At 42.6% G+C, this 55320-nt stretch overlaps 3 protein-coding genes across 6 annotated transcripts in view; 1 reads left to right on the top strand and 2 right to left on the bottom strand.

Annotated features, from left to right (window-relative positions):
- Positions 1–213: 213 nt before the first annotated feature.
- Positions 214–15626, bottom strand: ppp1cb (protein phosphatase 1, catalytic subunit, beta isozyme). Its single transcript, XM_072690019.1, has 8 exons — positions 15536–15626; positions 7957–8088; positions 4827–5057; positions 4482–4586; positions 3621–3692; positions 3392–3543; positions 3032–3166; positions 214–2422 (listed from the first exon to the last, which is right to left on the bottom strand). The coding sequence occupies exons 1-8, from the start codon at positions 15585–15587 to the stop codon at positions 2318–2320; spliced, it is 984 nt and encodes a 327-aa protein (XP_072546120.1). The 5' UTR covers positions 15588–15626; the 3' UTR covers positions 214–2317.
- A 2172-nt stretch (positions 15627–17798) lies between these two features.
- On the bottom strand, positions 17799–30245 carry plb1 (phospholipase B1). The gene is made up of 26 exons (XM_072688902.1): positions 30172–30245; positions 29594–29628; positions 27861–27912; positions 27704–27755; positions 27445–27501; positions 27301–27366; positions 27115–27185; positions 26802–26892; positions 26573–26671; positions 25525–25569; positions 24636–24695; positions 24447–24507; positions 24279–24337; positions 23134–23207; positions 22568–22611; positions 22122–22230; positions 21943–21994; positions 21755–21835; positions 21563–21628; positions 20301–20401; positions 20108–20189; positions 19673–19777; positions 19419–19514; positions 18381–18452; positions 18163–18246; positions 17799–18038 (listed from the first exon to the last, which is right to left on the bottom strand). Exons 1-26 carry the CDS (start codon positions 30243–30245, stop codon positions 17799–17801), a joined length of 2028 nt encoding a protein of 675 aa, XP_072545003.1.
- Positions 30246–35331: 5086 nt separating this feature from the next.
- kcnh1a (potassium voltage-gated channel, subfamily H (eag-related), member 1a) overlaps positions 35332–55320 on the top strand; it is an 88423-nt gene continuing 68434 nt past the window's right edge. For 2 of the 4 annotated variants that reach the window (XM_072690004.1, XM_072690003.1), the window contains exons 1-3: positions 35332–35483; positions 41061–41087; positions 48698–48821. In XM_072690004.1, the coding sequence (XP_072546105.1) occupies positions 35411–35483; positions 41061–41087; positions 48698–48821 (224 nt within the window). In that variant the 5' untranslated portion in view covers positions 35332–35410. The remainder of the gene's footprint in view (positions 35484–41060; positions 41088–48697; positions 48822–55320) is intronic. The other 2 variants (XM_072690006.1, XM_072690005.1) reach the window with 1 other exon arrangement.

The raw sequence follows: 55320 nt of genomic DNA, 5'->3' as shown, positions 1-55320 counted from the left end.
TCCAAACCAGTGGCCTTCAATCATCATTTCACTGCCAGGTGGCTCCCTATGGGCACATTAGGACTATGCGGAGGAGTGCTTGGACCCCGCAGATTGCCGCTTGAGGCTGTAGTTGCCACTCTCTCACTTCTAGAATTTAATCTAATCTGGTTACTGACTTTATTTATTTATTTAAGCCGAGATGTGAATAAAACACCAGGCGAGGCAGAGAGCTTTTTTTTCTTCTTCTTCCATTTATTGAGTTCAAAGAACCTGAAATTCACCAATACAAATCTCAAAGCTGCTTTTTGTAACACTTTCAGTTTCTCCAACACCCAAATATAAATTAAGGAAAATAAAAACCACATTTCAAAACAATATTATTAATAAAAAGAAGTGACGACGTTTCAATGAGGCAACAATGAAAGAATGAAGCGTTGGTGAGAGATGCGAGCGACCGGTTGGAGGTTTTAAATGGTGTGAAGGGGTCTTTCCTGTACCTCCAATCGGCATGGACCACTCTGCTGGTCGGTGGAGCTGGGTAAAAAAAAAAAAAATAAAGGGGGCGTAATAACTGTATTCCTGCATTGAACTAAAGGAGTAGGCCGGCTGCTCTTGCTTGTGACGGAGGTGATGATGATACACTGCATACACAGATTTCACCCACAGCCAGTTAAATGTACTTCACCTGTTCCGCTGAGAACAAACGTGGTGGAGGTGAGAGAGTGTTTTAGATAGAGGGGAACAAAATGGAGTAGGGGGTTAAGAGAGAGATGTTTGAGAGAGGGAGAGAGAGACGGCAGATATGTAGGGTTCTCCTGGTGCGAAGTGTTGTCCCTTTCTCCAACACTTTCTAATATCTAATACATTCACCAAACAGCAGCAGCTTTATTAAAGTGTCCGGTTTAGAGTACCACTCGCTTTCAGGACCCAGAGTCCTTCTGAGAGCTGGTGTAGGGGGAGGAGGAGGAGGAGGGCTTGAAAATGTATAATTACTAAATACGGGTCCGTGTGTTTATAATCATGTGGATCCTGATGATTAAGAGGAGTTCAGCTCTTAAACGTCCACATCCAGATGAATCACGGACTAACAGGCTCTTCTAACACACGGAAAGACCATCTCTACCCACGTCAGAGCTGGCACTGATGGACCATGGGCCGGTCCTCTAATGAGGGTGCATTACATCATACAGTAGAGCTGTCTGTGCGCGTTTGAGACACAGCAAGTGTTAGAGACATGGAGACAGAGCTAGAGACACAGAGGCAAACGTTGAAAACTCACCACATCCAGCACTTTTTAGCCTAATCTCCATCGGTCTCATCTGCAGAACGTGGCTGTTTTCCTGTATCTAGAACACGGATATTCTAACAGAACGAATTCATCAACTCACCAGGATGTTCGTCTTCTGCTGTGGTCACCAACTACGCAATGTGAGGTGCCACACTGCTCTAGGGGCTGGGGTTGAGCAGGGGATTGAAGTTCAGGTGACTGCAACCTCACTGAGCAGATCATCTAAGAACGTGTTTGGAAACTCATGAAGAACTAAAGCCCAATCGCAGTTGGGAGGTGTGTAGGCAGCAGTGGATAGAGAATGTGGGTCGTCCAGATCAGAGGAGACGTAACCTCTTAAGGCTGAATATTTGGACCTTGTTTGGAGCTGGTAGCCATGTGGATCCAGATGCTAGTCAGCTCTACTCATACATAAGGAGGCAAAGGCAAGCAGACAGGAAAGCAAAGTTAGATGGAAGTATCTGAGGTCGCACCCCTGTCCAACATTTAGGCTGTTTGGAGCTTCACAACTCTTTACAAGCAGATCCATCGTCTTGGTTGTTGCCATGCCAACACCTTCGACAACTGTGATTGGTGGAGAGAGGTTGTGTCGCCTATATTTGTTCATAGAAAAATCAGCCATACTTCACAGATGCAGTAGACAGACATCAGGCTGAAAACAGCTGGGGCGTTCTATTTAATTACCTACCCATGTATAATCACCCTAACTTTCAATACTGTAAGAGAGAGTGAGCGATTTGGAGAGAGCGAGAGAAAGTGAGAGAGCCTGGCAAATACCCTCAAAACCCACCTCAACTCATAATTAGCCATGTTATTATTATTATTATTATTATTATTATTATTATTAAAAATAGCTCCAAACAAGCAGAGAGAAAAATAAAAGAAAGAGATTAGCATCAACTGGTCACGGCAAAATGTATGTACACAAATATTAAGAAAAGGAGTACAGGAAGAGAAAGGGGTGTCGTTTCCTGGGGTCTTGTAGGGCATCAGGTGGGATGTGTTGGTCAAGGAGTAGGTTTCTCGCTGGTGGATGGGGCAGGCCGCTCACCTTTTCTTCGGGGCCTGTGTGGTGCGGGGAGGAGTGACGGGACGGCCCGAGTTCACGCCGCCGTATTGGTACTTGGCCTTTTTCTCGGAGGGCTTCAAGATCTGCAATTTCACAATATTTAAATCTCTGAGGAAGAACAGACTCATTACATAATAAGGCAGGTCAATAAATTATCCATTTACAGTAACTGTTTATCAAGATCAGAGGCCAGGCCGATAACTGGAGCTCAGGGTCAGCATCGGCCTTTCACTTGTTTAACCAACAGAAGCTCTCCAGGCTCAAGGTCCCACCAATAACCATATTGAATTGGTTAAAGTATGCATGATGCATCAAATACAGCCAGTTAGAGCACCAGTAGCCTTACTGTCAGGCTTACAGAGCTATGGATTGGTTGAAATCTGGAACACATGTCCTCTATGGGACGTCATCCAACACCTGTTTTGGGTAAATCAGGTGAGCTGCTGCTGCTGCTGCTTATGGAACTGAACACATCCACGCTGTACTGGCTGGACTGAGGGCGCTCCAGGTTTTCCCTGGACTGAGCTCTGTTCTTCAGACTAGCTCACAGGATCTCACCTATGTTCTTCAGAATGAGAAGCTCTCATTCATTTTTAGTGTAATTAGTAATCTGATCTATTGGGATCTGTAGCTCCTAAAGTAAAAAATAAATAAATAAATAAATAAATGGTTTCAAATAATGTGTGTCACACCTGAAAGGAGCACATGAGGGACTCGTCCACACTCATCATGCCCCCAGCGTTGTCAAACTCTCCGCAGTAATTTGGCGCCGAAAACAGAGTGACCAGCTGCCGCTTCGCAAAGAACTCATAACCGTCCTCCACCACCTAGAATTGAACAAAACACAGCAGTACAATTTCACATCCATCCACTACGACCTGAAGACAGACCACATTAAACATAGCGGCACAATTACATAAGCATTATCTAATCTAGCCTTAGCTGCAATCATATCGCTGATCCATTTCAGTTGGCAAGCCTCCAAGTGGTCAGTTCAACTCTCCATCACACGCTGATGGAAACTCTTGCAGGACTACGTGACTGGAGCTTACCTGATGTGCTCGGCAGATGAGGTCCAGATCGTGGCGGTTCAGGAACTTGCTGACTACGTCGGCCCCGAAGGTGAAGGACACGCCTCTGTCATTCTCCCCCCAACCCTGGACGTCTTTATCGGGGTCGGACCACAACAGGTCACACAGCAAACCTACGGGGAGGGATTTTTCTTTTAATAACCGATAACCAAGGACGATCGATCATACGCAGGCGTGTGCACGCACCCACCTGTATCGGGGACGTCGGTGGGTCTCATGATCCGTCGGATCTGTTCCATCGACTGCAGGTCAGGGGACAGGCCTGGGAAGACAACAGAGAACCATTGACTTTTTAGATCAGATCCATTTCATCATGGGACTGGATCAGATACTTATCCAAAACCCGGCCATGGACCTTAACAAGATCAGTCAGATTGGAATTCGAGAGGCTGGATCTCAAATAGCTCCCTGCTCCCTACATAGTGCACAGAACTGGCCGACAACATGGGGGATTGTGTACCCAAACAGTGCATCATACACTATATTGCCAAAAGTATCGCTCACATATACCTTGAGTGACATCCCATTCTTAATCCATAGGGTTTAATATGATGTTAGGCCATCCTTTGCAGCTATAACAGCTTCAACTCTTCTGGGAAGGCTTTCTCCAAGATTTAGGAGTTTAGTGTTTAGGGGAATTTTTGACCGTTCTTCCAGAAGTGCATATGTGAGGTCAGACACTGCTGTTGGGCGAGAAGGCCTTGCTCGCAGTGTCCGCTCTAATTCATACCAAAGGTGGGAGAGAGTCGGGTTGAGGTCAGGACTGACCAAAATCTCTTTGTATGCTGTGAAGAATCCACAGCCTTATGTCTCAGAGTACTCTAGGGAGGAAGGAGCCATTTGGGATACAGACGTAGTTTGGTGTTCATGACACACGTGGTTCAGATCTCAGAGCAGATTGGTCCACACGAATGTGAACCTCCAGCCCAAAGAAACTGGTATTGAGCAACTGAGCAAATGTGAATGCAGCCTAGAGGATCAGCTTATTGTCTCCATTACGTTTCCGGGCTTTAGGCCTACACAGCACACGCCTGGGAGTGGGAGCTCCTACCTCCATGGCAGCAGAAGATCTTCTCGTCGATGATGGCGGCGATGGGGAGACAGTTAAAGCAGTCTGTGAAGGTTTTCCACAGCTTTATGTTGAACCGGCGCTTACCTGTGAGAAACACACACATACATTCACTGTCTTGAATGTCCGTATTGATGAACTGGACACATTTCTAGTTCTGTGACCGCTTTTCTACATACTGCATCTGTGATGCGGCAGATGTGCAAACAATAGTGTGAGAATGGTGTGAGAAGTGTGTGCGTTCGTTTTCCCACCTGAACTGTGCCATCATTACCAGAGTAACTAACGGGCAGTTGTGCGTGCACATGGGCATACGTGAGGACTCACACTCGTCATAGAAGCCGTAGATGCGGTTGATTGAGGCGCACTCGTGGTTTCCGCGCAGCAGAAAGAAGTTTTCGGGGTATTTGATCTTGTAGGCCAGCAGCAGGCAGATGGTCTCCAGGGACTGCTTCCCCCGATCGACGTAATCCCCCAGGAAGAGGTAATTCGCCTCCGGAGGAAACCCACCATACTCGAACAGCCTCAGCAGGTCTGTGTACTGACCGTGGATGTCACCTGTGAGGAGGAGAGGGGAGGGAATACAGATCATCAACATCAATGGCTGTATATTTCACCTCGCCACGACTCTTTCTGAAGCGATTCTGTGAATCAGTAAATCGAATTTCGCCAAAAATTGTATGTGATTCAGTAGTGAAGAACATCAACTTAAACCGATTCAATTCTTATAGGATCTAATAACAGAATACACAAATGTTACAGGGAAAAAAAAAAACACAGTATTGGTCCATATTTTATTACAATCTTTTAGAATTACATGATTTTAGCCCCGATTCTCAGTCTGTGCTGGTTGGCTCTAGTCTGTAGATTTTCCGTCATTGGTTCAGACTCAGACCCAGAGCATAATCTAATCTAATCGACTCAATCTGAACTGATCCCATCAATATCCAACTGAGAAGTCTATCTATTCCTCCTTAAATGATGCAGCAGCTACATTCTGGCACTAGTAGCTCCATGTCGGATACTGCAGCACCATTTAAGGTGGGACAGAAAATTCGTACAAGAAGCCAACATCTGCCTGTGTAGCCTACACATGCGCTGTGCGACTAACCTCCAACTCCCTCTGCGGCCTGTACAGACCAAGCTGACTGAGTCATCCCACCCACAACCTCACCCAAAGGCGTTTTTACGTTTCTTCCTGCAAATGGTGGTGAGAATCTGTGTCTCTTTGGGAACTCAAGGTACGCACGTTTTGAGGGGTGTTGTATTCGGTTCGGCTTAGCAGCAGGTTGAAGTTGTGTAGTTGAGGACATCCTAGTTGCTTATTGTGAGACGGACATTAACCATGGACGCTCGCCATAAAAATCAGCAGAAGTCAGAGTGAGGAAGCGGGAGGTTCCCAGTCTTTTTATAATCTCCTACCATCTCAGAAAGTAGCATAGTTTGACCAAGACCAATTTTAACAAGGTTTCAAAGTCAGCAATGTTGACCTTCAGATCAAGGCTTCAGTGCATTTTCTCATCCCACACACACACACACACACACACACACACACACACACACACACACACACACACAAACAAAAGAGAGAGGAAAAAGAAAGGGAGTCAGAAAGGAGGACTTGAAGGACATCGAGCTGATTCATGATTTACATCAGCCTTCATCACCCAGGAGACGAAAAATCCAGGTTAATAATGTCTCTTCAAAACTCACACACACCTCAAACAACACTTTGGGGCAACAGTGAAACAAAATGTGTGTGTGTGTGTGTGTGTGTGTATCGTTCTGAGGGTGAAGATGGATATGTGTGTCTGTGGGGTGTCAGGAGGTGTGTCTCATTCTGAGGGTGAAGACGGAGCCTCTCTCAAACCTGGCCTCATTACACTCGTATTTATAACTTGCTCTACTTACCACACACACACACACACACACACACACACACACACACACACACACACACACACACACTCTTAAAGGACTTTGATTCTTGGACTAAACAAACAGTATCATTGCGACGAGTCAAGCGAGCATTTTTAGCAAGACTGGTGTATTACTTTAGCTTGGATTACCCTGAAAAAGTTTGGGAACCCTTCACAGAAACGTCTGCAGAAAAATAAAATAAAATACAGATGCATTATGGAAATGGCTCTTGTAGGTTGATAAGGTTCAAATCCAGCAAATATAAACGACTGAGCACCTCTAAAAACATGCACAGAAGGAAAAGAGAAGCTATCGTGACAAGCTGTGCCATATAAGTCAACTCCGGTCCACATTTGCTGCCAGATAATAAAAGCCCCAATAAAGCTAATAATAAAAGCCTGAGAAGTGTGCCAACCAACGCAGACACGCCAAATAAGATCTTGACCAAACACGGGTGAGAATCACATCTGGCTGGTTCAAAAGTTCAACAAGCCATGACGAGGTCAGGTTAGCTTTATTTTTATTATTATTATTGTCGTGGTCACGGTTACTGTGGTAATCTCGGACTAATCACACATTCAGCATTGCCAGGCTTTGATTACACAATCACCAATACTGTACCAATATTACACACAACAGTAACAACCACCGTCCCTCCCCGGTCCCTTCAGGTCAAAAAGGTCAAATTCATCCAGAACTGATAACGCACACGTCAAGGCCAGGCCAGATCACGATCATCACCGCAGTAGCGTGAAATAATTACTACAGTAAATTCCAAAGTAAACGTCCCCCCCCAACCCCCCTCCCTACACTAGTATCGGAGGAGGCATTTGCTTATCATCATCAGACATGTGCAAAATCAGCCACCTCCAACTGCCACCAACGCAGCATGACCAGGCAGTAAGCACGCTCGAAGCTCGAAGCGCCAGCTCCCCAGGCTCTGATACAGCAGCCAACAGACGCCTGAGCCGGCCAGCATTACAGCGCTGAGAGAGCGTGGCCAAGTGTGCTCGCTCAGGCTCCGGCTGCTGATGGTGAAGCAGCAGGACTTCTGATGTGTGAAGGAAGACTAGTTTCTGTTTGGCTCATTTTTCAGGAACAGAAAGACGCTCAGAAGCTCAGCCCTGGTTTCCCCATGATTCACAGGACAAGTGTGGTCCCCCGACCGGAGACCATCAAAGGCCAGCGTTTCTTAGCCTAGCATCTTCTGCTCCACGACCTGAAGCAAACATCAGATATCAACTAAATCCCGGCTGATCGATTGCATCTGAGGTCTGTAACCAATCATGTTCGTTTGATTTTTGCCAAACTGTAACTTAGCTTTTCTTAACTGGCTTAAGCAGCTCCTCCTAAAAATCAGCCATGGTCCGATTCCAACGTAGCGCTAATTAAGCTCAACAGCATCAAACTTTGGACGAGATGCAAAGAAACGTTGAGCATTTCCAGCAGCTGCTCTGAGTGAGGTCTGACAGATGGAGAGTGAGGGAGGAGGAATTGAGAGGAAGGTGACTGAGGGAGAAACAGGTGGCAGGCTTACCGCAGATTTTGAGGGGAGCCTCCAGCTCCAGCAGGATCGGCTGGCTGAGGAAGATTTCTCTGGATTTGAGGCACAGGCCTCTCACCTCGGCCTCAGTCATCTGCACAATCTTCCCCGGGCGACATCCTCGCACTGCGGGAGAGAAACGGAGCCTTTATCACCAACAGTATCATCATCATCATCAAATCACTACATGTACAAAGAATCAACACTATTACCACCACATTACTGCGTTAGAATTTCCCTTCATTACGTTTCAGATGGTTTACGGCCGTATCGTATTCAAAGTGAATGAATGAAGGAGCTACTGCTGTGGACGCTGATCATAAAGGAGCTAGCTATGCTAAACCAACATGCTAACAGGCTATATGAGGTCATTCAGAGCCATTTAACGCATAGCTAACTAGCTTTCCAACAACAAAAGTCTATGGCTGAAGAAGCAAAACCACCTAAACGTCCATACATCTGCTCTTACCATTTGCCGTTATTCAGCTCACAATGTTTTTATTAGGCTATTAGGTAAGCCATCAGCCTAAGAGCTAATCTAGCTAGCCTCGCAAGAACTGGAGCTTCATAAATGGAGCCATTTCTCCGGGCAAGGATGTTTGTGTTGGTCTCCACAAAACTGTAAGAGCAGACCCTCAAACACTGCTCTTCTTCCAAATACGGCCACCCTCGAACTGAGGCTCAATCGTCCATCAACAACAACGGAAACATTCGTCTAGCCTAGAATGAAGACATAAAGCAACAGTTGCAAAAATGGGGTTCGTGGACACATTTGTAGCTCCTGTGCTAAAAAGAAGCAGACATCAGCCTTGACCTAGGTCTGGGCTGATCAACTACACTGGGCAAATTGTGTCAATAAGCACTCGAGGTCTGAAGAGCTTCAGATACTAAGCTCAGGGTCAGAGAAACGGGCCAGGAAAGTCTAAATCCCGCTCCATATCGATCGCGGTCCTCGGCTCTTGCAGAATTAAGTGATCCAACAGCACGTCCTAACTGCTTACTAACTGCTAAAGACTGATGTGGTCAAGCTCGCTTAATTCGGTCCTGCAGCTGCCAATCAATCAATGGCACCTTCCAGTGCTTTAACAACTCTGGATACAAGAAATGTGGTCTGGGTTCCTCGTAGGACTGTAACTGTCAATCAGACAAACAACTGTGATTTTCTCAATTTCACCAAAATAAATGTTTAAATAATAATAATAAAAAAAAAAAATACATATACATACATACACATATATACATATATAAGATTTTGTATCAACATCTTGTATCTCCAATTGAATCTGGCAAATAATTCTCAAAAACCAAGAGAAATACTCCCAAATGACTTGGAATCTTTTTCTTTTTTTAATTTCTTATTTAGAAGTTTTTCGAAGATTTTCTTTGTCCCCTGAAAATGTTGCCTGGTGTTGAAAAAAAACTATTTATTATAAACAAATAATCAATAAAAAAAAAAAGAGCACAAACTACAATAAAATCTTTAACTTATTGTTATCTTTAATCAGTCATAAAGTTATATAAGCATCAACAGATCACAGATTATCAGTAAATAAATGCTGCTAATATTAAAGTATACTGAGCATTGCACAATACAGTGACCAAGCACTGAAAATCGAGATAAGCAGGACAATGGCCAAATGTTTTTATATGGCGATAGTGTCCTGCCTGATGATGCTTATATAAATTCATAAGGCTTTATAGAGATAAACAAGGCCTGCATTAGTCATTATGATATATAATATCAACATAATATCAATATAACTTAATTTTTATATTAGTTATTTGCCAATTCATTCATTTTGAGCCTCAATGAGGCTTCACATTTACATTTACAGCCTTTAGCAGTCACTCAGAAAATACCCTTAGCTAGCTTGTATCAGCTAGGATCCAGAAGATTCCTCCAAGTTTAGATATTACTAAACACAGATGCCAGTCTGGAGACCACGATACTCTACACTACACTTCACCCAAGTATTCTCAGAAGAGGAGGGTCTTCAGTCTGGGTTTGAAGACAGCGAGTGTTGGACACCCAGGGGAAGTTGGTTCCACCACTTCGGTGCAGGACAGAAGAAAGTCTGGACGCTCGTCTTCCTGGATCTTAAAGGATGGCGGGTCGAGCTGAGCCGTACCTGAAGCTGGAAAGGGTCTTAGTACATTTCGGTTTTTGACTACAGCTACTTTCTGAACCAAGAAAAGAGCCTCTTCAGCTTCAAGTATGGCTCGGCTCGAGTCGCCATCCTTTAAAATCCAGGGATTTGGTCCATTCTTGGCTTTGTAGGCCAGCGCCAGGGTTCTGAATCTGATGCTGCAGCAGCGACAGGAAGCCAGTTTAAAAGTGTGACTAACGCTCCATATTTATATTATAAATTATTTATCAATAATATATTATAAATAAGTACAAGTTCTCAACTTGGTTTAGATTCTTTTTATGATTCATTGACTGCCATTGTTCATTGTTCATGTTTGTTTTGTTTTTCCGGCATGTAAACAAACCGAATAAATAAATAAAATCACTTATTCAAGCGGATCATTTTGTGATAGTTTCGCTTTGATTTAATGGCCTGATTAGTTTTATTTATTATTTCCCTTTACTGTTGAAATTTGTCCCATTTTACGGTTTAGCTCATCGCCAGTTCTGTTGCTTTCATAGTTTCCTTTCATTCAGGATCATTTTATACTTTTTGCTCAACTACACTGTAAATGAGGGATCCCTTAATGCATTCTAGAGATTAAAACTGTAGGCTGATCATCTGATCAATCAGATTAATCACCATTATCTTGTTCCAAACATGGCCAGCCCGCCCCGAAGTGGCTGAAAATGCAGTTCGGCTAAACTTTTAACTGCATACGCCTCTTTTAACCCAGCCGGTACCTCTTTGACATTAGGCTTTGCAAACATTTCAGAAGAGCTAATAAGACTAGGTTACACACACATTCCCTCCTCACACACACTAAGTGGGTTATGCAGCGCTGATGCCGAGACACTCCACCACTAACTGAAGTGTACCAGCAGCTGTTCCTTCTATATTCTGTAAGCTGTTCCTGTGTGAGGGAGAGTAGGTGCTTCTGAGCGAAGCTGCGGGTTCTCCGGGACTCGTGTTTGTTGAATGTGATCTTATGTAATCGCCTATAACTTGAGTCAGAAGCGGCTTTGTGAGGAAAGCCTCTGGCAGCAGCTAAAGAGGACTAAACAGGCCGAAACGGAAGATCCTGAAGAGACAGACGAGCATGTGTGAGGTTTTAACACCTGACTCATGATCTGGGACGTCACAATTAGCCAAGAAGCCGACGTGTGTAGAGCAGGGATTTCACATTGAGGGTAAAATCATCTGATTTTGAAGGTGCTTTAGTATTAATTCTGTACCTATATATGTGTATATATAATAATAATAATAATAATAATAACATGCACCTCTGAAGTGCACCCTGGTCACATGTGCTTTACGTTGATTAACGGTGCCAATGTGTGTGTGTTCATGTGCTTTGGGCTTGACTGGATGTAAACCATATCTAATCACTCTATACGACCATTATTTTAAGTAGGGATGCACCGATCTGACCTTAGGACCGGATATCGGTCCCGATATGAACAAAATTAGCTGGATCGGGCATCAGATAATTAGGCAGATCCATGGAACCGATCCTTTCACTTTAATTTGTTGGTGGGAGACAACAAATAAAATGTGCAAATAAATAAACGACAAATGGTAATTTAGAGCATTTATATCTGTGTTAATTTGTTATATATTAATGTTTAAGTCAATCCTAATGAAGCCTCGACCACTTGGTGAGGTATACGGTCTATTAATTCAGCAATGGTATCTGACTGGTATCGGGTATCGACCGATATGCAATGTTTATATATCGGCATCGGAAATGAAATAGCCGGGTCGGTGCATAGATACACTAAATCACATGGACTTCGATAAAGGGTAGAAACACCCCGCTGCACTGCCGACTATTATGCTGACGTTCTTGGTAAAACCTACAGTTTAAACATGCATATTTGCATATTGTGTTAAACTTGTGGGCCTGCCACCACTGCTGGAAAAAGTCCCACCAGCGGGCAGCATCCAATGAAAATACTGAGAGAGGGATTAGGAAAGGCATCTCAGAATTATACAGATGTTTTAAATGACCTTATTTACAGTCCCAACTACCATAAGGACCGTATAACACTTAGGGGTGTTATGACACATATTTTGAACAAGGAGAATGTATGTCCGTCTAGATGCTGACGTGACTGTGCTGTGGAAGGATGCTGATGGTTGCCGACTGTCTGCAAACATTAAACTCTACAAGACTGGAATCACTGTATCTAATGCAGTCTGCCTTCGACTGTTCATTCTTCCATCAATCATCAGGATCTAATGCAGTATATTGTGCAACTGCTTCTCCCCGGCCCGCCCACCACCACCACCACAATGCCATTCGTTTGGTCTTCGGCAGGGTTGGGCACGCCTGGATTCCTGCACAGGTCCTGCAGCGTTGGATTCCTGTACAGAGCATGAAACGCCCAACTATATCTGCAGATTAAAGCCTTCTGTCCCAGTCTGACCGGGCAGCCTCGTTAGCCTAATTGTCCTTTTTTGCTGGATACGGGAGGAAGCTGTGCTGCTGTCGAGACTCTGAGCACCAGGCTAATTAGAGCTGGAGAGAGTAATTAGCAGAGAGAGAAAGAGAGCTAGGCGAGGGAGATAGAGAGTAACTTTAAAAGCTTGAGGTTAAATTTGATTATTATTTTTTATTAAAACTCTTATAGCAATATAAGAGTTTTTATGGAAAGGACATTGCATGACCTCCACCCCACCTCATCCCCAAAAGTAGTGGATGGAGCTCCACCATCCATCATTCCAGAGAACACAGTGCCTTCACTGCTCCACAGCTCAATGCCGCTGGGGGGCTTTATACCCCTCTAGCCCACGCTTGGCACCATGCTGCCTTATGCCAATGGGTTTAAGTGTATTTGCTCCTATTTATTCTATTGGCAGTACTTCCGTACTGGACCGAGGGTTTGCATCGATACAGCCCACCCTAATCTCATATAGGGACCATCTAGAAGGTCTACAACCTAAACAGGGCCCTGTCTTTAACCCCTTCTGGAGAGCATCCATGTGGATGTGGAGCCAATATGAAACCTATGGACAAAATGTAGGTCCCCAGTTGCAGCCACCTATACAGGACCCACATGGTACATGATGCAAGATAGAGAGAGAGAGAGAGAGAGAGAGAGAGAGAGAGAGAGAGAGAGAGAGAGAGAGAGAGAGGGAGGATGGAAAAGACGAAGGAGATGGAAGAACATATGTAACTGTGGTTTAGGGTGAAGCAGAGGCACACGAGAAACGACCACATTGGTGACGGCCTGGAGGAGGACAAGAGTAGAGATAAACAGGAGGGAGGGGGGAGATACGGAGAGGAGTGGGGTCACACGGAGCCGCAGATGGTGTAGCGTAGGGAAAGAAGCCACAGCCGAGCGCTGCAGGAGCGCTGGAGAAGCATCGGAGACAGATGGCAGCTCAAACTGTGCCTCGGTTAGGTCTGTTCTCCGCTAGAAACGTGGATGTTCTACATTTGTACACAAACCTCATCAAGAAAACGGGACGAGCATCCCCTAATGAGCGTTGCCACGGGCAACAGTGGGAAATCTCTTCCCAAGAGCAGGCGAAATAAACACTAAGCACACTTACATGCTCACCAACGGCTCTCCCTGAGCCTGGGATTAGTCTAAACTTACGATACCGTAAACAGCCCGGTCCGGCGCTCCGGTCCGACTGAGGGTTGGTCGAGCTCAGCTTGATTTTAAGGTGGGCTTGGAGGGCTGTTTCACAAGTAGGATTTCTCACTCAGCCTGGACAAAAGGACCGTCCACAGCTCACATACTCCTCTAGCCCATGCCTGTCATTAGGTTCACCACGTTTATCTGCTCCAGAGAGTCCTCTTCTACTGGCAGTACTTCTCCACAAGGTTTAGACCAGCTTTGTATGCACACCTGTTCATCTGTGTCAGCAATGGGGGCAACTAAGTAGTGGCTGAATGTGTTCATTGGAAGGAGTGTCCACAAACATTTGGACACACTGTGTATCCCTTGCTTCTGGCACAGAATCTCACCCAGGGTCCATCTCAAGCTCTTTCTGACAGAATCAGAAGATCTGCAAAAGCAAAATGAAGAGCTAGTGTGTGTGTGTGTGTGTGTGTGTGTGTGTGTGTGAGTGTGTGAGTGTGTTTACAACCAGCACCAATCTAATTAACAACCCTCTCTGGCACGATCACGTCACGGCATGCCATGCCATGGCGCTCCTTGCCTCCCAGCTCTAGTCTCAGACCGGGCCTAGATTACAATAACACAGGCATAATCATCATCATCATCATCATCATCATCATCATCTTCATCTTTCACATTCGGTTAAGAGCACAACACACACACATGATCTAACCAGCTTACTAAGAAGCCCCTTGGCTGTGTGTGTCAGGCAGTGTGTGTGTGTGTGTGTCACCAGCTGGAGTTGGGTGTCATATGGTTCGGACTGTCAGCACAATGCCTGGACGGCGCTTTGCCAGACCACCCTTCCCTCCCTCCCAACAGTCAGGGAGGCTTTCACAGGCTTCACATGTTGATACAACTGCTACTGCCTGAAGATCAGACCTGGGTGTCGTTTTTTTGGGCTTGATTTGAGAGTGTGTGTGTGATAACCCAGTTCTGGTCAAAAATAGAGTCTCTGGAGTGAAGTCCAGGTCACCTTTAGCCCGGAGAGAGAGAGAGAGAGAGAGAGAGAGAGAGAGAGAGACAGAGACAGAGAGAGAGAGAGAGAGAGACAGAGAGAGAGAGAGAGAGAGAGAGAGACAGAGAGAGAGAGAGAGAGAGACAGAGACAGAGACAGAGAGAGAGAGAGAGAGAGACAGAGAGAGAGAGAGAGACAGAGAGAGAGAGAGAGACAGAGAGAGAGACAGAGAGAGAGAGAGACAGAGACAGAGAGACAGAGAGAGAGAGAGACAGAGACAGAGAGAGAGAGAGACAGAGACAGAGAGAGAGACACTGGGCTCCTTTTACTGGAGGATCTGGTAGCTAGATATGACAGATTAATAAAATTAATAATTATCCACACTGATATTTAAGGAGTGGGCAATGATGGGCCACCCTAAACCCCACTCGTTCAGAATGATGAGGGGTGTAGCTAGCCACCATGCCTCGTCAGGGCGGGTTCAGTAGCGTTAGCCAGCGCTCCCGCCTCTCCTCCGCACTTCTGCCACCAAATTCCGGGGCGGCCGTTTTCTAAAAACACCCCAACGCCACCGTGTTAGTGTTGCAGAAGCCTATAACTCCATATAAGACAACCTTCAGCGGCTCCTCTGCCCCAAATCAGCCCAAATTCCCGCTAGTGACCAACCTGTCAGGACACAAACTAGCTAAACTCCTGTTTGTAAACATTAGCTAGCTAGCTAGCACGCTAAGCTAACGGACTAGCGGCCGGCGCGCTCACAAACCGAACCGAAACATTTCCCTCCTGCGGGACAGAGGAGTCTTTTTTTTAAGTTCCAGCGGGCAACACTGGTCCTATCCCGGGTACAAACTCACCCTCCAGGAGCCGGGAGATGAGACTGTCCACGTTCAGCTCGCTTTCCGCCATCTTCACTAGCTAGCTATCTACTTCGCTACTGAACTTCACTGAGGCTTTTTATTTCGCCCGGCGCCGACAGGGGGCGCCAAATCGGGCTGTGTTCGAAATCCCTCAGGACTGCACTGCACATACTCCCTTAAAGCGCGCACTTCTAGTGGTGGGGTGGCGCATTAACGCATGCAGCGTCGCTCACTATTAAACTAATTAAGTGCTGGTGTGTCAAAGTCGGACACCGCCACTGGTATTTCACTGTACTTGAAAGATTGTGGGCGCCGCCTTGGTTTAGTCATCGTTTTATGCTTTAATCTTTATCATGATTTAATCCACGTTATTAAAAGATATAAAGTTAATTTATGAAATGTCAAAATTGAGGGATTACATTTTAGCATGTAAGATTTCATTTCTACCAAATTAAATTAAGCCAAGGCTCATTCAATTTAATATATATATGCTGGTCGTCAAGTAGTTGCCATGGTATTTTAGGTGGTTGCTAAGGTGTTTTAGTTGGTCTCTAGGGCAGTTGCTAAGTGGATGCTATGATGTTGCAGCAGTCTAGGTGTTCCTAGATGGTTGCTATGGTATATCAGTTGGTCGCTAGGGCAGTTGCTAAGTGGGTGCTATGATGTTGCAACCGTCTAGGTGTTTTTACTTGGTTGCTATGGTATATCAGTTGGTCCGGTCCCTAGGGCAGTTGCTAAGTGGGTGCTATGATGTTGCAGTCGTCTAGGTTTTCTTAGGTGTTTGCTATGGTATATCAGTTGGTTGCTAGGGCAGTTGCTAAGTGGATGCTATGATATTGCAGCCGTCTAGATGTTCTTAGGTGTTTGCTATGGTATATCAGTTGGTCACTAGGGCAGTTGCTAAGTTTTTGCTGTGATGTTGCAGCCGTCTAGGTGTTCTTTGGTGGTTGCTATGGTATATCAGTTGGTCACTAGGGCAGTTGCTAAGTTTTTGCTGTGATGTTGCAGCCGTCTAGATGTTCTTAGGTGGTTGCTATGGTAAATCAGTTGGTTGCTAGGGCAGTTGCTAAGTGGATGCTATGATATTGCAGCCGTCTAGATGTTCTTAGGTGTTTGCTATGGTATATCAGTTGGTTGCTAGGGCAGTTGCTAAGTGGATGCTATGATATTGCAGCCGTCTAGATGTTCTTAGGTGTTTGCTATGGTATATCAGTTGGTCGCTAGGGCAGTTGCTAAGTTTTTGCTGTGATGTTGCAGCCGTCTAGGTGTTCTTAGGTGGTTGCTATGGTATATCAGTTGGTCGCTAGGGCAGTTGCTAAGTGGGTCATACTGCTTGACCTGTTTGAAAAGGTGGTTGAGGAGGTTGTTCAAGCTGGTCATGCTGGTCAACAAGCGGGTTGTCGAGTGGCTCTGATGGCAGTACTTGAATGAAAGCAGACGGGGACGCACACCTTCAACAGCGGTCTTTAATTAGAAAAATATATTCCTGCAATCGATGCTTTTTTCATTCTGTACAAAACTGCACTTTTCATTTGACTCTTTTTTGCATTTTTTTCCATTTCATATTTAATACAAGGATCAGTGCATCAACAATACATCACTGCGTAGACGTTTATGGAATCAGTGCTTCCTGTTATACAGTCAACAATCGATAGTTGCTGATAGATCTAAAAATTAAATGGTCTTCCTGTATGAAATCATATCCTACTTGGACAAGCTGTAAAGTTGCTATGGTATTCCTGGTTGTTTGGCAGTAGGGTGTTAATGTGTTCCAGATGGTTGCTATGGCAGTTGCTATGGTATTTGAGGTGGTTGCTAAGATGTTTCAGGTGGTTGCTATAGTGTTACTAAGTGGGTGCTATGATGTTGCAAGTGTCTAGGTGTTCAAAGGTGGTTGCTATGGTATACCAAATGGTTGCTAGGGCACTTGCTAAGGTATTTCAGGTGGTTTCTCAGATGCTATGATGTTGCTACGGTCTTTCCTGGTGGTTGCTATAGAGGTTGCTTTGGCAGGGTGTTTAGGTGTTCCAGATGGTTGCTATGGTATTTCAGGTGGTTCCTGTGGTATTATGGGGCCCTAGGTGTTGATGTGCTAAAGTGTTGAGAAGTGAGTGCCATGGTGTCGCCGAAGTGTTTCTTTATGATATGCATTCCAGGTGGTTGCTAAGGTGTTGCTAAGTGGTACCCCATGTGATTGGTTGAGTGTTACTAGACACAGCTGTAGAACAGATTACAGAAGTTACAGGAAAGTGAGGAGATCTTATAGCGGAGTCTCTTTCATCTCCTGTGAACTTGGCCTCTGGTTTCTCATCGTCTTCCTCCACTTCCTATGGTGCATGACGAGCCAGGTGGCGACCACAGCGATCAGCAAACCAGCCACCGCCAGCAGGGCCGGCGTCCATGAGGGCACGGAATCCAGGCGGCTGTCGGAGGCGAGAGGGAGAACCACTTCTGAAGTGGTGGTGGAGACTCCGGTGGGCTCAGAGTCACCTCCTTCAGTCTGCAGGAGACACAGGAGAACATTTAGAGCATTTAAACCCAAATGTATGGAGGGCTGTGAGCTGTGGGCAGTTTAAGGGGGTGGATTTTACCACAGCTGGATGATGAAAGTATTTTCCACTTACCGATGGAGTAACTGGTGAAGGCGCTGCGGCCACGGCTTGATATACAGCTCGGCTGTTCTTACTGGTTGTAATATAGGAGGAGCTCTGAAGAGGAAAATCAGTCAATTAAATAATTAAATAATAAAATGAATTAAATTAATTAAATAATAAGAATACATTTTTTTCAGCTTTATTTAACAGATTGTAAAATAAGCACCAAAAAAAAAAAACATGCTTACACTGGCAGGGCACTTTGCCGTAACGCCGGCCTGGAAGTTCAGAGAGGCTGTTTTACTGCTTATAGACTCCAGCTGTTAAGGAATTGTAGATATTATGAGAATGAAATGTTGTATAAAACATGAACATGAACACATAAAACATACTACAAAATATACCTTAAAAATATAAAAATATACTATAAAACATACAATACCATAGTATATACAAAAATACTAAAACAATTTAAAAATATAATATAAAATATGCTTTAAAAATAGAAAAATATACTATCAAATATACTGACATACTATATCACAATATAAAAATATACTACAGAATATAATATAACGTACTATATAGAATATATATTATAAAATATACTATAACATATGCTTATATATAAATATTTTAAACAATACTTTAAGATATGCTTTCAGCATATAAAAATATATTATAAAACTATATAAAAACATATTCATACATACTATTAAAATATAAAAAGATACTAAACAACATACTGTACTGTAATGTACTATGTACAAATGTACTATGATATACTATATAATGTACTATAAATATGATAAAAAAATTTAAATATGTACCATAAAGTATATGGACGTACTATAAAATAGGATTTAAAAATATAAAAATATTTGCTAAAACAAATAAAAGAAAATATACTATAACAATATTGAATATGCTATTACATACTATATAAAAAAACATCCTATGACAATAATGACATGCACTACAAAATAAAAACAATTAAGCTATAGATTATATTATAACATACTATATTAAAACGTCAACTATAACATACTATTAAAAAATTACATAATAGAGAAAAATATACACTAAAAATGCTGTTATTTTATATTGATTTCTGAACTGATTGGGCTTGTTTTGCCTACTATCAACAGTTCTGTACGTTCTCAATACTGCAGGTGGGAACGCAGTTCATACTCTAACTTGCAGTACCTTTACTTTATTTAAATGAGCTCGCATGGCTTTAAAAATATTCTTCAGAGTTTAAAGATCTGCAGAAACTCCTGACTCACCATGTTGTTCCAGAGAGATCGGGCCATTAGAGCCTGAGATTTCTGACTGAGATGGAAACAGTCTGGAGCGAAGAAGGAGCGGTCAGGCTTTCCATTCTGGGAGAGAGATAGAGAGAGAGAGAGAGAGAGAGAGAGAGAGAGAGATGCTTAGATTGTCTCCATCCAAGAAGTCAAAATAATATAATTCTAGAAACGTATACAATTAAGGCTGTATGTGAATATTTAAATAAGGAATGCATGAGCAGCGTATTTACCGACAGCAGTGGAAGCACCAGGTCTCTCATAAATGGCTGCAAGACCACGGTGAAGTCAGAGCGAGTGTCATACCGGCCTGAGTTCACCAGGTTCCTTGTTGAGCTCTGAAAAAAAAACCAAAAACACACACACACACACACACACACACACACACTTTTTAGTTACTATGCCATTTCAAATAATGCAGACAGTCGGTGTATAAATGTCTTCTACTGGCAGTAGAATGGGTGGTGCCGGTGCTCATAGGATGTCACCTTAGCCACACATTTCTGCCCTGCTAGAGCTGCCACAGCCAACTGCAAGCGCCACTGTTGTGACATGGAAGTAGTAACAACAACAGTTCAGCCATGTTGGGTGTGCTTGTCAGGTGTCCGCACACTTTTGGACTTTTTGTATGTGTATGTTAAATCTGCCGGTCCCACTCTCCTGCTCACCTGATATGCTCTGTTGATATTTATTAACGACTGCAGCTCTGAGGATCCTTCCGCAGGTTTCACCACACAGGGACATATATCGCTACAACACGCAAGACATGAAGGAGTATGTCAAACAAAGCAGGTTTGTTAAGTATCTAGTATCTAGTTCTCCGGTTCTGGTCTTGTTAGTATTGTTATCACATATACTTACTTGATGAGCCAGGTAGGGCATCCGAGACTGGAGTCCTGGTGCAGCGGCCGCAATGGAATTATATAGAGAGCCTCCACCAGGTTCACCACAGCGCGAGGAACCTAGACAGGCAGAAGCAGAGAAGCAGTGTTTATATTCTTACACAGGTAAACATGGTGCTAAAAAATACACTACAAGAGACAGGCTACTATAACATCCTATAATAATATATGTATTACACGGTATGAAATATAATACATCATAGAAAATATATAGACTACCAGAATAAATAATATACTTCAGAAAACTATACTATAACTTACTACATAATTATATACTGTAAAATATGCTATAACACTATATAACAATATACTCTTAATGTACTATAGCATAATATTAAAAGCTATAATGTGTGTATCAAATATAATACAAGATTAAGAAGTATTATATAGTACATTATTGCATATGTTTGCATTTATATTGTATATCTTTACATTTTATATAGTAGTTATATTTTATATGTTTTATCGTATAGTTTATATAGTATAATATAGCATTAGTATACTATATAAAATATACAATACAACATATAAAATAAAACTACTGATACTATATATACTATACTGTAAACATACTGTAACATTATATAATATATTGTAAAATATGCAATAACATTATATAACAATAAACTATAAATGTACTATAGAATAATATGTAAACATATGCAATTATAAGATGAAAAAGTTACAACAGTGTAAAAAAATATATTAAACATACTATAACAGCAAATGATTTATATAATATATATATATATATATATATATATATATATATATATATATAAGTAAAAAATATATACTATATACATATACACACTATAAAACATATTAAACCACATTATAATAAAACTATATAAACATATACTATTAAATATAGCACAACATACAATACAAAAAAATATATATGTGTATAAAATGTTAAAATATACGGTAATGTAAAATGTGCAAATATAAAAATCTAATATAAAATATACTATAATATACATTGTTAAAAAATACAAAAACTCTTTGCTATACTTTAACATAGTACATAAAATATATTAAAATATATACATTTAAAATATGTACCATATGAATGTAAACATTCGTATACAATTCTATAAAATATACTGTTACATACTATTAAAAAACATAAAAACATACTATAAACATTTTCTATTAAAAAAACACTGCAAAAAAAACTATATGTACTATTAATTCATGTAATTTTGGAACATCCCCTACCTCGCTGTGTAAGATGTCCAAAGCATCCCGGATGCGATTGGCAAAGTTGGTAGCAGAGTAATAAGCCTGTGCAGAAAAAAGAAAGAAAACAATTAATAAGACATTAAAAACAATTAATATCTCTTTAGTGACAATTCAAATTTAATGTAATTTAATTAAGGTCTAATAAATGAAATATAATAAAAGCTGTACCGTGTCCGTGCAATAGGCACACAGATCGTTTCCTCCAATAAAGACAGTGATGACCTTCCAGCTGTTCTGGAAATTAATGCGCTGCAGGAGAAAGAAACAGGAGCCAGGTAATGAATAAATACCCTTTCTCTGTGCGTGTGTGTGTGTGTGTGTCAGTGTGTGTCAGTGTGTGTGTGTTATTTTCTCACCGAGTCACTTTTCATTCGATTGATCAGGGCTCTTGCCTGAGAGACCAGGTCTCTGAAACAGGAAGGCATTTTGAATTATTATTGGTCAGATGAAAACAATTCATTCATTCAAACACTGATTCGTTTCTGCTGATTCACTGATTCACTGCTTCAGTTCAGTAGTAAGGAGAGGTACTGACTGGCTCTTGGCTCCGGCAACGGCCTGGTTCAGAAACGCCTGGGTAGTTGTCGCTTTACCCTCCCCGGTTGAGAAGCCGGTGAGTGAAGGGTTAAACTGCCTCAGTATATCTATATAAACACACACACACACACACACACACACAGTGAGCCAGATCCTGTACCAGCAGGCCTCAGCAGCAACACTCAACATCCTGGCATTAGCCCATTTGTAGGTTTTCCACCACTGTGAAGAACCATTGACCCAAACAAATAGCCATTTATGATGCCACATGGTTCTTTGAGTTGTCATAGTTCTAGATAGATCCTCGCACATAGAACCATCTACAACAGGTTTTCACCAATGTGAAGAACCTTAAACCAAACAAAGAGTCATTTATTGACTCATTGTGGTGGTTCTAGGTAGATTTGTGAAGTGTGGTGTGGTGGTGTGTGGTGGTGTACGCACTTGCTAAGGTGGTAACAGATGAGAGGGAGCTGTCGCCTCCGACGCTACAAGGAAGAGAAAAAAGAGGCAGGTCAGACTTCATTTTGTGTGTGTGTGTGTGTGTGTGTGTGTGTCAATTTTTATGTTTTCATTTTCCAAAAAAGGGCATTAATAATGGGTGTGTTTTGGGCGTAACGTGCGATAAATCAATCAGCATGTCACTCGCCATTCTCTTTAAGAGCCAGGTGCTGCACATGCCTTTGTTGACAATTCACTGAAAGGATAGCTGCCAACGAATGTCTGACTGTTGACGTCTAGGTTGTTTTCAGCCAGTGGAGGTCCTGCCAAGATAGCAGCAACATGCCAGACATTTACCTGAACACGGCTCATTTTGAGACCACCACGCCCATCGGGGTAGATATATTAGCAACGTCGTTGCTGTTTGAATGAGGCGTGAAAATAGACAGGGTGATGGCAGGGTGTAGGGTAGCAATGAGCATCGCGAGGCGCCTTGCGCAGGGTGTAAGATAGGGCCCCATAAGTGTAATCGCCTGGTTGGTGCAGTGTGTCGGCTGTGAGAGCTCTACCTCCACGACAGGCCGCGATACTCCTTCAGGACATCCAGGAGGTTGTTCTGAGCTGCTCCCACTCCATTGCCTGCCTGTTATAAACACACTGGGTTTACTGGGGGGTACTGGGGTACTGGCCTTTTCACTTCAGCTCTTCACCTCGTAACATCGTAACACGTTTCATAGACCCTAAAATAGAACCCTGTGGGACTCCACAAGCTTTGCTTAGCCATTCCTAAGTAATTCATAGCAGTTTCGGGATTCATAGCAGGATTCATAAGAGAATAATAAACACAGGGTTCACAAGGTTAAAGGGGAAGTTCTCTGATGTATATACATATCTGCATAGTTTAGTGGTTGAGCTGTAAACAACATGTTTCATGGTGTTTTTGGCGTAAAATCCTCCATTCTAGAGAAACCTGCCCTTTCAGATTTCTTTACAGTGGTGGTAATTGGAACCAGGGGTGGCCACAACTACAACACACACATTTCACCATTGTATTTACTCTCCAAATCCACCAGTGCACTATGTAATATTGATGATGGACAAATAGTGATAAATATGAGGACGTACATGGTGTTTTTTCTTTAGGGACTATTTTGCTGCATGTATCCCTCCACCATGAGCAAGTATTACAAAGAATACTGCCTATATGCAGAAATGTGATGTCAAACCTATTGTAGATCAATGTAGAACAATGTCTCAGTCATCAGGTAATTCATTCAGTACTATTTGTGTGTGATGACGTGCTCTGAGGGGAGATTTTGGATGTGTTAAACTTTTGCGATGTCTGGTTCCATTCACCACCACTGTAAACAATACTGACTCTAAGGCTACGTTCAGACTGCCAGCCCAAATCCCTTTTCTTTCTTTTTTTTTTGGCAAAACTAGATTGTATCAAAGCATCAGACGCCGAACACTGCAAATCCAGCGTGACCTCTGCCTCTCCTGCTTCTATATATGCTTGTTAGCGCTTACAACGTTACCACGGCAACCCCTGCGGATAAGTTTATGATTTCTAGACACTGCAAATAAAAAACAGGGCAGTCTGAAACACTGCCTAGGTGGCGTTGTTTACTTCGGAACCATTTCAATATGCAGACATTTGGTGAAACCGCTGGAATTTCCCTTGTGTACGGGCACTGTATGGGGAAAAGCTCACCGTAAGAGAGTCTCCTAATGCTCCCACCACGGTGATATCTGCTGGTCTCAGGGCATGGACTACAAAGTAAATGCATGGAAACAAAAGATGAGAAATGACTAAGCCCATTATGAACAGAGCTTAAACGTGTGTGTGTGTGTGTGTGTGTGTATTGTGTGTGTCATTTACCTGAGGTGGGAACCGAAGAAGATGGACTCTTGTGGGTGCAGGATAGACTAGTGCCCATCATCTGTGGCAAGATCAGGTTACAAATGGCATACACATGATTGGACAGTATCAGATAGTATCGGACTAAATTGCAGTGCCAAGACAGGCAGACCCAATGAACTTGCCATGGAAACAGATGTTAGGACTTACAGGCACTGGCTGCAGGTCTGCGCTGGGTGAGTTACGCTGTGTTAGGAGGTACGGCCTCTCCTGGGAAACACCAACAGGCTGTATTAGCATGTGTGAGCGAGAGACAGAGGGATAGAGACCTAGGCCTCGATCAGATTTGGTGGCACTGGGTCTTCTCCATGAAGGTCATCTTTGCTGCACAGTAGAACAGTGCACCATCACTCCAGAGTCTGGAGTCTTTCGCAGTGAAACAGGGATTTCGAGTGACCTTTCTTGCAACACTACCTGCAGTTCTCCTGGTCTTCTAGACCCCACTTTGACCTCCACCGATCCTGCTTTGCTATCTACTCATATCCTTCTCCTGATTTATTTATTTATTTATTTATTTATTTATTTTATATATTTTTAAAATTTGTATGTATTCATGGCTGGGAGGAAAGCGCTGGGGTACCTAGCTCTGATGCATCGGCTAGCAGATGCCCTGAAGTGATGTGGGGAGAGCGAGCGAGAGAGAGCCATCTAACCCACCCAGAGAGCGCAAAGCCAATTGTGCTCTCTCAGGCTCCGGCTGCTGATGGCAGGCAGCATGACCCGGGATTCGAACCAGCGATTTGCATTTTTTGTGTTTAGTGTATATTCAGGGTTATTAGGCAGCTGCTCAGAGAAGCCCATGACTGCTGACTATTGGGACAGGCTTAGGGATTTGCATCATCTGGCCTTTCCTAACGATGTCTGTGAACTAGCCATAGGCCAAACAAGCATATTAAGGTCTGAAAGCTTGGTGAAGGTGACTTTCTTGGCATGGCGGTGCTGCTTTCCTTTTGTCACTCTGTTTACATAAATAATACCCTAATGGAGATCCGTTCTTGGCTATCTGGACTATTCTCGGGAACAGGAATTCTGACCAGACCTGAGATGGACAGGGGAAACCAGACTTGGCCTGAGTTGGCTGCAGCTGGAATAAGCACAATTATAACTGGTTACAAACAGAACTGAATATTTTATCTTAAATTATGCTTCTCAAGCATGCTGCTCCTCGGGGCTCCCAGACCTTCCACATTTTTGCTCTGTTTTGCCCTGTTTGTCTTTTTGGAGTCGGTTGGGAGGTGCTTTGCTATGGACTTGAGATAAGAAAGAGACAGAGATAAGAAATCACTTATCTTATCACACTATAAGCAATGACATTTTCATCTCAGCAAGACTAAATGTTATCTACATACGTTGCTTTAACCCCTTAACACTCCAAGGCTTATTATACAGTAAGGTGTATTACTCAGTTATTACATTGGAATAGAATAGAATAGTTTGCAATAGCACTTTCAGCCCGTCGGTGCTCCATAGGCTTTTTAAGGGGTGCAACCAGGCATGTATTTAACAAAAATTGAATTTACACTCCATAAAAGCTGATATCCCTTGATCTATCTAATCTATCTAATCTGCTCCTCTATCCAACCAGACGGGAGTGTCTTTATCACTCGGCTGGTTTACAAGTGGCTTGCAGGGCCACACTGCACACTGATTTCAGTACACTGTATATGTGTGTCTAATCAGCCCTGTTTGCTACTAACTGGATGACGTTGATTCACCAGCTTTGCCCACAGCTGAACTGATGAATGTGATGAGCCAGACACGTTGCCTCCTTCGTTCTGCAGGACAGAAGGATGGCATTTCAGTTCTATGTTCACAGTTTACAATGCCTGTACTTAGAACCAGGCGCAGAACATCAGCTGCAGATGATCAGAACATGGTCAGAGAGGATTCTGGAGGAGCCTGTCTCTCATTTAAACCTCAGATATTTACTCTGGTCTGCTCTTGAGTATTGGGATTATCATGGTGAGATCCGAAGAGCTCTCTGAGGCCTTTCAGAAAGAAGGCAGTAAATGCAGGCGAGCTCTAGTCTGATCTTCACAGTATATCTATTTTCACTGAGCCAGTGACTGACTAGAAGTGTCACTCACCGAGGAGTCGATGTATGTTGGACTGGACTGCAGCACTACACTGAAATCTTCCCGATCACTCCACCAGCCACGCCTCTGCAGTAGAGCACCTAGAGACTCCTACAGACACACACACACACATGCAATGTTGCAAAATGCATGCACTCAACACACACACACACACACATGTACAAGACCAAACATCCCATACAAAGTCAGCAGTAAGATAGCAGTCATGTCTGTAAAGTACCTGTAATGCACCCATAAGAATGGCTCTCGCAAGCCTGTGCCAGTTTCGTGTCCTTGCACTGAAGTCCTCCTCATGCTGACACGAACAAGCTCTACAAGTAAACACACACACACACACACACACATATAAGAAACTGGACGAGACCAACATTTCCTTTCACAACCAAACGACAACCGAGAAAAAGGGAACTACATTTCATGAAAAGAGCACCGTGCCAACTGTGAACTGTGGTGTTGTGTTGCTGCCAGTGGCACCGGCAATATTGCTCTGATTGCTCTCTCGGCAACAGGATAATGATCCAACTGCAACTCACCCGTCACCTGAATGCAATTCTGCATCTACTTGGCCACCCCAAACCACGACATGAACCAGAGTATGATCCAACTACAGATAAAAAAAATCTATTTTTATTCTAAAAGTGAATTCAAATCAACTTAGTAGCCACTTGTTCACTGATTGAAGATGATGGTCTTGGCTGTTTGTGCTTTATTCCCTCTACCTTCTCGTGAAGTTTGTCCAGAGCCTCCTCCACACTGTGCACGGCTGAGTCGACTGCCGAACTAGCCTAAAGGACAGAGGAGGATTTAATGCACGTTCTGTTATCTTGTTTAAGGGTAATGTGACCTAAGATCAGTAATCTCACCTGGCCTGGGCAAACGCAAAGCTCGTCCACTGGCACGAAGAGAAGGAGCAGCTTCCACTAGGAGAAAGACAGAGGTTTGAGCAATTGACCGAGGAGTCCAATGAGGTATAGTAGCTAGGATTGTTATTAAGCAGTTTCATGCAAAACAACACAAACTGGCTGAGGAACGTGCCATGCGGTGGTCCACCAGGACTTGCAGGTGTTATGGCAGCTGCTAATAGTAATTTCTAGTGATCTCTAGTCTTTTATAGTGTCCTACCTCATTATCGTTGAGGGAGATAGCAAGTTTCTCAGCCTCCTTCAGCAGACTCCTGCAATATCAGCATGTAAAAACACGCCATCAACCACAGAAACACACAAAAACATGTCCAGATCCACCGTAATGGTTGACTTGGGTGACCCAATGTGTGCGTTACCTCTGTTCAGGCAGCAGTGTAGTCACAGCAGGATTAAAGGTAGACATAATCTCTGTTGAAGACATATGAGAAGATCTCAGACACTGTAGACAGCCATAACAGAGTGACGTTTGTTCAACTTGGACAACTTGGACACGTTCGTCCAGTTCCTCTCAACTTGCTGCTAGTGATCATGATTGACTACAGCTGGTAGTTTCTTTGGGCCACATAACAATGGTTTGTTTGACAGCACGTATTGACTTGACCAACACTTGCAGTACAATGGTGAAAGTCCAAGGAGCTCAGTGTGGATCTAAGAAGGATGATTTCTGATTCTAACATCATCAGTTCAAACAACTACATGTAAGTACAGGCTCTCAGAAGGTGTAGTTACTTTGTCAAGGTCTGGGATAAGACCTAAACTGTCACTTTGAGCATTTGACATTAGTTTAGATGGGCAGGAACAATCCAAGAACCACCCAGGCCCAGGTCTGCCATTAACTGGACGCTTCTGGAACGTCAGTGTCACTGTCTATAGCCAAGCCAGTTTTCCATTGCCATGCACTGAAATGCTGCTGTCCAAGAAATGCTCCAAAAGCTCTGAAATTGACACCTTCAAGGTCGACTGAAGATTGCAGCTGAACCACACAGACAAAGGCAAAGCTGTTTGGTCAGATGGTACAGTGGAGGAGTTAAGCTAAAGCTTTCAACCCCAGGAACGCAGTACAACTGTCAAGTGTGGTGGTGGTGGCATCATGCAATGAAGCTTTGCTGCCAGTGGATGGAATAAGATTTGTTCCTCAGATTTGTTCCTAAAGGATCCTACTGCTTTATGTTCCACATATCACTTGCATTGAGACCTGCAAATTAAACTGATCCATAGGTTTTGTATGTTTTTTTTTATTATTAAGATTATATGATATAATAGAAATGGGGGATTTGAACCTGGGCCATCTCTCGCCAAAATATAAATCACTCTCCTAGCCCCCTAGTATTTATTGCGAGCCACCCCCACCCCCCACCCCCATAGAGGGCATCATAAAAGCTGGCAGTGATAGCCTTGGATTTCTGATAACAGGTAAGTGATAAGCCTATCACAAACAGTAGTGGAGTGGACAATAGTTTTAGACTATTAGAACTTAATTGACTCCCCATGTGCAGGTGAGCCGGAGTTCATTCAGATAAAGTATTATTACCAGACCTGCTTATTACAGTGGACAACACTGTGGGCCTTGATGTAAAGCTGAATCCATGGTTACCGTTGTATATATATATATATATATATATATATATATATATATATATATATATATATATATTTTTTTTTTTTACTTATTTATTAACTTATCCACATATTAATATTGACCACATCTTTTCATTGCACTTTTTATGATATACATGTCTTAGCATAATGACTCTAAAATGATTCAATTCAATCTCACATCCATGATCTCCAGCCTAGCATGTTCTCTAATTGTGTTTGACCTTGACCACCGTTTAACACCACTGAACCTCTCTGTGACTACTGATCATTATAGCCGGTTCCGGCCAGATCATGGGCCTTTATCGTTCCCCTAGATTGTAAGGCTTTTGTGAGACCATTGACAATACATGTCAAGTTTACAATTAGCAAAACTCAAATCTAAGGGGTTAATTACAGCAGAATTGGGAATACAGCAGTTACACAATGCTTATAAACTGTTAGAAATTGTTTCTCAACATTGATTAGCCTTTGAATAGAAGTAAGGTCTTACCCAAAAGTCTGCTTAGGGTTCTAGATGCATCAGACCTAGTCACATACAGAAAAGAACAAGTGAATAAGGTCATTTCTGAACATTTGTGGCTGAAATAGTACTTAAAATGAAGAAAAATAACATTGAACATTAATTTAAGAGAAACATTGATTGAAAACTGCTGGTCCCCTAAACTCCACCCCCAAAGCAGTCCAGCATGGTCTAAGTCTAAATGAGCATATACATGTAAGGTCATTTCAGAAAAGTTGTGATATTTCAGACATAGTTATGGAGTAACCATGCTCATTAAAATAATACAAATAAACTTTAATTTTACGAAATGGAATATAAACAATTATTTTCAGTCAATTTGATTTCCTTTCAATCGACTCAATTTTAACTCCTAAATTGTACTATTTGTACTCTTTAAATTTATTTTACTATTTATATTTATACTCCAAATTTTTTTATTTCAACCTAATGTTTGATGAGGAACATCTGCAACATTACAATACATACAGTTTCTCAAGTAATCAAAGGTTGTTTTAGAAGACCATCTACATAAAGAATTTGAATTTTGCAGCACCATTTTGCAGTACCTGTGCACACCTGTGGACAGTCCGAGGGCAGACACCATGGAAACATCTCCAGGCCTCAGGAAGTGAACTGGCATGGATAAAATGATGTATGTTATTGCAATACGTTACTGACTAACTGTACATTAAATGGCCATTTAAACCAAAAACGAGCATTTTGCATTGCACAGCATAGTAGCCCTCAGCCTCAATAGCCTCTATAAACTAATAAACATAACCAGCTGTATGGTATTTAGTGAATATGTGTATTTTCAAAATATATTTAGTTTTAAGACAATAAAGAGATAAAATAATCAATTATATAATTATACATAATAATATAATAACAAAATAAAATAAATATTACTAAACTAATTAACATTAGCAAACGAGAAATAGAAATATGACTAACACTCCACCCAGTTGCAGTTTTCACCTTTAAATTAAGTTATCAAAAAGAGGTTTTCTTGGTCAAGGAACCTGAAAAACTAAGAAACTGAGAAACTATTGTACAGAAAATCTCACTTTAGAAACTACTGGAAATCTCACTTTAGAAACTACTGGAAATCCCACTTTAGAAACTACTGGAAATCTCACTTTAGAAACTACTGTACTGAAAATCTCACTTTAGAAACTACTGGAAATCTCACTTTAGAAACTACTCTACTAGAAATCTCACTTTAGAAACTACTAAAGATCTTACTTTATTAACTACTGAAAATCTCACTTTAGAAACTACTGGAAATCTCACTTTAGAAACTACTGTACTGAAAATCTCACTTTAGAAACTACTGAAAATCTCACTTTAGAAACTACTGTACTGAAAATCTCACTTTATTAACTACTGAAAATCTCACTTTAGAAACTACTCTACTGAAAATCTCACTTTAGAAACTACTGTACTGAAAATCTCACTTTAGAAACTACTGGAAATCTCACTTTAGAAACTACTGTACTGAAAATCTCACTTTAGAAACTACTGAAAATCTCACTTTAGAAACTACTGAAAATCTTACTTTATAAACTACTGTACTGAAAATCTCACTTTAGAAACTACTGAAAATTTCACTTTAGTAATTACTGAAAATCTCACTTTTGAAACTACTAAAAATCTCACTTTAGAAACTACTGAAAATCTCACTTTAGAAACTACTGAAAATCTTACTTTAGAAACTACTGAAAATCTCACTTTAGAAACTACTGTACAGAACATCTCACTTTAGAAACTACTGAAAATCTCACTTTAGAAACTACTCTACTGAAAATCTCACTTTAGAAACTACTGTACTGAAAATCTCACTTTAGAAACTACTGAATAAATCTCACTTTAGAAACTACTGTACTGAAAATCTCACTTTAGAAACTACTGTACAGAACATCTCACTTTATAAACTACTGAAAATCTCACTTTAGAAACTACTGAAAATCTCACTTAAGAAACTACTGTAGAACTACAGGAAATCTTTCAATCAATGCAGCAATAGTTGTATTCCTCATTTAGGCCACAGCACCTCTTTAAAGGCAGTAGCCACATTTGCATCCGACAGACTCACCTGAGGAAGGTGGAAAGGGTGAGGATTCCGACTCGCTGCAATACGGAGTCGACTCGGTGCTGGGCTCTGGAAAAGAGCAGGTAATGTTAAGGTTAGTAATGCTTGAAGGTAATTTATGGTCAAACGATCACTGAAAGTACATAATTATAGTAATAATTTTACACATAAGTCCCAGCTCATAAATAATATATACAATAATACACATTTGATTAATTCTGCCCAAAATATGAACTCAGGCCTAAATAAACTTTACTTACAGCACTTCTCTACTGAAGAAACACAAAGATCAAATTCAGCATTCATCTGATCTAACTGTGCTATGCAGAGATGAAGACCTGGTCAGAGAGAATACCTGAGCTCCCACAGAGCAGAAGAACCAGCACCAGCAGTTGAGGAAGAGGAGTAGTGAGAGAAGCAGAAGTCTGTGTTCCCATTATGGAGTGTTTTCCTCCGTCACCTGCTCAGAGTGTTGTTCAAGTGTCCTGTCCTGTAACCGGGCACACCTGGGTACCTCTGCTACTCTCACAGTGGCCACTGTCCTCCTTTAAATATTGTGACTCTAAGACCCACCCCCTGCAAATGTGTGCTAGAGATAGCTTGTGCTTAGATAACAGGGCTGGGGAAACATTTAAACTATTATTTTAATTAAATGCTTCATTTTATCCCGTTATAATTGGGCTCGCTCGGCAGCGCCCTCTAGTGTCTGCGTGCAAGACACGCACCCTCCACCACTAGTTCTCTGGCTAAGGCTAGTTCGCGGTCGACGTTGGGAACGTGCAGGTGATGCAAATATAAATATAGAATATAAATACTCCTAAACACTCCTCAAACCCTGAAGAGTCTTGCTTATTTATTTTTCATTATTATTTTTATATGCATTTGTTTTTTTAGTACACTGGAGGAAATAGCACTGGTCAGACTCATAGCCATAGCCCAACCAAGCTAAAGGTGCTTAGATCTTTTGGGGGTGCCCAAACTTTTGCATGCTGTTCCTTTTCTTTTTCTCACTGCAAACCGGAGATCAGTTCATCTTACATATCATTTATATTAAATAAATATATATTAAAAAATCCATTAGAGGGTTTATTTAACTTGCTGTCACATCAAGAAAAGGTGTGATGTGACCATTAAAATAACTGATGGATTTTGCATTAGACTGGCAGCCAATCAGATTAGACAGTATGAAAGAAAAAAAAATTGATTTATTAATAATATCTAAACCTGACTGCACTGTAAACCCAGCCGATTTGGGCAAGGCTGAGCGAGGAGGGGCCGTCCCCCAGCTTGCTGACCCCACAGATCTCTGTCGCCATCTGGTGGACGGTACGGAACACTGCAGCGCAGCGCTGCTCTCCCCGTTACTAACGCAGTTGCTTTTAAAAAAGGGCCTAAAAGAGTGAACACACCTAAAACTGTTCAAATACGAGTCTAAACCGAACTGAAACGTTTTTATTTATTATATATATAAAAAAAACAACAGTACATAATCGGGCAAAAAAGAATTCGAAGACGTAAATAGGGAGCAATTCCATATATTTAATTAATATATCTATATTTATTATTATTTTTTTGGGGATACCATTTATTTAAGTTCATACAAATCTCTTAATACGATTTTAAAACAATTTATTTTTATTTTTTCTAGATATAAAGTTAAGAAATACAAACCTTATTTATTTCTCGAGACACTTTTGTGAATCCTACCCCAGAGCTCAATATTCAGGCAGCCAATCAGAGTGCTTGAAACAAGCAGCCAATCAGATTTCAAGGTTCAGACAAACAATCATGTTCATGGACTCAATTAGCCAATCAGATAGCAGTAAAGGCACCGTGGTGGAGATCTGAGCTGTTCTGCGGTCCTCCAGCAGGTGGCGCTTAAAGAGCGGAGAAGATTTTTTTTAAAGATAGTTTTAGATTATATTAATATATTAATTAATATAATAAATATATTATATTATATATGAATAATTAATTAATTTAATGTTTAATGAAAGTATTTGACTTGTCCTGCATTTATTCTGTTGTCGTATATTTTAGCTGTTATTATTTATTTTATGTTTTTATTTCTCTTTTACTGATAATTTACCTATTCCTATTATTACATATTTATGTATTATATTAAAAAGAATTAAAAATAAGTTTTACTTTTCACTGCAAAATCTTCTGGTCTTGGTAAAATGCACACACACAAAAAAATAATAATAAAATAATAAAAAAGTAACGACACCAACAAAAGGTGGCGTCTGTAAAAGACAAACCTCTAAACCTGTGCAGGTTTTCTAGTAACACACAGGTTCAAAGAGTCTTCAGAGAAGACAAGAGTTCTAGATAGAAACAGGAGAACAGAAAGCAGCATTTGGGCTGTATAAATGTTCTAGATCTGGTTAAATGGTTCTTTTGCATGATAAAAAAAACCCCTCGTGAATACAGAAATGACTTTACGTAGCGCCAAATGGGTTCTACTATTGTAACAGTCCTAAAATCAGGTTCTTTAAGGGTTCTTTAGTAAAGGCTGTGGTTCTATTAGACTCAAAGAACCATTTCTCAGCCTGGTTAAATGGTGATCTATGGACAGCGTATTAGATGGTTCTCGCAGAATGTTTTCTAACATGGTTCTGTACAGCATACAGTCCTAAATATGGATTTTTAAGGGTTCTTTAGTGGAGGTGATGGGTTTCATTGGGCTCAGAGAACCATTTGAATACTTAAACGGTTCTTTGCCTAGTGAACTGGTTCTCCTCAGTGATGGTTCTATTTAGCATATAAACAGTGTCACACTGTTGTTACAGTCTTACAACTGGGTTTTTCAAGGGTTCTTTAGTAAAGGTAATGGTTCTATTGGACACAAAGAACCATTTGAATGTTTAAAGGTTCTAGGTTTAAGTTCTGGTTTATTTTCTATGAGAGAAAACCTCTTGATTGTAATTTGTAGAACCATGTACACAAATGGCTTCGTGTGGCACCGGCAAGGGTTCCACTATTGTTACAATTGTTCCAAAACTGGGTTCTTCAAGGGTTCTTTAGTAAAGATGATGGTTCTATTAGACTCAGATATGCCTTTGCCTGGTTAAATAGTTAAATATTCATGTGCAGGACAAGCCTCCTGTAGATGGTTCTTGAAGAACATTGTGCAGCATGGTTCTACATATAGAACCAAAGTTCTTCAAGGGTTCTTTAGTAAAGATGATGGTTCTATTAGACTCAGATTTGCCTTTGCTTGGTTAAATGCTTAAATATTCATGTGCGGGACAAGCCTCCTGTAGATGGTTCTTGAAGAACATTGTGCAACATGGTTCTACATATAGAACCAAGGTTCTTCAAGGGTTCTTTGCAAAAAGTAATGACTGTGCTAGATTCAAAGAACCACTGGAAAGTTTGCCTGGTTGGGTAGTCATGTATGTACTAGGGGAACCTCTTGTATGTGGTTCTTAATAACTGTATGTGGTCTCATAACCTATCTTAGCCTGTAGGTGGCGCCCTCTCATCAACAGAGCCAACCGGGCCCAAAATAAGGAGGCGTGTATGTGTGTGTGTGTGTGTGTGTGTGTGTGTGTGTGTGTGTGTGTGAGTGTGTGTGTGAGTGTGTGTGTGTGAGTGTGTGCATGGTCTCTCCTCCTCGGCTGCCGGAGGAGAGTAGAGCCCCCGGTGTCTGGATCCGTGCTGGAAAGGATCAGCGCTGCGGAGCTGCTCGCCTGCCCGACCGAGGAGCCATGGCGGGCGGCCGCCGGGGTCTGGTGGCCCCGCAGAACACTTTCCTGGAGAACATCGTGCGGAGGTCCAACGGTAAGGCGGCGAGCCGGCCGGGGCTCCGCGCTTTGAGCATCCTCAGACTGGGGGGGGGGTTTGGAGGTTTTTGGGGGGGTGGGGGGTGCAGAACTTTTCCCCCTTTTCAGAGGGGAAAGAAGAAGGACAGCAGGGGGGTCTGGTTATGATCATCACCTGGAGGGGCATCTTCACTGTGATGCTGATGATGTAATTAGTTACAACCCGCTCGCGCCGCGTTACTGTGATACCCACATTAAAAAGCCTTATCAGAGGTAAAACCACTAAAGCATGGTTATTAAATATGAATCTCTGTAATAATAATAATGAATAAGCCCGTCTACTGTAACTACTGCTAAATTACATAACCCGAAGATCTCAGATCAGATGGAGCTAAAAGTTTCTGCATGTTTATGAATACAGTACAGTAATATATATCCAACAAACATGCTTTTAATATCCAGCTATAGCTTGTTTATGATCTCTGAGGTGAGATTTATTAATATTTCTATTAGCTAATGTGAATTAAACATGATCCGGTGCGAGATTAAGTTAGATTAAGTTTTTACCTCGAGTTTAAGATGGTATCCACCTAAATCTTAAGCCTTTCTAGAATTTTCTTTTCTACAATATATATAAATATATAAATATATATATATAGTTTCTGTATGTTTATGAATACGTTATCTAGCTACGTAAAGTGAAGCTAGCTAAATTTGAAGCGTTGTTAGCACATTCGACATAGGTACATAGGTAGCTATATATACACACAAAAATAATATATAGCAAAAATATTCAATAAAAAGGCTTTTAATATCCAGCTATTGGTTGTATATGCTCTCTGTGGTGTTGTGATTTATTATTATTTGTATTAACGTGAATTAAACATGATCCAGTGGGATCTTAAATTAGATTACGTTTTTACGTCGTGTTTAAGCCGGTCTCTAACTAATTCTTAAGCTTATATATATATATATATATATATATATATATATATATATATATATATATATATAGTTTCTGTATGTATATGAATACGTTATCTAGCTACGTAAAGTGAAGCTAGCTAAATTTGAAGCGTTGTTAGCACATTCGACATAGGTACATAGGTAGCTATATATACACACAAAAATAATATATAGCAAAAATGTTCAATAAAAAGGCTTTTAATATCCAGCTATTGGTTGTATATGCTCTCTGTGGTGTTGTGATTTATTATTATTTGTATTAACGTGAATTAAACATGATCCAGTGGGATCTTAAATTAGATTACGTTTTTACGTCGTGTTTAAGCCGGTCTCTAACTAATTCTTAAGCTTATATATATATATATATATATATATATATATATATATATATATATATATATATAGTTTCTGTATGTATATGAATACGTTATCTAGCTACGTAAAGTGAAGCTAGCTAAATTTGAAGCGTTGTTAGCACATTCGACATAGGTACATAGGTAGCTATATATACACACAAAAATAATATATAGCAAAAATATTCAATAAAAAGGCTTTTAATATCCAGCTATTGGTTGTATATGCTCTCTGTGGTGTTGTGATTTATTATTATTTGTATTAACGTGAATTAAACATGATCCAGTGGGATCTTAAATTAGATTACGTTTTTACGTCGTGTTTAAGCCGGTCTCTAACTAATTCTTAAGCTTATATATATATATATATATATATATATATATATATATATATATATATATATATAGTTTCTGTATGTATATGAATACGTTATCTAGCTACGTAAAGTGAAGCTAGCTAAATTTGAAGCGTTGTTAGCACATTCGACATAGGTACATAGGTAGCTATATATACACACAAAAATAATATATAGCAAAAATGTTCAATAAAAAGGCTTTTAATATCCAGCTATTGCTTGTATATGCTCTCTGTGGTGCTGTGATTTATTATTATACATGATTCGGTTCGAAATTAAAGAGTTTTTACCTCTACCTAAATCTTAAGCTTTTCTAAATGAGATTTTATATATATGTATATATATATATATATAAATTAGCACATGTGCTAAGGGACCAGGTTTACACTGTACGACTTTGGGACGATTTTGCTGCTGTAAATTATGGCTAGCACTAGCTAGCTAGCTAAATCAAGTCTGGGCAGTTGAGGAGCTTTTACCAACAGAGCAGAACCTCGAGGCCGTCATACAGTGTGAAGTAGTGATGTCTCGAGGCCGTCATACAGTGTGAAGTAGTGATGTCTCGAGGCCATCATACAGTGTGAGGTAGTGATGTCTCGAGGCCGTCATACAGTGTGAGGTAGTGATGTCTCGAGGCCGTCATACAGTGTGAGGTAGTGATGTCTCGAGGCCGTCATACAGTGTGAGGTAGTGATGTCTTGCGGCCGTCATACAGTGTGAGGTAGTGATGTCTCGAGGCCATCATACAGTGTGAGGTAGTGATGTCTCGAGGCCGTCATACAGTGTGAGGTAGTGATGTCTCGAGGCCGTCATACAGTGTGAGGTAGTGATGTCTCGAGGCCGTCATACAGTGTGAGGTAGTGATGTCTTGCGGCCGTCATACAGTGTGAGGTAGTGATGTCTCGAGGCTGGCATACAGTGTGAGGTAGTGATGTCTCGAGGCCGTCATACAGTGTAAGGTAGTGATGTCTCGAGGCCATCATACAGTGTGAGGTAGTGATGTCTCGAGGCCGTCATACAGTGTGAGGTAGTGATGTCTCGAGGCCGTCATACAGTGTGAGGTAGTGATGTCTCGAGGGCGTCATACAGTGTGAAGTAGTGATGTCTCGAGGCCGTCATACAGTGTGAGGTAGTGATGTCTCGAGGCCGTCATACAGTGTGAGGTAGTGATGTCTCGAGGTCGTCATACAGTGTGAGGTAGTGATGTCTTGAGGTTGTCATACAGTGTGAGGTAGTGATGTCTTGCGGCCGTCATACAGTGTGAGGTAGTGATGTCTCGAGGCCGTCATACAGTGTGAGGTAGTGATGTCTCGAGGCCGTCATACAGTGTAAGGTAGTGATGTCTCGAGGCCGTCATACAGTGTGAGGTAGTGATGTCTCGAGGCTGTCATACAGTGTGAGGTAGTGATGTCTCGAGGCCGTCATACAGTGTGAGGTAGTGATGTCTCGAGGCCGTCATACAGTGTGAGGTAGTGATGTCTCGAGGCTGTCATACAGTGTGAGGTAGCGATGTCTCTAGGCCGTCATACAGTGTGAGGTAGTGATGTCTTGCGGCCGTCATACAGTATGAGGTAGTGATGTCTCGAAGGCCGTCATACAGTGTGAGGTAGTGATGTCTCGAGGCCGTCATACAGTGTGAGGTAGTGATGTCTCGAGGCCTTCATACAGTGTGAGGTAGTGATGTCTCGAGGCCGTCATACAGTATGAGGTAGTGATGTCTCGAGGCCGTCATACAGTGTGAAGTAGTGATGTCTCGAGGCCGTCATACAGTGTGAGGTAGTGATGTCTCGAGGCCGTCATACAGTGTGAAGTAGTGATGTCTCGAGGCCGTCATACAGTGTGAGGTAGTGATGTCTCGAGACCATCATACAGTGTGAGGTAGTGATGTCTTGCGGCCGTCATACAGTGTGAGGTAGTGATGTCTCGAGGCCGTCATACAGTGTAAGGTAGTGATGTCTCGAGGCCGGCATACAGTGTGAGGTAGTGATGTCTCGAGGCAGTCTTACAGTGTGAGGTAGTGATGTCTCGAGGCTGGCATACAGTATGAGGTAGTGATGTCTCGAGGCTGGCATACAGTGTGAGGTAGTGATGTCTCGAGGCCGTCATACAGTGTGAGGTAGTGATGTCTCGAGGCCGTCATACAGTGTGAGGTAGTGATGTCTCGAGGCTGTCATACAGTGTGAGGTAGTGATGTCTCGAGGCCGTCATACAGTGTGAGGTAGTGATGTCTCGAGGCCGTCATACAGTGTGAGGTAGTGATGTCTCGAGGCTGTCATACAGTGTGAGGTAGCGATGTCTCTAGGCCGTCATACAGTGTGAGGTAGTGATGTCTTGCGGCCGTCATACAGTATGAGGTAGTGATGTCTCGAAGGCCGTCATACAGTGTGAGGTAGTGATGTCTCGAGGCCGTCATACAGTGTGAGGTAGTGATGTCTCGAGGCCTTCATACAGTGTGAGGTAGTGATGTCTCGAGGCCGTCATACAGTGTGAGGTAGTGATGTCTCGAGGCCGGCATACAGTGTGAGGTAGTGATGTCTCGAGGCAGTCTTACAGTGTGAGGTAGTGATGTCTCGAGGCTGGCATACAGTATGAGGTAGTGATGTCTCGAGGCTGTCATACAGTGTGAGGTAGTGATGTCTCGAGGCCGTCATACAGTGTGAGGTAGTGATGTCTCGAGGCCGTCATACAGTGTGAGGTAGTGATGTCTCGAGGCTGTCATACAGTGTGAGGTAGTGATGTCTCGAGGCCGTCATACAGTGTGAGGTAGTGATGTCTCGAGGCCATCATACAGTGTGAGGTAGTGATGTCTCGAGGCTGTCATACAGTGTGAGGTAGCGATGTCTCTAGGCCGTCATACAGTGTGAGGTAGTGATGTCTTGCGGCCGTCATACAGTATGAGGTAGTGATGTCTCGAAGGCCGTCATACAGTGTGAGGTAGTGATGTCTCGAGGCCGTCATACAGTGTGAGGTAGTGATGTCTCGAGGCCTTCATACAGTGTGAGGTAGTGATGTCTCGAGGCCGTCATACAGTGTGAGGTAGTGATGTCTCGAGGCAGTCTTACAGTGTGAGGTAGTGATGTCTCGAGGCCGTCATACAGTGTGAGGTAGTGATGTCTCGAGGCTGGCATACAGTGTAAGGTAGTGATGTCTCGAGGCCGTCATACAGTGTGAGGTAGTGATGTCTCGAGGGCGTCATACAGTGTGAGGTAGTGATGTCTTGAGGCCGTCATACAGTGTGAGGTAGTGATGTCTCATGGCCGTCATACAGTGTGAGGTAGTGATGTCTCGAGGCCATCATACAGTGTAAGGTAGTGATGTCTCGAGGCCGTCATACAGTGTGAGGTAGTGATGTCTCGAGGCCGTCATACAGTGTAAGGTAGTGATGTCTCGAGGCCGTCATACAGTGTGAGGTAGTGATGTCTCGAGGCCGTCATACAGTGTGAGGTAGTGATGTCTCGAGGCTGGCATACAGTGTAAGGTAGTGATGTCTCGAGGCCGTCATACAGTGTGAGGTAGTGATGTCTCGAGGCCGTCATACAGTGTGAGGTAGTGATGTCTCGAGGCCGTCATACAGTGTGAGGTAGTGATGCTACGCTACAGTTTAATTTTGACAGTAAATCAGTTTATGTAAGTATTATAATATAGTCGATAGAAGTCCGCGGTACAGTGTAAACCTGGAATTCGCCTCTTCCAAAAATCAAATGAAGACGCTCGAGCTGACCAAATGAACTCTGTAGGGAATTTATCAAAGATTTCGTCTTTGCGTCTTCTGTGTAAATGTAGTGATCCTGGATTTGAGCAAATCTGAAAGTAATGCTGCTACTCGTAGACAACATGCAGTCCCACCAGAGCAGCCTGTAGTGGGAAGAGTCTGTGTTCAGAAATCGAGTGTGATGCTGTAACCTTTTCTCTGTTTTTCAGTTTGGACATTATCACATAGACAGACAGGTACAGCCCTCATGCCCACATGGAGAACACTCCTGACTCTCTCTCTCGCTCTCTCTCGCTCTTTATCTCCTCCACTCTTTGCCTCTCCCACTCTTCCCCACCTCTACATTAACTAACCAGAAGTTCTATACCAATTTCTGTTAATTTACAACCGGACGGACGGACCGACCCGGACCGGACCGTTTCAGAGTCCTGCTCATTAGCACCCCTCTCTCCTGTACGGCTTCCAGACCGTTAATGATTCACTACAGAGACAGAGATAAAAACAACTGGTCCAAAAGGAGACAGAGGCCAGATCAGCTTCACTAGTCTTCCTAAGAGGGACGGCTACCGCTTGGAAAGCATAACATTGTAAAATAACAAATGTTGGCATGGAACGTCTTCTTTTTTTAATTCCTTTTGTTTTTCTTCTCCATAGTGGTGGTGGTGGTGGTGGTGGTGTCGGTAGTGCTGTGTGTGGTGAGGTAGTTCTAGATTAGAAGAGGCATGTAGTGTGTGTTTGAGAACCATCAACATCACAAAAACCCTCTTTTTCCGCTTCCAAACCAAACGCTTCCACGTTACGTGATGTACAATTGTATTTTGTGACATATTTAATATGTTTTTGACCTTTTTTCCCCCACTGCTTCCATGTCCACACGAACACAGTTTGGCAGACGTGCTCAGTACGGTTCCCTCAGCAAGGTTAGCTAACAGTCCTCAGGGCTGCAGAGCCGTTTATGTGGGATGTAGCTAGCTAGCTAGTTGCTAAAAGCTTGTATGTTTACCTTGCAGCCAAAAACACACAAGAAAAAGGTCAAGGATTGCGTATGTCTTCAGAAAATGAGTGAACGCAGCGCAATCCATCGTTCAATAAGTGTCAAATGCTAAATCTCACAAATCCTGAATGTAAACAGTGGGCCTGTTAGCATTAGCATCACAACATGCTAATGCTAACAATCAGACTCTGGCTGGCATGAGTTTAGTAACGACAGTAACGACTCAAATCTGAGTGACTGATGCTGAAAGGGACAGAAAGCTGAATGCTAACGTTTTGTGGCGCTATGGGTGGTTAGCTAAGCTAATGCTAGCTTAGTTAGTGTAGCTAAAGGTGTGGCTGTTAGCTGTTAGCTTGTTAGCGTTTTTATTTATATATACTTACATTACTTATGTTTTTAAGGGGTTATGTAGTTTTTGTTGACTAATTAAAGTTCAAGTGTTGCTAAAGTTCAGCTTTTTACACAGTTTTTAGTCCTAAATTGATTTTTGAATTTATTTATTTTTTATTATTATTTATCCAAAATAAACCATTGCAATTTCATAGCAAAATCACCTTAGTGACCACCCTAGCAATAGCTTGGCAACGTTATTGTGTTGTTTCATCCGTCCATGAGTTTCCTTTTGAAATGGAAGGTGCTCTATGTAGCTGTTAGCTTGTTAGCCATCGCTACACTACGTTTGTGCACAGTGTTTACCCTTCTTTGAGATATTACTCGCAATAGTATAATTTCATCTGTCCATAGGTTTCTTGTTAGACACTGGAGAACCTAAATACCCTGTCCAAAGGTCTGCACCCATCCTGTCCAGGTATTAAGAGGCATTAAGAGGGACCTTGGTACCCTGGGGTACCACAGAATCCACCTAATAACTGTAGCAACTACTTACCAATCAATATCATAACATCCCCCTGGGATACCATAGAAGCCACTGTAGGAACTATTACCAACTACCTAGCAACACCATAGCAGGCTCCTAGCAAGTAATTAGCAGCACCATAGCAACCATGAAGCAACACCTTTGCAACTACTTACCAACCACTTAGTGACTCTATAACAACCACCTAGAAACACCACAGCAAACACCCAGCAGCCACATAGTAACATCATAGCAAATCCCTGGTATACTATAGCAACTACAACATCACTGTAGCACTGTGATGGCTAGACAGTCAGGTCAGAACATCTGCAAAACATCAGGCAGGTCTTGAGGGGTGTTCCTGGAATGCAGTCGTCAGCACCAACCACAAAAGTGCTTAGCAACTTAGCAACATCATAGCAACCACCTGGGATACCATAGAAACCACCTAGCAACACTGTAGTAACTACTTACCAACCACTTAGCCACACCATAGCAAGCACCTAGGAACACAATAGCAAACACCTAGCAACTACTTAGCAGGACCATAGCAACCCCTGGGATACCATAGAAACCACCTAGCAACACTGTAGTAACTACTTACCAACCACTTAGGAACACCAGAGCAAACATCTAGCAACTACTTAGCAGCACCATTGCAACCACCTGGAATTCAAGGATATTAAGATGAACCTTGTCCTCACTTTGCTACAATAACAGCTTCTATTTATGTGAAAAGGATTTACAGTAAATATTGGATAATTGCTGTGAGGATCTGATTGCTTTCAGCCATGAATGCACCAGTGATTGCGGGTATTGACGTTGGTTGATTAATTCTGGCACTCCAACTCGTCCCAGAGGTATTATACGGATCTTCATCAGCCAGCTTCTAGCTAACGTCAGGCTTAGTTGGATCTAACCCTGGATTATCTTCTCACTGAAGTGGATTGGTGTTTACTAAGAGACATCGCCATGGAAACTTATGTTGCATGCCCAACATGCTCCAGGGCTGGGTACGTTCAGGGATCGTAAACATCTCTGGGCCAATCAGGGCCAAGTTTCTGATGGAGGTTTAGTCTATGAGACGTTTGTGACCTCAGTCATGCGACAAGTGTAACTCTGCAGCGGAGGAAATGAATCCATAGAGAGAACGGAAACTATTTATTGCTCCAGTAAGCACTGACACGTTGTCAGCGGCGACAGTGTTGCCCTTTGCGGTTCTGAACGATTCTCTTGCTATCTCTGTAGGTGGCATGAAAGCTGTTGATGTTTTCTAGCGTGTGCATACAGCGATCAGCCCTGACACTGTATCCACAGACGAGTTACGATGGCACTCGTCAAGGGGTGGGAAGATTAGGCAGCAAGTGAACCGTCAGCTCCTGAAGATCTGATGAGTTGAAAGCAGGAAAAATGGACAAGGGGAAGAATCCGAGACACTTAGGCACAAGGTCCAAACCGTGACGGCCAGATGACCGGGTCAGAACATCTCTAAGACATCAGGCAGGTCTTGCTCCAAGGAACAACCAACTGGGATGCCAAAGCAACTGCCTAGCAACACCAAAGCAACCACCTCAACACACCCTGGCAACACCGAATCAATCATCTTGCAACACCATAGAACTACATACCAAACATGTAGCAACACCATAGCAACCCCCTGCGATACCATAGGACCACCTGGAAACACTGTAGTAACTACTTACCAACCACTTAGCAAACCCATAGCAAGCATCAAGAAACACCACAGCAAACACCTAGCAACTACTTAGCAACATCATAGCAACCCCTGGGATACCATAGGACCACCTAGCAACACTGTAGCAACTATTTAGCAATATTACAGCAACCCCTTAGGATACCATAGAAACCACCTAGCAACACTGTACCAACTACTTACCAACCACTAAAACCATAGCAAGCACCTAGAAACACCACAGGAAACACATAGCAACTACTTAGCAACATCATAGAAACCCCCTGCAATACCAAAGGACCACCTAGAAATACTGTAGCAACTACCTACCAACCACTTAGCAACATCATAGCAACCCCCTGCAATACCATATGACCACCTAGAAACACCGTAGCAACTACTTACCATCCACTTAGCAACACCATAGAAACCGCCTGGGATACCACAGAAACCACCTAGCAACACTGTAGTAACAACTTACCAACCACTTAGGAACACCACAGCAAACACCTAGCAACTACTTATCAGCACCATTGCAAACCCCTGCAATACCATAGGACCACCTAGAAACACTGTAGCAACTTCTTACCAATCACTTAGCAATATCATAGCGACCCCCTGGGATACCATAGAAACCACCTAGCAACACTGTAGTAACTACTTACCAACCACTTAGGAACACCACAGCAAACACCTAGCAACTACTTAGCAGCACCATTGCAACCACGTGGAATACCATAGCAACCACCTAGCAAAAACACCCTAGTGACCATCCTAGCAACAGCATAGCAACCACCTGGAGGTGGGAACCATGCCTAGAAATGCTGGTTTCTAGGTTCAGTGTTATTTTTTTAGGTGTGGAAGATGTTCAGCTTGCAGCTTTTATGACAGACTCGTTTTAGAAGCCAATCACAGGCTTAGTGGCTCGTTTTTTTTCTGAAGGTAAAAATGTTAAATTAGGTCCACGGCTGAATCCCCCGGAGCTGAAAGTGCAGCTTTGCGTGCGAATCCTGATGTCCCACGTTTGACATTTCTTAAATGTCGGCTCAGCAATGCGACACCCTGATAAATTACACTGGAACTTTCTACTACTTGACTGTCCAGAATGACGGCTCAGGAATGGGCCAAGATTGCCATTACCTAGCCTCCGGCACTGGAGCCTGCGCGAGCGGGACAGCTGAGAGGAGGCAGCGATGACAGTTCTCCGAGATTTGGCTCGGATGTTTGTTTCTATTCAGCTGCTCTCCCATGATGTGGCGCTGGATATTCCACCCGTAGGGACCTCATGCGCTGTTTCTCTGCAGCTGTCAACTGAATCGGGATAGTTTGAGAGAGCTGGGCTGCCTCGGTGGATCTTCCTTCCTGCTCCAGCTTTGGTAAAGTGGAAGAGATAAACACGCTCGTGTTTTAGTGTCTCGGTGACAAAGTGGGAGACTTAGGTCTCTGTTATGATAGGCGTTACAGTACGTATACTGTGGACAGAAATGTAGCGTGGCCCCTGTAGAATTTTGCCCAGCACTCTTAAAAGGTTTATATGTGAAGGAGGAAGAATTAAACAAGCGAATGGAGTCGTCACAACCCTTTAAGTCGGAAAGGTGTTGCTGATGTACAGCCCGTTACATAACTGGAAAGGTGGGTAGATAAGGGATTAGCTTAACTAGAAACCGCACTGGGATCAGACTGGCGTTGTAAGGATATTAATAATAATGCTAATGTAGCTATAAACAGTGGAGAGCCCTTATCTTAATACGAATAATAACTTACCAAGGTGTTGGAACAGGACCCTTATGCCTATATGGCCGCAACTTAGACAATGATGTCATAGCCATGACTCAGTTAGACGTGGCAGAAAGATAAAAGCAACCCGTAGCAACCTAGCCATTGGCCACCTTAACATTGCCCTTAACCTCAATGGGGAGAAGATGGGTAAGTCATGGCCACAACCCAGTAAGGTGTGGGAACACGGTAATTCAGGCCACAACTTGGACCCCGTCTACATCTGGTGGTCTGGAGACGCATTTGAGCCACATGTTATAGCAGTGGGAACGCATCCGTCTCTCCAAGATGCATGCGACGACCAAAGCTCCTCCTAGTACAACCGAAACGCCAGTTAGAAGAAGTTCATAAGAATGGTCGTATAATGTAATTCTCCAGGTTTTCCAAGTTCTCAGATATTCCCTCAGATTTTTCATACAGCCCACGTCCCGCCGGTGAGCCAAAAGTGTTACTACGAAGTCCCTGTAGTTACTAAGTAATACACCTTAGGCATATTATGTGCAATAAGCTATGAAGTGTTAAGGGGTCAAGACACTCCTTGTTGTTTTCTTATTTAGGCCGATTGTAACATTGAATTTATGCTGTATTTCACAGCTTATCATAAACAGTGCCAAATAGCATTTATTATTTTCCAGTGTTCAGTTAAACCTGTGCGCACAATGTAGGAAAAACAGAATCAAGCTAGAGCTAGAAGTGAATTTTCCTGGCGTAGAAATGAACTCTATTGTAATCCAATTAAATAAGACTTTAATTCTGTAATTCAACCATTTAAACTGATCATTTTAGAGGCTGACCTTCTGACCTCTTACACTCTAAGACAAGTGTAAGGGTAAAGATTTTTTTTAGAGAATAGAAATTGTTTTTAAAAAGTTAAAGTTAAATGTTAAGATGACAAATCTGATTTTTTAAGAATATCAGTTTATCTTAACGTTATTTTTTAAGCATAAAGTTAAGGGGGAAAAATCAAGAAGAATTTCTTTCTTAGAACGCTTTTGTGAATCCAGGCCTAGATACTAGTCTTATGTCTGTGAATCTTTTTCCGCAGTTATGCTATTTTGTTCGCCGAAGCCAGAAAGAAGTCTCTGCAAAGAGTGTACTGAGGCCTTTAGTAAAGCCAGAGAACGAGACAGTGAAGTCGTTTCCATGATCTAGCTCGGCATGGGAGTAAGATCATTTGTAGCAACGCCTCTGTAAGGTGTAGAAACAAGACAGTTGAATTGTGGCCATGACTTGGTATCACATAAAAGATAATTAAGTTGTGGCCACAACATAGTTATAAGTAGGAATTAGATTATATTGTCATAGCCATGACTTAGTGAGGTGTGGGTACGAGATCATTAACCCATGGAAACAAGATAATAAAGTCATAACCATGACTTGGTAACCCATGGAAACAAGATAATTGAACTCAGTCACGACTTAATATGGTGTGAATAAGATGTGGGAATGAGATAATTGTGTCCAAAACTTAGTTATGAGTGGGCATAAGATAATGAAGTCAAAGTCATGACTTAGTGAGGTTTGGAAATGAGATAATTAACTCATGTCCATGACTTAGTAACACATGGTAACTAGATAATGAAGTCACAACTTAATATGTTGTGGGAATGAGATAATTAAGTCATATCCAAAACTAGGTCAGGGGTGGGAACAAGATAATTAAATTATGCCCATCACATGGAAACAAGATAATTGAACTCATAGTCACGACTTAATATGGTGTGGGAATGAGATAACTAAGTCATAGTTATGACTAAGTCACTAAGTGTGTGGGAATGAGATAATTAATGAGATAATTAAGTTGTGACCAAAACTTAGTTACGAGTGCACATAAGATAATGAAGTCAAAGTCATGACTTAATGAGGTGTGAGAATGAGATACTTAACTCATGGTCACAACTTAGTAACACTTGAAGACGAGATAATGAGGTCAAAACAAAGACTTAGTAATGCATTAAAAAGGAGATAATTGAGCCATAACCACGACTTAGTTACGCATGGAAATGAGATAAAGAACTCATCATCAAAGCTAAAACTCATTAAGGTGTGGGAGCAAGATACTGTAATTGAGTTTTGATAATTAAGTTGTTCTAATTAAAACATGAGCACTTAGGCATTTAGGAATATTTAGTAATGCATGGGAAAGAGTTAATGCAGTCATGATAATCAAGCCGAGGCCATGATTTAGTAAGACTTGGGAACGAGATAATTAAGCCGTGATAATTAAGTCGTTCCCACCACTTACTAAGTTGTGGAATTGCGTTAAGATTCTGTTCCCACACCAGTGGGGCTTCGTAGAGTAGTGCCACTTACGGAGTTCAGCTAAAAAGGTCACAAAGAGGGTTTTAGTCCATACGACCTCTACGTCTCATAGCTTCAACCACCATAACAGCGCACACCCTTCCTCCTCCTCATGATATTCCCATAGTGACCGACCTGGATGTCACCCTTTGGTCTTTAACCATGTACCTGGTCATTCTCTCTGCTTCCCTGTCCCCCCCTTCCCTCTCTCTCTTTATTCCCACAGACACAAACTTTGTGCTGGGGAACGCACAGATTGTGGACTGGCCCATCGTCTACAGTAACGATGGCTTCTGCAAACTCTCCGGATATCACCGTGCCGAGGTCATGCAGAAGAGCAGCACCTGCAGGTAACAGTTAGCGAAGTTAACGTCTGCCTGGGACCTTATTTTTATCAGAAACACCTACTCTGACACATCCTACCCCCCCGTACACATCCCATCCCCCTTGACACATCCCATCCCCCTGGACACATCCTATCCCCCCGGACACATCCTATCCCCCCGGACACATCCTATGCCCTCTAACGCCATCTTACCACATCTCTAGCCAGTCGAGCTGATCCCCCTTTGATTGTATTAGCTATCATGCTACTAGTTAGCCAGCCGAGCTGGCCCACCCCCTCGACTGTATTAGCTATCATGCTACTAGTTCGCCAGTCGAGCTAATCCCCCTTCTACTGTATTAGCTATCATGCTACTGGTTAGCCAGTCGAGCTGATCCCCCTTCAATTGTATTAGCTAGCCTGCTACTGGTTAGCCAGCCGATGTAGCTAGCATGCTACTGGTTAGCCAACCGAGCTGGCCCACCCCCTCGACTGTATTAGCTATCATGCTACTAGTTTGCCAGTCTAGCTAATCCCCCTTCGATTGTATTAGCTATCATGCTACTAGTTAGCCAGCCGAAGTAGCTAGCATGCTACTGGTTAGCCAGCCGAGCTGGCCCACCCCTTCGACTGTATTAGCTATCATGCTACTGGTTAGCCAGTCGAGCTGATCCCCCTTCGATGGTATTAGCTATCATGCTACTGGTTCGCCAGTCGAGCTGATCCCCCTTCGACTGTATTAGCTATCATGCTACTAGTTCACCAGTCGAGCTGATCCCCCTTCGATGGTATTAGCTAGCATGCGACTGGTTAGCCAGCCGAGTCCCCCCCCCCCTTCACAGTGTGTTTTATCTAGTCTAGTGGTAGTTGTTTTTTTTCTTTATTGCTTTATTATTTTATTTGGACTGCAATTATCTGCTGATCTTGCACAAGGTTAGTGCAAGTGCACGATAGCTAGCTTTAGCGGTTGGGATCAGCTCTTTATTCCAGCGTAGCAACAACGATATTATATCGTTGAATTCGTGCTAATAAGTGTTTCAGATTGAATAAATAAAGTTCAATATCAACGATTTATCGAGATTCGTTAACCTTCATGAATCCAGTACAGCTGACACAAAACAACCTGTTGACCTACTTTGACCTGCCTCTGATTGGCCGAATCCAGAAGGGCAGTCAAAACTGATCTTCGCTGGTATCGTAGCCCATCCAAGCGTACGTATCAGATCCGGTCATAACAAAACGGACATGACAAATCTGAGCTGAGAGCTGTGCTCCGCTGTCCAAACCAAGCCATGGTGATTCTCCGGTGAGAAGAATTTCTGGGATTAGCCTCCAGATGGCTGACCCGTTAAGACGTGATATTTCAACTCATTTCCCCACACATGGGGATAATCAACGAGGCAGGAGAGAAGGAGAGAGCTGGGAGGAGATGCGAGGAGATGAAGAGCAGTTTTAAAGCGATAGTTCAGTCAGCTAGGACATGTTTGGTGCCTGAAGCTTGCTTCTGTCTTCCAGAAAAAAATGTCCTGATTGGTGATCAGATGAGGACAGAGGCCAGAACTTCTGCCTGGTATCTTCAGATTTCGAGCGATCTTCGGCTTGGCAGGGTTTGTCCCTAGTCTGGTCTTAATGTGTCCTGGTCGTCTTGTTCACTCCCTCGGTTTTGTCTTGAGAATTTATACATCCTGTTCTCCGCCCTGACTCTGTGTTGCCTGCTCCTGGTCTTGGTGTTGAATTGGTCGCACTCAGTCCCGGTCTTGGTTCTAGACACGTTCTCGGTCTTGACTCTGAATGGATGTGTGCTGGTTTCTGTCTTGACTGTCCTGTCTCTCCCGCTGCTGGTCTTGGTACCGAATTGTCTCATTTGCGGCTGGTCTTGGTCTTGTTGACTCTGTCTGGCCCGCTTCTGGTCTCAGCCTTGACAGAATCAGTGTGGTCTGTTCTCTGTCTTGACCCAGCCTTGCTAGTCTTCGGTTCGAGGTCAGCCTTGACTCGGTCTTGGTCTTGCCTCTTTTTCAGTCTTGATTCGAAATCAGAATCTGTGTGTCCTGGTCTCAGTCTTGACTGGGTATCCATGTGTCCTGGCCTCAGTCTTGACTCTGTCTCAACTGCTCTGGGTCTTGACCTGGTGTCACCGCTTCTAGTTTGAGTCTTGACTCAGAATCGATATGTCCTGGTCTTGGTTTAGACTCTAAATCAATGTTGTCCTGGTCTCTGTCTTGACTGGACTCTGTCTCAGTCTTGATACCGATGTCTTGGTCTTGGTCTTGATTGGACCCGGCCTTTCTCGTCCTAGGTTCAGCCTTGACTCGGTCTTGCCTGCTCCCGGTCTTGGTCTTGCCTCTTTTATAGTCTTGATTCGAAATCAGAATCTATGTGTCCTGGTCTCGGTCTTGACTGGGTATCCATGTGTCCTGGCCTCAGTCTTGACTCTGTCTCAACTGCTCTGGGTCTTGACTCAGAATCGAAATGTCCTGGTCTTGGTTTAGACTCTAAATCAATGTTGTCCTGGTCATGTCCTCAGTCTTGATACCGATGTCTTGGTGTCCAGGTCTCTTGAATCTTGCCCAATTCTGGCCTTGACTCAGAATTAATGTGCCTTGGTCTCAGTCTTGACTTGGAATCTGTGTGTCTTGGTCTCAGTCTTAACTCGGCCTTAACTGCTTCTGATCTTAACTGCCTCCCAGTCCTGGTACCTGGCTCTTTTCTATGTCTCAGTCTTGATTTCTCCCAGAATTGACGTATCCTGGTCTTGACTCGACTTGACTTGACTTGAAATCAATGTGCCCTGGCCTCTGTCTTGACTCGGAACCGATGCGTCCTGGAATCAGTCTTGACTCAGTCTCACTCTCTCCAGGTCTTAGTCCTGACTATGTCTCAGTCTTTACTTGAAATGTCTGGGTCTCGATGTGTCTTGATCTCTGTCTTGACTCAGTCTCACTCTCTCCTGGTCTTGGTCTTGACTATGTCTCTGTTTTGACTTGGAATTGATATGTCCTGGTCTTGGTCATGACTCAAGGCGTCTCGATGTGCCTTGCTCTTCATCTTGACTCATCCTCACCGAATGGTCTTGACTACAAGTAACACAACTGGTGCATTGTCGGAATCTGGAATCCCCTGATGTTTTTTTCCATTCTGAAAGATAAGGGACAACAGATGGTTCAGTCTGATGACCGGTAGTGAGGCTCAGAACCAGGGGCAACACTACAGAAGCATCACCAGACACGTCTTGGCTCATTGGCTGTATTTGGGGTAGGGTGGGAAATTGTGTCCATTTAATTTCTGGCCAAACCTTTATGCTTTAGTAGCTTTCATTTTCACAGTCTGGTTTATGGCAGATGTGCTGGTGTGTGTGTGTGTGTGTGTGTGTGTGTGTGTGACAGAGAGACAGACAGAGAAAATGGGCTGTTCCTGCCAGCGCTAATGCAGAAGCAGGCTGATATTCATCAGGTTTGCTCGCTTGCCTAACACACAAGACAAGCTCATTACAGTCACAGGCCGAGCGCCGTTCAAAGAGAAACTTTATTTTTAGACCCCGGGAACAGAACATTCCCCCCATCTCTCTCTCTCTCTCTCTCTCTCTCTCTCTCTCTCTCTCCCCCTCTCACCTTCTCACCCTATCTCTCCTTCTCACCCTATCTCTCTATCTAGCTCTCTCTGTCTCGCCCTCCCTATCTCTCTCTCTCTCCTTTTCTCTCTCTCCCTCTCTCCTTCTCACCCTATCTCTCTCTCTCACACACACTCTCTATCTCTCCCTATATCTCTATCTAGCTCTCTCTATCTCTCCCTCCCTATCTCTCTCTCTCTCCTTTTCTCTCTCTCCCTCTCTCCTTCTCACCCTATCTCTCTCTCTCACACACACTCTCTATCTCTCCCTCTCTCTCTCTCCCTATCTCTCTATCTAGCTCTCTCTATCTCTCCCTCCCTATCTCTCTCTCTCTCCTTTTCTCTCTCTCCCTCTCTCCTTCTCACCCTATCTCTCTCTCTCACACACACTCTCTATCTCTCCCTCTCTCTCTCTCCCTATCTCTCTATCTAGCTCTCTCTATCTCTCCCTCCCTATCTCTCTCTCTCTCCTTTTCTCTCTCTCCCTCTCTCCTTCTCACCCTAGCTCTCTCTCTCACACACACTATCTCTCTATCTCTCCCTCTCTTTCTCACCTTATCGCTCTCTATCTCTCTCTCCCTCTTTCTCCCTCCCTATCTCTCTCTCTCCTTTTCTCTCTCTCTCTCACACACTATCTCTCTATCTCTCCCTCTCTCTTTCTCACCCTATCGCTCTCTATCTCTCTCCCTCTCTCCCTCTGTCTTTCTCTCTCTCACCCTATCTCGCTCTATCTCTCACTCGCTCCCTCTCTTCCTCCCTATCTCTCTCTCCCTGTCTCTCTCTCTATCTCTCTCTCCCTCTCTCCCTATCTTTCTCGTCCCCTCTCTCCCTTTCTCCCTCTCTTTCTCTTGCCCCCTCTCTCTTTATCTCTCTCCCTCCCTCCCTAGCATAGCTTTTTCACCATTACAACTATTCATTCCTTCTCGCTCGCTCGCTCTCTCTTTTTCTCTCACCATCTCTCACTCTCTCTCTCTCTCTCTCTCTCTCTCTCTCCATCCTAAACACTGCAGTTGTACGTTAGCTGTTGGCTGCAGATGGAATAATCTGATCAGCATACTGTGTACATTCAGTGTGTCTAGACCGATTCAGTCTAATGAGTAAATAGAGAGCTTTTAGACGCTTTTCAGCCATGAAGAGGGAGAGAGAGAGTGAGAGAGAGAGCGAGCGGGAGAGAGACATTAGAAAGATGTGGTGTTGAACTGAGGCCTGCAGAATGTACAGTGGTCTCTACACACAGCTCTTTTCCCTCATTTATTTAAATATAATTCTGTAGTGTGAAATTTGATATTTGAGCCACAGTTTTTTTGAACCATGCTGAAGTCACACTGCAGGGCAATTTTGAGATTTGGCGTAAAAATTGGAATAAATCCAATAATAATCAGAGACGCTAATGGCCTGGCAAAGACGTGACGGAGACCATCAGGCTGGGATTCGATGAAACTATGAGATGAACTTGTTTGAAATTCTCAGTTTGTTATGTTGTTTAACGCAGAATTCTTTCATTTCAGATATTTAATTTAAGGGTGTCACACGAAAGGACAACGAGCACTTTACAAAAACCCTTGTGCACATATCATGGACTTTACAGGGGACTTCAGTGACCTTAAATGACCACCACTACCTTCCAGTGAGAAATTACACCCTGTGGGAGACCATGGTTTGATTCCCGGTTTGGGTGACTGTGCTGTGCTACATCAATAAGAGCCCTTGGGCAAGACTCCTAATAAGACTCCTAAGTTGCTCTGGATAAGAGCGTCAGCTAAAGACTGTAAATGTAGCGTAAATGTAAATGAATTGCGTAATCTCAGTATATGGGGTCACACCGGAGGACATGTTTTTTCACAGGTTTCTACACTTTTAAAAATCTATGGATGAAAAAAAAATTGCCATTTGCGCTAACTTTTTGAGCTGCACTGGAGACAGTCACACCACAGGACATTTTATTTATTTGGCGTAACAAATATTAATGATCAAAGACGCTAAATGCCTGCTGTTTTCTGTCCTCTCTCAGCTTCATGTACAGGGTGTACAGATAACGTTCGGCTGACATTCGAGAACTATGAGATGAACTTGTTTGAAATCCTATAAGTTTTTAGGATTATGTTGTTCTTTTATTTAAAATATTACATTCAAGGGTGTCACACCAAAGGAAAAAAAAACTGTCATGGGCTTCACTCACATGACCTTATATGAGGTCCTTCAACTAAATAAATAACGCTGCCCCGGTGGAATTGGCTGAATTAATATCAGTAGATAGTGTCACACTGGAGGACACGGTTTTCACAGGTTTCTACACTGTTAAAAGTATATGGATGAAAACAAAATGATGAATTACTGCAATCAGGTCTCACTTTTCTAACAGTCATGATTTCTTGGAGACAGTCACACCACAGGACAGTTCTGAGATTTGGCATAAAATATGAATAAATCTAATTACTATCAGAGACGCTAAATGCCGGCTGTTTTCTGTCCTCTCTTAGCTTTATGTACGGGGAACACATGGACAAAGACGCGACAGAGAAAGTTCGGCTGATGTTCGAGAACTATGAGATGAACTCGTTTGAAATCCTATGATTATTTTTTTAAGATGATGTTGTTTAACATTAAGTTCTTTTATTTAAAATATTACATTTAAGGGTGTCACACTAAAGGACAACTACAAAAGGACTTTACAAAAAAACTGTCATGGGCTTCACTCACATGACCTTACATAAGGTCCTTCAACTACATAAATAACGCTGCCCCGGTGGAATTGGCATTAAATTAATATCAGTAGAGAGTGTCACACCGGAGGACACGGTTTCCACAGGTTTCTACACTCTTAAAAGTATATGGATGAAAACAAAATGATGAATGATGAGGTCTCACTTTTCTAAATGTCTACATTTCTTGGAGGTGCACTGGAGACAGTCACACCA

The sequence above is a fragment of the Salminus brasiliensis genome, chromosome 10 (assembly GCF_030463535.1).
Source record: "Salminus brasiliensis chromosome 10, fSalBra1.hap2, whole genome shotgun sequence".
Taxonomy (NCBI): Eukaryota; Metazoa; Chordata; class Actinopteri; order Characiformes; family Bryconidae; genus Salminus; species Salminus brasiliensis.
The sequence above is the reverse complement of the archived record's forward strand: the minus strand, read 5'-3'. Positions and strand labels throughout refer to the sequence as shown.

Bases quoted from the DNA above. Each gene is read 5' to 3' on its own strand.
- ppp1cb (XM_072690019.1), bottom strand. From the start codon at position 15,587: ATGGCGGAAAGCGAGCTGAACGTGGACAGTCTCATCTCCCGGCTCCTG. The intron at 5,058-7,956 runs GTAAGCCTGCCA...TCCTCCTCACAG, and splicing joins GGCTCCCCTCAAAATCTGCG to GTGACATCCACGGTCAGTAC. The intron at 2,423-3,031 runs GTGTGACACACA...GTGAAATTGCAG, and splicing joins CCCTCATGTGCTCCTTTCAG to ATCTTGAAGCCCTCCGAGAA.
- plb1 (XM_072688902.1), bottom strand. From the start codon at position 30,245: ATGCCAGTTCACTTCCTGAGGCCTGGAGATGTTTCCATGGTGTCTGCC. The intron at 27,186-27,300 runs GTAGAGGGAATA...TTTTATCTGTAG, and splicing joins TGGACAAACTTCACGAGAAG to TTGGATCATACTCTGGTTCA. The intron at 20,402-21,562 runs GTAGGGGATGTT...CTGCCTGTCTAG, and splicing joins TGGACATCTTACACAGCGAG to GTTCCTCGCGCTGTGGTGAA.